The 72,089-nt window shown below is 48.2% G+C and overlaps 2 protein-coding genes across 2 annotated transcripts; both read left to right on the forward strand.

Moving 5' to 3' along the window:
• Positions 1-15,331: 15,331 nt before the first annotated feature.
• Positions 15,332-46,902, forward strand: LOC134433865 (olfactory receptor 14J1-like; the record flags this gene model as incomplete). Its single annotated transcript, XM_063182566.1, has 2 exons — positions 15,332-15,784; positions 46,891-46,902. Coding segments are annotated over 2 exons (465 nt in total), but the record flags the coding sequence as incomplete, so codon positions are not given.
• A 3,908-nt stretch (positions 46,903-50,810) lies between these two features.
• LOC134433941 (olfactory receptor 14J1-like) lies at positions 50,811-51,440 on the forward strand (the record flags this gene model as incomplete). Its single annotated transcript, XM_063182628.1, has 1 exon — positions 50,811-51,440. A coding segment is annotated over one exon (630 nt), but the record flags the coding sequence as incomplete, so codon positions are not given.
• Between the last annotated feature and the right edge of the window lie 20,649 nt (positions 51,441-72,089).

The raw sequence follows: 72,089 nt of genomic DNA on the forward strand, positions 1-72,089 counted from the left end.
TCTTCTTCTGTGACACCAAAATTCCCACCTTGGGCCAGTTTGCAATTACCTCCAAAATCCCAGGGAGATTCAGTTTACCTATACAGGCACGCTGAGTGATAAGAGCAGTCCACTTGCTCCATGTAGCACTGGTGGCATGGTGAGTGGAAGGAACCTTGCCTTTGAACATCCACCCCAGCACCGGTAGTCGGGGTGCCAGGAGGAGTTGCACTTCTGCAACAATCACCTCTGAGGCAGCTTGGACTCCTTCATAGGCAGCCAAGATCTCCTTCTCTGTGGGAGTGTAGTTGGCTTCAGAACCTCTGTAGTTAAGACTCCAAAATCCCAGTGGTCGACCTCGAGTCTCCCCCGGCACCTTCTGCCAAAGGCTCCAGGACAAGCCATTCTTCCCAGCTGCAGAGTAGAGCACGTTCTTCACATCTGATCCTGTCCTGACTGGGCCAAGGGCTACTGCATGAGCAATCTCCTGCTTAATCTGGACAAAGGCTTGTTGCTGCTCAGGACCCCACTGGAAATTGTTCTTCTTGTGGGTGACCAGGTAAAGAGGGCTCACGATCTCGCTACTCAGGAATGTGCATTCTCCAAAAGCCTATGGCACCTAGGAAAGCTGGTGTCTCCTTCTTATTGGTGGGTGGAGACATTGCTGTGATCTTGTTGATGACGTCTGTAGGAATGTGTCACCGTCCATCTTGCCACTTCACTCCCAGGAACTGAATCTCACCAGCTGGTCCCTTTACTTTAGTCTTTTTGACGGCAAAACCAGCTCCCAGGAGGATTTGGAGGATTTTTTTCTCCTTTCTCAAATATTTCTCATTTCTCAAACATCCACGGTTGTGTTCCCCCACACAATGATGTCATCCATGTACTGCAAGTGTTCTGGAGTCTCACCCTTTTCCAGTGCAGCCTGGATCAGTCCATGGCAAATGGTGGGGCTGTGCTTCCATCCCCGGGGCAGTCGGTTCCAGGTGTACTGCACGCCCCTCCAGGTGAAAGCAAACTGAGGCCTGCATTCTGCTGCCAGAGGAATGGAGAAAAATGTGTTAGCAATGTCAATGATGGTGAACCACTTTGCTGCCTTGGACTCCAGCTCGTACTGGAGTTCCAGCATGTCCGGCACAGCAGCACTCAGCAGTGGAGTCACTTCATTAAGCCACGATAGTCCACAGTCAATCTCCATTCTCTGTCAGACTTGTGCACAGTCCAGATGAGGGTGAGTGAGTCTTGCTGATCACCCCTTGGCTCTCCAGCTCACTGATCATTTTGTGGAAGGGAATCACAGCATCTCGAGTTGTCTGATACTGCTGACAGTGGACTGTAGAAGCGGCAACTGGCACTTGTTGCTCTTCCACCTTCAGGAGTCCTACTGCAGATGGGCTTTCTGATAGTCCAGGCAAAATGTTCAACTGCTTAATGTCTTCAGCCTCTACAGCAGCTATGCCAAAAGCCCATCTGAGTTCTTTCAGGTCTTTGAAATACCCACTTCGAAGTACTCCATGACTAAAATACATGGGGCCTCTGGCCCACTCACGATAGGATGTTTCTTCCACTCATTCCCAGTCAGGCTCACATCAGCTTCCACCAAAGGGAAATCCTGGGATCCCCCTGTCACACCAGCAATAGAAACAGACTCTGTCCCCACGTCTCAATGGCATTAATGTACACTGAGCACCAGTATCAACCAAAGCTTGATACTCTTGTGGTTCCGATGTGCCAGGCCACCAAATCCACACAGACCAATAAACACGATTTTCCCCAGCCTCTACCTGGCTAGAGGCAGGACCCCTCTAAGCCTGGTTATCCTTCTTTCCCTGGACGTATGTCTTGAATGTTGCTTCAAGGGGATCAGACATGTCATCATCATCATACCCGGCAGTTCGGCTACGGGCAACTGGAGCTGTTTTCCTTCTCGTGGCTTCCTTCTCGTGGCTTCCTTCAATTCATGCACCCGTCATGCCAGAACAGCAGTAGGTTTTCCATCCCACCTTCTCATGTTTTCCCCACAATCACACAGGTAGAACCACAGCTCAGCTCATGGGGTGTACCTTCTCTCTCTATCTGGGAAACATCTGCCTTGGATACCAGAACCTCTGATCTGTACTGCTGAGATTTGGAGAAGGTCTTCTTTAATCTCCTCTCTAAGCTTCTTATGATTATCCTCTATCTTATCCTCTAATTTCTGCAGACATGTTTCTACCGCTGCGATTCTGGCATGTGTCGGGCCATGCACAGCATCTGCATATGCTCGGAGCTTCCTTGCCATGTCAAGCACAGTCTCATCCCTCTCATCCCTCCTCATTATGGCTAAAGCAGAAGCATATTCATTGTGGCCCAAGTCGTACAAGTTTTCGCCACATCACAGATGTGCATGGTACCAAGTCTGGGTTCCTAGTTGTTACATCATCTGAGAAGATAATCTCTGCCACTGCCATTTCTCTCAGGCGTTGGATCCCTTGCTCTATGGTCTTCCACTGGATTTGCTGCATATAGAGATCATCTGCACACAGGTATCTTTGTGCAACACTTTCCAAGACCCCTGCCCAGAGGCTGTGAGCGTTAGCCCGCCTCATTATTCCTTGGTCGATAACAGGATCATGTGACAGGGATCCCAAATGCCTCACTTCAGTGCCATCCAGAATTGTAGCCTCACCTGCATCATCCCAGAGACGGACTTGGTCGATAACAGGATCATGTGACAGGGATCCGAAATGCCTCACTTCAGTGCCATCCAGAATTGTAGCCTCACCTGCATCATCCCAGAGACGGACTAACTAAGGTGTAAAGTCTTGGTGTTTCGCAGGTCCCAGTCTGGAGCAGGCCCAACTAATTATGGATTCATCAGGTCGTTGAGTGTAATCCTTCCTTAGGCCATGAAGGTCCTTCAGGGAAAAGGACTCAATATTGGCTTCTGATCTTGCATCTGCTGCTTTGACTACTGATTTTATGTCAGGAGGCATTGAGGGTCCTTCTCCTTCTCCTTCTCCTTCTCCTTCTCCTTCTCCTTCTCCTTCTCCTTCTCCTTCTCCTTCTCCTTCTCCTTCTCGATCATCATCATCTTCATCATCCACTGGTCGATTGGTCTTGTCCGTGCACTTTCCACTTCTAGTGCTGGTAGCCACAGCCATTGGTTGAGGCTTATTGTCTGGTTTAGCTGCTGGCTTAGTCTCACTGGCTTTGTCTCACTGTCTGGTTTGGCTGCTGGCTTCGAGCCTGGGCTGTTGGCTGCAGCCTGAGTCACTGGGATAGTTGCTGATTTATCTCCCTGTCCCCCTGCCTCTGTCTGCTGCCCGACAGTATCTAGCAGTGTGCGATAAGCAAACGCCAGGGCCCAGCTCACTGCAATGACCTTCCTCTCCTTAGGCTCATCCTGGTACTTCTCTTTCAGATATTTTCCCACCTCAGCTGGGTTCTGAATTTGTTCATGGGGAAAATCCCAGACTATAGGGTCAGAGAATTCCTTCAGGATTTGGCCCATATCCTCCCATTTTCCACACCACTTAGGATTTTCCACACCGGGGTCTACTTCTGAGTCAGAGGTCTTATCAGCCTGTCTAGAAATCTCAGCCCTCATTCTAGAGAAGCAGCATGCTGTATAAAGGAAGGTTACCAAATTGAATACCAGAAAGATGGTTTCTTTAACATTGAGGGGAAATTGAAGATCCTTCACTAGTGATGCAACTGATTCATAGGAGAAGGAAAGCAGAGGCTGAAAAACCTTGTTCCCTCCTGCTCCTCCTCCAACAAACTGGATGCATAACCACAGCCATGAACCATTCATACCTGGAGCAGACCCTAGCATGTTTATAAAGTTCTTGCACATCATTGCCACCAAGCCCAGCAGGATAGCTACTCGGGTCACTGCCCCTCTTATGTAAAAACTACATATTAGGGACAATACTAAAGCTATTTCTGGATAAGAAAATAAACCTAGAGACCATAGAGGTATTAAAAGCTCAAAAAACCCTAGGGACCAGAAATGCATGCAAACCTTCACCCCAATAGACATTATGAATTCAAAAAGCATGGCTATTAGCTGATTTAAACGAACACAGAGTAATAGCAACAAAAATACAGTAAAAACAGGGTTCTTCCACTCTCTCGAGCCCCCAGGATGGGCGCCAATATTTGTCCTGGTTTAGGGCAAATTTGTTAAAGAATCTGCAAAGGAGGGCCCCTCCAGAAAGCAAACCCACATGGCCCCTCCCCCCAACTGGTTTGGGAAGAATTCCTCGGAGAGAGGTAGAAAGAACCTGTTTATTGACAGGCACAGCACCCCCCAGCACACAAAATGAAAAATACCCGATGACATCACTCTGAGAAAGATGACAAAATCAGAAAGTCTCTTTTGGAGGTGGTTGCTCTGTTCTCAGTCGTCCCTCTGGCGCTGGGGCAGCTGCTGCAGCCAAACAGTGCCAACCCTCGGTGTTCCCAGGCCCCAGTCCAGAGCAGGTTTGAGATGGTCGAAGAAAAGGAGAAGAGAAAGAGTCCAGGAAGGAATTTGGACTGTTTAGCTAGAGCTAGCTAATAAGCAGAGGCCAAAGCAGAGCAGAAGCGAGAGCAGAAAGAGAGCAAGCAAAGCAGCAAGCCGAAAGCAAGAAGCAAAAAACAGCCCTATGTACTGCCTGTCTCTGTGTCCCTGATAATAGAAATCCAAACAAAACTTCCACACTTCAGAGCTGGTCTTAAAGGCACAGAACAGATGAATGGGAATACAAGCATCATAATGTAACCCCAGGACAAGCTGTCACAAGGTGACAGGACAAGGACGGACAAAGAGAAAAATGATTCTCACATTTGACAAAGGCCCCCATCCTGTGAAAGAGCAAAGGAGGAAGATCAAGGCAGTGAGAGGGACAGAGCACTCCCCTGACGTGGGTGCAAGTGTGACATTGTCCCCTGTGTGTGTGGCCTTCCCAGGGTGGGGGTTTACACCTGAGCCAGTTTGAGTAAGGGGGGTCGTGTTCACCCCCTGAGCAGGGATTACCCCACTGTTTCAGGTTGAAATGTAAGATGTAACCAAATGCATGTTTTCAATTACCATCTTCATCATCTGTTATAAACAGGTGGGGCAGTGTTCTTTATCTCTTCCATGACTCAGCCCTGATAATGCCCTCAGAGGGAGATATCGTCTGTGAATGGGCCATTGAATGTCACTGCAGGACTGATAAAATCCCATCGTCCCATTGTGGGAGGTTCCACCCAGGGGGAGGATCCAAGCATTCCTACCTGGATATAAGCTGAGGCTTGAAGCACCAGGAGCACCTTGCCTACTGGATTCCCAGAGGACAAGAGCTCCATAACCACCACTGGACCTTGAGAGAAAGACCAGACCCTTCTGCAGGATCACTGCTTTGACAGAATCACCTTGATCACTCCAACAGGACTGCAGCCACCATTTAATGGGACTGCTGCCACCACCCTGACCAACAGGGTGTCAGGTTATATCCTGACTGTGTCAGTTTAAGGCAGTGTTTCTGTATCATTGTCTTGATCTAAATTTTTTTATTAAATTGTAATTCTGGTTTAGACCCTCCCCAGGTTTGCCTTACAACTAGTACAAAAAACAGTGTGCTCATCCCTTGTTTTCCTCCCTAAACAGGATTTCCCATCCCCAAACCTTTGCCAGATGGAGGAGGAGGATGCGAGGAACAGGAAGGAGCCCTGGGATAACCAGGCAGGTGAGGAGGAATTCAATGCCCCTTTCCCTCTCTCTCCTGCTCCATCTCCCAGCCCAGCACAGCCCTGAGCTGCAGGACAACCCTGCTGCCAATGCCGTCCTCCAAGGCATGCACTGGGGGAATCTCCTTCCCCTTCCCTCTGGCACGGAGGCAAATCCCATTGTCTCCTTGTCCGTCCTCCCCCAGACAAGGAACTGGGGGTGGAGACTAGGCAGGACAAATACCCATGGCAGAATCTCAAGGAAGAGGCCATTTTGAGTGACTCCAGGGAACCGGAATCCAACAGGGAAGAAAAGCCAAAGAGATCCTGCATGAGGGTGGGCTCCAAACCCAGCACAGGATGCTCTTAGGAGGAAAGACCCACCCTGAGCCAGGAAGGTGGAGAGATCTTCAGCCAGAGCTCGAAGCTGGTGGTCCATGAGCAGCTTCGTGATGGGGAGAAGCCCCACAAGTGCTTGGAGTGTGGGAAGAGCTTCAGGCAGAGCAGCACCCTGATCAGCCACCAGATGATCCACACCAGAGGATGGCCCTGTGAGTGTGGGGAATGTGGGAAGGCCTTCAGCTACCAGTCCATCCTCGTCATCCATCAACACATCCACACCAGGAACAGGACCTATGAATGTCCCAAGTGTCAGAAGAGGTTTCGGACCAGCTCAAATCTCCTCCTGCACCAGGGGATTCACACCGAGCAGAGGCCCTTCCACTCCATGAGCTTCTGCAGTGTCACAATGGACTCCTTGGATGGGCAGTGTCACCATGGACCATTGGCTCCATGCAGCCCCGCTGGGTCACCATGGACTCCTTGGTTCCAGGAAGTTCTGGGGGTGTCTCCATGGTCTCCTTGGATCCACAGCGTCACAATGGACCACTGGATCCACGTGGCCCTGCTGTGTCACCATGGCCCCTTGGTTCCATGGGACTTGAGTGTCACAATTGACTCCTTGCTTCCACGTGATCCCCTCACTGCAAAAAAGGGCCTCTTCGTTCCTTGAGGAACACAAAAGTTTTGTAGAAGCAAGGAAAAATCCTGCTTAATACACCTGGAAATATTTGTTTGCATTCAAGAGATATGTTAACGGTGAGGATGGCACCAGCAGCTTCCATCTGCAACAGAGATCCAGGGAAAGGACAGGGACAGAGAATTCAGCTGGGAGACTCAGAGAATTCTGCTCCCAGAGATCATTTCTGCTCACACTGTCCCTTGGAGAAAGGTGACACTATGGGGCCTATTGGGAACAAGAGGCCATTGTGAGCCTACAAGGCTGGAACACCCCAGAGCACTGAAATGCTGGGGGTAACCAAAGGTTCCTTGACTTGTGTTTGGTGCACAGGAGAAACACCAACTAGATATTGTCAACATGGGCAGATGTAAAGAATATTCTTGGTAGGAAGAGACCCACAAGAATCATCAAGTCCACCTCTTTAGTGAATGGCCCACACAGGGATTGAACCCAAGGCCTCAGTGATACGAGTCCCATGCAAAAACCAGCTGAGCTAAGATGTCCAAATGACACAAAATTTTACTGGCAAAATATCGACAGTCAAGGAACTTGGGCAAAGGGTTTATTACAACATCCACTTCAACATAAAACTCTTATCAAAGCATTAACTTCATTAACTTAGCCCATTTAACCTCAAGACCTCCAACCCTTAAGATGTTTAGCTACCCAAAACGTTCCAGGAAAGTAGGATTAGAAGGAGAACAAATAGAGAACATCAGAAAGACAGAAGATCCATAGAAAGACACACACATAGGTACCAACTACTCAGATTCCAGCTACACCAATAGAGGAACCCCAGGAGAAACTGGGATGCAGGCCAGAGACTGGCCTCGTGCTCTGACTTTTAACCCCCTGGGCCTTCATGGGCCCGCCCCTGGGGTGGGACTGCCAGTTGCTTGTCCAATCAGATTTAGGGTAGGCACCGGCTGGTAGTGTGTGATTCATTGACAGCTCAGCCAATCAGAGTGGGGTTGGCACAGCATCTGCTATGTGATTGACAGCTCTGCCAGGTCAGGGCTGTGGGTGGGGTTCTGTCCCACCACAAACCAAGGCCTGACCCAGCCCTGGCCCCACATGGGTGTTCCGAGCATCCGAAGGTGTCTCGAGACATTGATCTCATCCAGCCTCTGACAGCGACCACGGTGGCACTACGGAACCTCATGGGTCAGTTGTGACAATGCAGGTCCAAGGACACCATGGTGACACTAGAGAACCTCAAAGAATCAAGGGTACTGTTGTGCAACTCAGGGGGCCCTGTGGAAGGAAGGGTCAATAATGAAACTGTGGGACCAATATATAAAAGGAACCATTGTGACACAGCGGGGCTACATGGAGACAATGGACCCTTGTGACTCTGTTGGGGCTCATGAAACAAAGACGCCATTGTGACATTGCGAGACCTCATGGAATATTGAGACCATTGTGACAGTATGGGGCTCCATGAAATCAAAGGAACATGGAACAAGTCTGCCTGGTTTGGCCTCCTGGAGGCTGTCTGACAGGTCCCACTGAATTTGACATGTCAAGGGCCACTTCTCATCTGACTGCGAAGCACTGGGGGCTCTGTGCTTTCCTTCCTGTGGGAAAGAACTGCCTTTCTTGTCTAGGCGCCTTCACCAAAATTGGGATTCCATGTCTAAAATTCTCTATATCCAAGGGTTACTTCCAGACCAAATCTGCCCATACAGTCAAACCTGGCTAGACTTGGCCTCTGGTGACTGCCTCTCATCTGCCACTGCACCACTGGGACTCACTTGTTTCCTTCCTATGGAGATTGTTGATTGTTGTGACACTGTGGAGGATTGTGGAACCAATGGGCCATGGTGACACTGCAGGCCCTTGTGGACCCTGTTCCACTGTAGGAACTTGTGGAACCAAGGGGAACATTTTGATCCTGCAGGGGACCATGGATCCAGGGGGCCACTGTGACACTGTGGGGCCTTGTGGAACCAAGGGCATAATTGTGGCTCTGTTGAGCTGCATGGTCCCAAGGGGCCAGTGTGAAGCCGTGAGGCTTTGTGGAACCAAAAGACAATTGTAGCATTTTAGGGCCTCATGGAGTCAAAGGGCCATTGTGATCCTGCAGGGCACCATGGATCCATGGAGACCATTGTGGCATTGCAAGGCCCCATGGAATCATGGAGACCATTGTGACCCTGCAGGGCGTCATGGAAGGAAGAGGCCATTGTGACACTTTGGGAACTTGTGGAACCAAGGGAATCATTGTGGCACTACTGGGCCCCAGTGGAACCAAGGAGCCATTGGACACAGCGAGCCTTCATGGAACCAATAGACCATTAAGATACTGGTCACTATATTGTTGCTTTGCCTTTATCTCAGGTCTTTGAATCCCAGCTCTTGTACTGTGCTTGACTTCTCCATGTTAATTGTTTTTCACCCTGTTACTAAAGTTCTTTTTGAGCAACTCCATTGATCCTGCTTGTAGGATCATTGGGGGCTAGGACGGTTGGGACGGACAGAGACAAGAGATATCTGAAGCCAGTTCTTGGAACTTGTGGTTTATTGCAAAGGGTGTGGGTGCAGGGGCCTTGTTTGAAGCTGCCAGCCACAGCTTGGAGCAGACCCGAAAGAGGAGCTCGAAAGAGACACCCAAAATGGATGCCCAAAAGAGGAGGGGACTTCCCATTACTATACAATAAATCTTCTTCTGTGCTGCATATTCTAATTTTCACTAACCAATCTAGTACAAGATACAAATCTTATAGCATTTATATACAGCCTATAAGAATGATTACATTACCATACTGTGCTACATTTTAAACCCTAAAAACTACTCTTTGGACTCCTTCTGACAAGCTAGTAGGGTCTGCTCTGACCCTTGGACCTGTCTGCAAGCAGAGGGTATTGTTTCATCAAAGGAAGATTACTTTCAGCTGGCCATACCATTGTTTTCCAGTTGTTCAGTAACCAAGGCTTGGTGTCTCAAAGCTTGATTTCATTTTAATCTCACTTATAGTTTCCATATTCTCAAAATCTTTTGCCAGGCAATCATATTTATAAGGCTTTCCTGTCTCATCTTCCCCAGCATCTGCTTCTTTTCATTTTCACCACCCTTGGCCTGAAGCTGGGGAACCAGAAAGGTTTGTCACAGCCACCCTCATTGCGACCTTTGCTGCCCAAACAGAGACCCTGACATTTAGTCTCGTCAGAGTGGTTAGCTGATGGATAGACCAGTGCTCCCCAGGATTTTGGATTGTGTCAGGCTGGCAGATTCATCATTGTTTTGAGGGATCTCGGCCAGGATCCCCAGGAACAACGACAGTTTCACCTGTGTAGGATTGCAGGTGGGTTTAGGGAAACGCAGGACAATTATTGCCCATTTTGCCACCCTGTTTATACAATATGCACCCAAGCCCCATTATTGATTTGGGGTGTTCTAGTGGCTGTTCCACCTAAGGTGGAGAAAGAGAAAAATGGGCAGCCAAATCTCCAAAGTAGAAAGGTGCATATATGAATGCTCTAAGTTAATGCTCACTGATCATGACCAAATATCTTCAAAGAACAAATAAAAATCAATTGTGAAGTGGATCATTAAAAATTTTCCAGATGCCCCTGAGCCTGACTGTCCTCCCTCCATCTTGGCTCCTCCACTTCCTGCTACCACAACCTTCTCTTCCACCCTGAATGAACCTCCAGACTCCACCCCCAGAACTGCAGGTCATGACCCCACTTTCAATCATTCCACCTTCAGCCTGGGCCATGCCTCCAGAATGTCAGCCCAGGGGTATGCCATCCTAAATCAAGACCCTTCCTCCCCAACACCTGACAAAATGGCAGTGCCCTTTGCCTTACCCTCCAGCAACAATATAACCCCATGATCACAGATACTAAGCCCAACTGTCACACTATTTCTAATCCAAATGTTTCTCCTCCAAGTTATTCTTCCTCCTTAAAAAGCAGTTTGGATTCCCCAGAGCCACCTTGCCCCTCAAACCCAGAAGATCCCCAGGAAAGGATCCAGAAAGAATCAGTTAAGGAAGGAGACTGGCCAATAGTCTCAAAACTCCTCCTTGCCCCGTATGTTATGAAAGAAGGGGGCAGAATCCCAGGTATCAGCCATTGGTTTACAGGGAATTAAAGGATCTGTGTAGGGCAGCTAAAGACCATAGGAAGGACTTCCCTTGTTTTAATGGACTAATGAGGCCCATAATTACAGCACATGTCTCAACTTCATATGATTTAAAATATATGATGACCATGTTGTTGTCACCTACAGAATGCACCCTTTGGGAAGGGGGATGGAAGTGTTTACTAAATCAATTAATAGCAGACTATGCTAATAATGAGGCAAGGGCAGAATTGACAAACAATCATCCAGGTGGAGAAGGACAACACAGCCTACCAGATGATCAAGCAGCAGGTGTCCTGAGAGAAGTATTGGATGATATCAAAGAGATGGCTTTGCAAGCTTTAATCCAGGTATCGAATGGTAGCACCCCCAATGTGGACTGCCTTGGGTGGCTGCAGCTAAAGCTTTAGGACAATCAGACCATCTTGGGTGCCTGTTAAGTAAGCAAACCAATGCTACCTCCTTCACATTGAGTGGCCTGCTTTCAGACATAGAGTCCATCAGACATGCTACATTGCAGAACAGCGATAGAGTTTTAACTCTGGGCACATGGGCATGGCTGTGTAGACTCTGAGGGCATGTGTTGCATGAACCTCTCCATTCACAGCGAGTCAATCCACAAGAGCATTCAGGTACTGAAGGAAGGATTGAAGAAGCTTCAAGTGGAAAACAAAGATTGGTTCAATAAACTCTTCCAATCCTGAGGACTAAAGGGTTGGATGATGTCTAGCTAAAACAGGACTATTCATTCTCTTAGTGGTTGTTGTTGTGTTGTTAATTGTCCCATGTTTGTTTGGATGCTTTTAGAAAGTCTTACAAAATTCTTTCAGTTCCATCTTGGTTGTACAAGAGAAAAGGGGGAAGATACCCAACACAGGATCCTCATGGACTCCTTGGAGGAGAGAATTGGAGGCCAGGATGGCACAAAAAGGTCTCAGAGACTCAGTGTCGGAAGAAAAATCCATAAAAGTACCTAAAAGTATCCTGAAATCCATAAAGTACCTTAAAAACCTTAAGTATCTCAAAGTGCTAATGAGCCCTACTGAGTGTCAGTGCAAAGCTCTCAAGGGACTCGTTAAACCAGAGAATTGGGGCCATGATTGCACAAACCTCTCACAGAGTCTCTATCAAAAGGGAAACACCAAGTACCTTAAAATAACTGAAGTATCTTGAAGTATTAATGCGTCCCACTGAGGGTTGTTACTGACAAAGCCTCTCCAGGGACTAAGTACAGCAGATAATTGAAGGCCAGGATGGCAGAGACATCTCAGAGACTCAAGGCAAAAGCCAAACCCAGGCCCCAGTGCCTCAGGACAAGATGTCTCCTCACAGCCCTTGGTGGCACAGAACCTGCTGTGCCCCAGCGCACCAAGACTTGGCTTCTCTTTGTTCCCACCTGTCATCACTGTCTCTAGTTCTCTGCTCTGCCAGGGGTCTGGGGACGCTTTCTCAGTTGTATCCCTCAATGGGACCTATTAAAAGTCCAAGAAACTTTGCAGTTGGATTCTGACTTAGAGCTCTGGAGATGTTTCTTCAGCTCCCTCTCAGGGACTGATGTTCAGGGCCTGAGCACAAAGCCCCAGAGGCTCATTAAAGTCCTGGTGCCGTGTCTGTGCTGCTGAGCTGGGCTGGGCTCCTGGCATAGAGGCAGCTCCTGGTAACCAAGAAGAGCTTCAAAAGCACATTTCTCTTGATGAACAGCTCTTCTGCCAGCCCAGCAGGGCTGGGACACTGCCTGCAGCCATCCTAGGCACAGCACAGAGGCACAGAGAGCTTCAATCATTCAGGGCTGGGAAGGTGCTGAGAAGTGCCTGGGGAAGAATGACTGCCAGCCCTTGGCACAGGAACCTCTGTCTGCAGGAAAATGCAGCTGCAGCACCTGCAGTGAACTCCTAAAGCTGGAACATCCCACTGCCTACAGACTCTGTGAGTACTACTCTGGGTATTTCTGGTGCAGGGGAGGTGAAATGCCCGTGAAAGTCTAAAATGCTGAGGGGTTCTGATCAGTCATACAATATTTCCAAGATAATGATTTTGGCAAAACAAGGACATTTCCTAATACTTTGTACTCAGTTTCCTACTAGTGGAGAATGGCAGGGAGGAGAGATAAATATTAAAGGTTGATTTTGAATTTTGAAAAATTCCTGAGACATCTGAACTGTTACTTTAAGTGATCAATAAGTTCACAGAGATTTGGGGTCTGTGAGTGCTGGCAAGGAGTGATCAGGCACAGGGAAACACCTGCAGAAGAGAAATCTCCAGGAAGCAGAAGGAAGATCAGGCAAGGAGAGAAAAAATACCCAGAGATGCTGTGGCAGGGAGAGTTTAGAGATGTGCACAGGATCCCCTCCAGTGAAGCCCCTCCCTCTGAACAAGCCCCCTCCCTCCTGTGCCCCCAGCCAAGCCTCTGCCCTCAGGGCTGGGGCTCCAAGGCGTGCAGCCCCTCCTGTGCAGGCAGAGCTGCAGCAGAGCTGTGGGGCAGCTCTGCAGCCCCGGGCCCAGTTCCCTCTGCAGAGCACAGGGCTGGGAGCAGCTGCCCGGCCCTGGGGGCTCTGGCAGGGGGCACAGCTGGCTCAGGGTGACGCTGTCCCCAGAGCCCGGCTCTGAGCAATGCTGTGAGTGCAGTCAGGGAAGGAGCTGCATCTTCCTCCATCCAATGCCATCATAAGGACACTTGGAAGTGTCCCTGAGATTTCAGTCCAAGCTGGGAGCTTCAATCCAGGGTGAAAACCTGTCCTAGAGCATCTCTGAGTTATGAGATTGATGGGGAAAGGCAGAGGGGTTGTGACACAGAAAATGCTGCTGGGTTGGTGAAATGAGCAAAGTGAGTCCTTGGCTACAAATGTGGAGCTGTGCTGTGGTGGATGCATCTGCTCTCAGCAGTAGGTGGTGGCATTTTAAGGGAAGCATAAGAAGGTGGTTGTAGGGGCCTGAGTTAACTTATGTATTGTAAATATATGTATGGCAGTGAAAGATCTTTGTATTGTATTAGTGACCCTGCCCTGATTCTAGTTATTGTAAATGGGCTGCAGCTGTGATGTCCTTGATTGGGCAGCAGCTGTAGCCCATGGAGGTAGCTGAGATAAAAGGGGGCGGGGTGGTCAGGGAGAGCCTGGGAGAGGAGCCCTGACTGAGAAGCAACAACACCACTGCTGTGAAGATCTGCCATGAGAAAACCACCAAGAAGGTATGAGGCTCAGGAAATATAATTATACAACAATATGAATATAACATCTGGTGACCCCGACGTGATAAAGATCTGCAGCCACAACGAACATCGAATGAAGGTATGGAATCCCCCGGACAGCCGAGAGCTGTGGCAGCCAGAGAGCTGGGACAGAAGATAGGACAGCCGAGAGCTGTGGCAGCCTGAGAGTTGGGACTCTAGAAGAAAAGACAGCTGAGAGCTGTGGCAGCCTGAGAGCTGGGACTCTAGAAGAAAAGACAGCTGAGAGCTGTGGCAGCCTGAGACCTGGGACAGATATGTATATTGTAATTGTAAAGTTGCTAAAAGAAAAGGGGGAAATGTAGGGGCCTGAGTTAACTTATGTATTGTAAATATATGTATGGCAGTGAAAGATCTTTGTATTGTATTAGTGACCCTGCCCTGATTCTAGTTATTGTAAATGGGCTGCAGCTGTGATGTCCTTGATTGGGCAGCAGCTGTAGCCCATGGAGGTAGCTGAGATAAAAGGGGGCGGGGTGGTCAGGGAGAGCCTGGGAGAGGAGCCCTGACCGAGAAGCAACAACACCACTGCTGTGAAGATCTGCCATGAGAAAATCACCAAGAAGGTATGAGACTCATGAAATATAATTATACAACAATATGAATACAACAGGTGGTCACCTTCCACCTGAGAAAGTTTAAATCCCAAAGAAACTCTGAACAGGTCAGAATTACAGACCATCTCTCCTCAGTCTGTATTCATCACCTTGACCCAGGGAACTCACTCTGTTCTCCCTGAGGGCCTCAGACATGCTTATGGTTTGATATCCAAAACTACCAGCAGAGACATGGGGGGAGCTTATGAAGAAAACCTCAGAACTCTTAAAAATTAAAGACAATGTCTGTGTGTTATAGAGGAGGATGTATGGGAAATGGCCTTGATTTTGTTTACAGGTACCTCCCCTAAGTCTTTACTGTCCTTTCTCCATGAACAGGTCCCCATGTGCAGCCCCAGCAAATGTCCAACAGCAGCTCCATCAGGCATTTCCTCCTGCTGGCATTGGCAGACACGCGGCAGCTGCAGCTCCTGCACTTCTGCCTCTTGCTGGGCATCTCCCTGGCTGCCCTTCTGGGCAACGGCCTCATCATCAGCGCTGTAGCCTGCAGCCACCACCTGCACACTCCCATGTTCTTCTTCCTGCTCAACCTGGCCCTCACTGACCTGGGCTCCATCTGCACCACTGTCCCCAAAGCCATGCACAATTCCCTCTGGGACACCAGGGACATCTCCTACACTGGATGTGCTGCTCAGCTCTTTTTCTTTCTGTTCTTCATTGGAGCAGAGTTTTATCTGCTGACCGTCATGTGCTATGACCGTTACATTTCCATCTGCAAACCCCTGCACTACGGGACCCTCCTGGGCAGCAGAGCTTGTGCCCACATAGCAGCAGTTGCCTGGGCCAGTGCCTTTCTCTATTCACTGCTGCACACAGCCAATACATTTTCCCTGCCCCTGTGCCATGGCAATGCCCTGGGCCAGTTCTTCTGTGAAATCCCACAGATCCTCACACTCTCCTGCTCCAAATCCCAACTAAGGGAAGTGGGACTTCTTGCTGTCAGTGCCTGTCTGGTATTCGGTTGTTTTGTGTTCATTGTTTTCTCCTATGTGCAGATCTTCAGAGCTGTGCTGAGGATCCCCTCTGAGCAGGGACGGCACAAAGCCTTTTCCACCTGCCTCCCTCACCTGGCAGTTCTATCCATGTTTATCAGCACAGCCACATTTGCCTATTTGAAGCCTCCCAACATTTCCTCCCCATCCCTGGATCTGGCCCTGTCAGTTCTGTACTCGGTGGTGCCTCCAGTCCTGAACCCTCTAATCTACAGCCTGAGGAACCAGGAGCTCAAGGCTGCAGTGTGGACACTGATGACTGCATGCTTTCAGAAACATTAAACTGCTGGGAAATATCTGCATATACTTTGTAATCAAAGTCATCTTTGCTACTTCTTTTTGGGTAAACTGTGGAGGTTCTTTTCCTTTGTTTTATGTTTAAATATAGTCCAGAAAAAATGTCATTGTTTCTGCCATTTCCCTTTTTTTTTTTTTTTCTCTCCAACTTGCCTGTGGTCACAGACTGTGTCAATGAGGGGCTGCACTCTGGGTGACTTTGAAGTAAATAAAGGAACTCCCAGCCAAGTTTTCTGTAGAGATGCCCTTGTGTTGCCTTCTCTGGAGCTGCAGCAGCAATGTCTGTGTGCAGAGATGGGGGCAGATCAGTGCTGGCCCAGCAGCTGTGCCCAGCAGCAGCAGCAGCAGCACTTGGTGTTGCCAGTGCTGCTGCCGTGGCCCTGCCCCACTGCCCTGGTGGCCCTGTTGTTGCTGCAGGGCCTGAGTGCTCTCAGGGCCAGGCACGGCCCTGGGGGTGGCAGTGCCAGGGCTGCAGCAGGGACAGGCGATGGGCACTGCTGGGGCAGTGCTGACGCCTCAGGCCAGGGCCTGGCGGCTCCAGGCTCCTTGCCCAGGCTCTCTCAAGAACATGGCCAGGCCAATGCTCAGCACAGAAAACCCCTGTGAGCAGCCCCAGGCTGGCCGTGGGCAGGCTGGGGGCAAACAGCATGGCTGGGGCTCTGCAAGGGCCCTGGGGCAGATGGGAAGGTGCAGCAGAGCAGGGGCTGATCCATCCCAAGTGCGCTGCACAGCTCAGGGCAGTGTCCCAGAGCGTCCTGATGGAGCTGCCAACAACATCCCCCCTCTGCAGCCCTGGCCTCTCGCCCAGCTCACACAGGTGCCCCATCCTTGCAGGCACAGACACGGCAGCACTGGCTCAGCAGCCCCTGTTTGCATTGCACACAGCAGGGGAGTGCCCCCATGCTGTTGCTGTGGGGACATGAACCTGAGGGAGCACAAATGCCATCAGCCCCTGGGGCCAGCAAGGGCTGGGGGACACCAGGGAAACCGCTCAGCTTTGTCCTGGCCTCTGCACTCAGCCAGAAAATTTGTTCCCATCAGCTGGGAGTTTCCTGGGCCACTGCAGATGCTGTTGCTCAGAGCCAGTGCTGCCTGACAGCCACCCCCAAACTACCCTGAGCATTTCCTTTGCTTCACCTTTGCTTTCTTTACTCTTCCTGATACAAATTTCTTCTAATTCCCCACCCCAGGGGACCCAGAACTCGACACAGCACTCGAGGTGCTGCCCAACCAGTGCCCAGCACGGAGGAAGAATCCCTGCCCTGCTCCTGCTGGCCACACCATTCCTGATCCAGCCAGGAGCCATTGGCCTTCTTGGCCACCTGGGCACACTGCTGGCTCATGCCCAGCCTGCTGTCCATCAGTCCCTGCAGGTCCCTTTCTGCCTGGCTGCTCTCCAGCCACTCTGTCCCCAGCCTGTAGCACTGCAGGTGTTGTTGTGGCCAAAGTGCAGGACCCTGCACTTGGACTTGTTAAACCTCACCTTGTTGGATTTCGGCCCTGGATCCAGCCTGTCCAGGGCCCTGTGCAGAACCTGCCTACCTCCATCCTCCATCAGATACACACTCACACCCAGTTTGGTGTCATCTGCAGATTTGCTGATGTTGGACACAATCCCCTCATCCAGACCATTCCATGCAGACATTGGAATCCATGCTGGCTGGCTCTGATCCCTCGGCCATCCTGTGGGCGCCCTGTGATGGCACTCAGGGTGATCTGTTCCAAAACCTTGCCAGGCACCCAGGTCAGGCTGAAAGGCCTGGAGTTCCCCAGATCCTCCTTCCCACCTTTCTTGGGGGCGGGCTCACCTTGGCACCTCCAGCCCTCTGGGACCTCCCTGCTGAGCCAGCACTGATGGTAAATGATGGAGAGCAGCCTGGGGAGCTCATCCACCAGCTCCCACATCCCCCTGGGATGGATCTCATCTCCTCCCAGAGACACCTGTGAGTATCTGAGTGGCTCAGCAGGTCACCAGCTGCTTCCTTCTGGATTACAGGGGCTGTTCTGCTCCCTGTGCCCATCCACCAGCTCAGGAGAACACTTTTCTTGAGGAGAACTTGACTTATTCTTGAAAACTGAGGCAAAAAAGGGGTTAAGTACCTCAGCCTTTCCCTCATATTTGGTAACCACATCTCCCCTAATAATGAATGGAGATTGTCCTTGTACCTTGTTTTGCCATTAATGTACTTATAGAAACATTTTTATTATTCTTCACAGATGTGACCTGGTTAAGTCTTAAGCTTTCACCTGTATAATTTTCATTTTGCATGAGCTAACAACATCCTTAAACATATCCTGAGATACCTACCTCTCTGTCCGAAGGTGATGCATGTTCTGTTTTGTCCCAAGTTCCTGCAAAAGGCCCATCACATACAGAATGTCACCTGTTGGCTAAAGCACGCCTCAGAGGAGGAAAATACAAGAGTCTATAAGTTAAAAGAGGGAAAGCAAGCTAGGAAAGTAAAAGAAGAAGAGGCTGGGAAGGCTAACAAAAATTGGGACCTCCTTGACCACTTACTTCACCCTACCCTTGCAGTACCTCAAATCCTTCCTCCAATTCTTCTTGCTGTGGACCCAATTCCTCCTCCTCTCCCAGCTGTCATTCCTTTACCACCTCCTAACCCAGTTATACCTCCAACACCTTCCCCTCTACCCTCTCCTTACTCTCTTTACCCTTCACTACTGTTCCCTTACCTCTGCCATCTCATGCACCCCTAATTCACCAGCAGGTTCCTGCTCTGCCTCCCTCAGCACAAATGAGAAGCCAAAAAACATCTCAGAATCTCATGCCCAAGAGTGAAGTTAACCAGTCAGCCTCCACAGCTGATGTTGTAACACCCGGTCCAAAGTGGGTAAAGTGGAAAAATTGTTCCCCCTCAGAGAAGTTCCCATGGGCAGGGTGGCCAGTGAGATAGGATTTGTAAATGCTCCCTTGACTGCATCCAAATTTAGGAATTTTAAGAAAGAATTGCAAAATTTAGTGGAAGACCCAGTAGGAATAGCAAATCAAATTAATCCATTTTTAGCCCCCAATATTTATACATGGGGAGAATTGAACTCCACCTTTAACATCCTATTTTCCCCAGAAAAGACTCGATTAATAAGAACTGCAGGAATGAAAATTTGGGAGCAAGAAAACCAACCCAGGCCCCCAGGTGACAAAAAAAAATGCCTTTAGTGGAGCTAGCTGGGACTCTAATCAAGAAGAGGGGAGAAGGAACATGAGAGATTACAGGTCCCTAATGACCAGAGGGATAAAAGAATCAGTCCCTAGAGGGAGTAATACCAGGCTAGTGTTTGACGGCACCCAGGAAAAAGATGAGACCCCAGCACCATGGCTTAATAGGCTAAAGCAAAACTTCCAGATTTACTCTAATGTTGACCCAGACAGCCCAGAAGGCCAATCTTGGGTTCCCTGCAGTCGGGGATGACCCCAAGAATCCTTTTTTCTCAGCCTGATGTTTCCAAGAAGGAGTCTGAATTCTTCAGCTCTGGTTTCCAAGGTTGTTTATTGTTTCTTATCTATAACATTTTTTCTCTGGCCTGCCAAGATGTTTTTAGCAGGTCAGACAGAGGCACACTCCCCATCCCAGGGCTGGTGTCTACATTTTATACTATGAACTACGTGTACTTTATTTATCATTATTTCCCAATACCTATCACCTATGTTAGACAGTCTACTTCTACTCTAAACCAATCCTAAAATGCCACCATCACCAAGAACATGGAGACTAAGAAGAAGAAGGAAGAAGAATAGGACAACACCCAAGTCCCTCCATCTTGCCTCCTAGACCTCTATATAAAAATCCCCAAAATACCATTTTATACCCTCTGACAGATTCATTATCATTCTACTTAAATTTTGTGACTTGTAATTCTTCATACAAGGGTGGTAATTTGCTCCATGGGTTAAGATCAAAATCCCAGGCGTCTTTGGCTTCCTGCCAGGACTCCCCAGGCCCGCTGCCAGGGATCCCCAGCCCCCTGCCAGGGGCACATGTCCTCCAGGGCACCCAGAGGTGTGTCCTGGGTTCCGACAGGCCAAGTCCTTCTCAAGGTACAATTTGTCACTACATCCTGGCAAGATATCAGATGAAAGTTAGAAAGAATAGAGGACTGGCAGGAAAAAAGTATTAATGAACTGCTGTGAGAAGCCATAAGAGTATATATAGGAAGAGAAGAAGAAAAGACAAAAAATTAAAATTATGGCAGCCATAGCCAGAGAAAGTGTGGGAGCCAGTAGAAATACACGCCAGTAGAACCACTTAGAAGAGACAAAGGTTTTATTGGACCAAAAGGGGCGAGGGCTCTACTCAGTGACAAATATTGTTATTGCTGTGGAGAGAAAGGACACCTAAAGAGAAACTGTAAGAAACTCCAATTAGATGAAGCCATAGCCTGGGAGCAAGAAACTCTAGAGAACATCTTAAGAAGTGACAAGAAATATGCGGAATAGGGGTGTCAAGGGTTGTATGCCCTGGGGAATTTAATGAATCATCTAGAAGAGCCCTTTGTAAATTTTGAGATTGGTCCCCAGAATGATGAATTTGAAGTTTTAGTTGATACCGGAGCAGACAAGTCATATGTGACTAAAATACCAACAGGAATCACAGTCGGTATAAAGGTCTGCAAAGAATGAGGGGCCAAAGGAGAACCATTGGAGGCCCAGATTATAGAAGATGTAGAAATTAGAGGAAATTCAAGAGAGCTAAGTTCATTTACATCCCCAAGTTATGTTGTGATTTATTAGGATATGACTTACAAATCAAATTGGAAATTGGAGTAATGCCAAAAGAAGGAAAAATGGTAGTACAAATAATGGTCTTAACTAAGGGAGACATAGATGAAATGTATCCAAATGTGTGGGTGGGGGAGGGAAAAATTGGTTGTTTGAATATTCCACCAATAGAAGTAGAGCTGCAGAAAGACATCTCCCCCATTCGGGTAAGGCAGTATCCAATTTCCCCAGAGGGAAAGAAAGGACCAGCCCCAGTAACTGACCAGCTATTAAAAGAAGGATTTTAGCACCATGCATGTCTCCACATAATACTCCCATACTAGCGTTGAGAAAAGCTGATAGAAGTTAACGATTAGCACAAGATTCAAGAGAAGTTAATAAAAGAATGGTTGTGAGGCACCCGGCAGTACAAAACCTGTAAACCCTTTTAAGCCAAGTACCTGAGGAGCATGCATGGTTGTCAGTCATGGATTTAAAGGATGACTTCTGGGCATGTCCTCTGGCTGAAGAGTGCCGGAACTGGTTTGCCTTTGAATGGGAGGACATTAAAAAGAAAAGAAAACAGCAACTAAGGTGGACAGGTCTTCCCCAGGGGTTTAGAGAATCCCCGAATCTTGTTGGCAAGCTCTAGAACTCCTAGAACAGTTTAAACCTGAGAATGGGGTAAATATTTTACAATATGTTGATGATTTACTTGCATCAGAGGGAGAACAAGACAAAGTTAGAAGTTCTAGCATAGAGTTCCTAAATTTCTTAGGGGAAAAAGGCCTAAAAGTATCACAAAAGAAACTGCAATTTGTGGAACAAGAAGTAACAGATCTAGGACATATAATCACCCAAGGGTATAAAAGGTGAAGCCCCAAGAGAATGTTGGGAATTCTGTCCATCCCTACCCCAAAGACCAAAAGAGACATTAGAAAATTACTAGGTTTGTTTGGGCATTGCAGATTATGGCTTGATCAGTATATTAAGAGTGTTAAATTTCCATATGGCAAATTGAACGAATCAGAGCCTGTAACCTGGAACTCAAATGACAAGAACAGCTTCAGAATTTGAAAATTAAATTGTCCCCTGCCCCTGTACTGAGCCTATCAGACCTTAAAAAGATCTTTGACCTATTGGTAAACGTGGAAGAAGGGATAGCTTGCGGAGTCCTTACACGGGATTGGGGAGGATGCAGGAAGCGGTCGCATCTCTCTCCAAGTTACCAGATCCAGTAGCCAGAGGGTGGCCAGCCTGTGTGCAAGTGATAGAGGCAACAGCCACCCCAATAGAAGATACACAGAAACTTACCTGAAAGGGGAAGATCCGGGTTCATACCCCACACAATGTAAAAGCTGTTTTAAGTCACAAGGCCCCTCAGTGGCTAACCGACTCCCAAATACTAAAGTATGAAGTCATCCTAATAAGTACCAAGGGCCTCGAATGTGTCACTTCAAAATGTTTAAATCCAGCCCAGTTCCTCACAGGAGAGCTGTTAACAGACCTGGAGCATGATTGTTTTGAAATTATTGAAATGCAGACTAAAGTGAGAGAAGATTTAGAAAAAGGGCCCGTCCCATATGGGAGAATTTTATTTACAGATGGATCATCACAAATGGTTGCCAGTAAACAGGTCTCAGGGTATGCAATCATAGATGGGCAGAACATGCAAGTTGAGGAAATGGGAAAGCTACCCTCAAATTGGTGTGCCCGGTGCTGTGAAATCTGTGCCCTTTACTAGAAAAAGACAAAAGAACAATCTATACTGACTCCCAGTACGCATCTTGGATTGCCCATACATTTGGAAAAACATGGGAAGAACAGGGTACCTTAATTCTAAAGGCAAAAATTTAATACACGAAGAGCTAAGAAAATTAGTAATAGAGTCCCTGAGGACACCAACAGAGATAGCCAAAGTTCACATAAAAGGACATCAAAAAGGGGACACCCTTAAAATGAAAGGAAATTGATTAGCTGATCAAGTAGTGAAAGAAGTAGCCTTGGAACAAGGTAGTCGAATTAAAATTCTTAAGATAGAAGGAACACCTAGTGGGGAAAGAACAGAGGAAAGACCCACCTTTGATGAGAAAAAATTAAGAGAGTTAGAAAATATGAGAGGACAGCAAAAAGAAAATGGAGAATGGTGGACCTCTGATGGATGGCAAATTTTAAATAAAGCTGTAGCCCGAAAGGTGATGATGGAGTTACACGAGTTGACCCATTGGGGAATACAAGGCTTATGTGACCACTTTCCAAGGGATCAAATGTGCATGGGAGTACGTACCATAGCAAAGGCAGTTACCAAGGGACGTTTAACTTGCCAACAAATTAATCAGAAATTATTGAGAAGAGTACTGTCTGATCTGGGGGAAGAGAGTTGTCCTTGCGGCCGTTCCAAAGCGTGCAGGTAGACATCACAGAAATGTCCCCTGTTCAGGGACACAGACACTTATTAGTGACCGTGGATCACCTCACCCATTGGGTAGAGGCGTTCCCGACCAAAACAGAGACAGCCCAAGCAGCCACAAAAGCAATCCTAGAAAACATCATTCCCCGATATGGGTTGATAAATAATGTCGATTCTGACCGAGGTCCACATTTTGCTGCCCAAGACTTAAAACAAGTTGTTGAAGCCCTGGGAATGAAATGGAGGTTGCACAACCCATTGGCATCCCCAGAGCTCCAGAAGAGTAGAAAGAATGAATAAAACCATCAAAAACACGATAACTACATTAGTTACAGAAAGCCAGATGAATTGGCTTAAATGTCTACCCTTAGCACTGTTACAAATAAGAACAAGGCCTCAAACAGGTATAAGAGTCTCACCTTATGAAATGATGTTAGGACTCCCCTTCTTGACAACCCTGTATAGCACGGGAATTTATCCAGAAGGAGAGACAGCCACACAAAAATAGGTAAAGGCCATAGGAAGGAGATTCAAAGATCTTAGGAAAAAGGGCTATGTCCTTCAAACCTCTCCCTTAGACACTAAGGGACATAACATCAATCCAGGGGACTGGGTGTTACTTAAATCATGGAACTCTGCACCTTTAACCTCTGAGTTTGAAGGTCATTTTCAGGTCCTACTCACCACCAATACAGCCATATGACCCAAGAGAAGGGGTGGACACATATAACCCAGACTAAAGGACCTGTACCACCTCCCACTGAAGAGTCAAAACCAACCACATCCCCTACTAAGTCTTCTAATGAATGGATTGTGACTAATCACTCAGGCAATCTAAAGCTAACCCTCCAGAGGAGACCTAAAGACTATTGGAGATTGTCTATAGTCAAAAACTTGTTAAGAACTGTTTAAATAATCAAAACTTGTTAAGAACTGTTAAAAATTGCAGTTAATGTTATTTATATTTTACTTCTGAGTTTGAAAAGTAGATACTTTCCTGTTGCATGTATTATTAGTTAGTGTTTATTAAAGAATGAAGAATTTTTTGTTTGCGTTGGAGCCTTTGTTTGTTTCGGCGTATGTTATGATTTTGTAGGATTAGGCATAAGGTGTATTATGATTTTGTAGGATTAGCATAAAATCATACTATTATTTTGTAGGGTTAGGCATAAGAGTAAATACCTTGTTATTTGTTTGGTGTGAGTATTTTATCTATAATTTTGGATACCGAAAATTCTTAAAGTCATCTGACCATTGAGTTCAAGGTTTTTAGATGAATGTTTTTGTGTTAAAAAGTTAAAATACCCCAGTTTACTCCAATCTTAGTGTATAAAGTAATCTCCTACAGAACATCCGTCAGGGCAAAAATAAATTAGTAAAGAAAAGTCAAATGTGTTGACACTGAGAGAATAAAAACTCTGTACTGAAACCAATGAGCTCTTCCATAGGAGAAAAGCATAACCAGGAGGCAAGGCTGGGTGAGTCTACATTCCGCCTAAAACCAGCCACTCCAATCACTGGGTGCAGCTCAGTAATTGTAGAGTTTAGGGGAATGCCTCATACCAGACTCCTGGGAATGCTCTTACTAATCTTACTTGTTTAACATCACACTGGGAAGTCAGAAGAGCCCATGTGCTAAATGTTACCACCCCCTTTACAGAGGGGAAGAAACCGGATCTTTAATACGAGTACATACAAATTTAAACCTAAACTGTGTCAACCTCTCTCTGTTAGCAACCTGTCAAGGGCACGGGAAGACTTATTGGATTTCACAAAATATAGAATGACTGCAATGACTGCTTGGGAAGCATCCTATAGCAGATGCTTGCCTTGGCTTTGAACATAAGTCCAATCAAAAACGCACAGCAAACTTAATAAAAGAGAAAGAAGTAACAACATCAGTAAATGAGAAAGAAGACCTAGAAACATCTCATGGGAAAAACTTATTCATAGATTTAGTGGAAAAGATCAGGAAAGAGTTACATTTAACTAATTGCTGGATCTGTGGAAATACACAAATGGCCGAAGTCTGGCCTTGGGAAGGGATCAGCTTAAGACCAATAGAAATCTTAAAATGGACACAAACAAGACAAAAGGTACCAGCTATTGGACAAAGAGGAAAAGAATGGTGGGAATTGAAGTCTAAAATAATTGGAGAAGAGTAGTGTATATCTACGAAAGGGAAAATGTATAAAATGTATAAATTTATAAAACCCCAGTAGGAGAAATATCCTGTAAGAGATATTTAGAAATAAAACATCCAGTAGCTGGGTAGGTCCCTAGAGAACCCAATAAATACTGGAAGTATTATTTATTTTTTCTGTATTGGAAAAACAAATATTATTTATTAAATAATAAACAATACCATTTTAACTTATTAATTTTAATTTTTATTAAATAATGAATATCATTATTAATTTATTAAAATATTATTTATTAAATAATAATAAGTAATATTAATTTATTAAAATACTATTTTAATATTATTATAATAATAATAAAATAATATTATTATGTATTAATGTTACATATAATATTAATATAATATATACTATAACATATATTATATTATATTATATTATATTATATTATATTATATTATATTATATTATATTATATTATATTATATTATATTATATTATATTATATTATATTATATTATATTATATTATATTATATTATATTATATCATATTATTATATATGATAATATTGATTAATATATATTATATATATCATATATATTATAATATATATAATATATACTATATTATATTATATTATATTATATTATATTATATTATATTATAATTGTATAATATATATTATGTATTATATAACATATATATTATATATAAAATAATATTAAATGTATATAATATATATAATTATATATATTATATAATATATATAATATACATTAATTAATATTATTAATATTAATTACATATTAGTTATATATAAGTTATATATAATAATACTATTAATTAATCAATATAGAATCTATTATATGTAATACAATATAATATAATATAATATAATATAATATAATATAATATAATATAATATAATATAATATAATATAATATAATATAATATAATATAATATATGTTATGTTATGTTATGTTATGTTATGTTATATATTAATATAATAATAATAATAATAATAATAATAATAATAATAATAATAATAATAATAATAATAATAATAATAATAATAATTTAAAATAATAAATTTAACACTGAAAATCCATTGGGAAGAAAGAAACAGGCTGTATCTACCGAGAAGGATCTAAACTCCATGAGTGTACTGGAAAAGGAATAAATAAAGGAATAAATAAAGGAAGAAATAAAGTAATAAATAAAGAAAGAAAGAAAGGAATAAGAGGAATAGACCCATTCTGGGGAGTGAGAGAAATATCCAAGTACTGGGAATTTCCAATGACTCTCAGTGATGCTTCCTGGAAAGCTCCAGAAAACCTGGTTTGGATATGTGGGAATGTGGCTTACACTGAATTACCCGGGGAGTGGAGCAGCACTTGCACTATCGGAATTATTAAAGCGTCATTTTTCTTACTCCCAAAAGAGTCTGGATTTAACCTAGGGGTCCCAGTATGTGATTATTTCAAGAAATCTAGCTGACCAAAAAGAAACTTAATTGAAATTGGAGGAACACAGACACGGAAAAACACAGTATGGAACCCCCAGGAAATAATTTGCACTCATGGATCGGCAACCCGGGCTCAAGATGGGTCCTGGGGACACCGGACCCCAATTTATATGGGGTTAAATCGGATTCTGAGATTACAGGCAGTACTCGAGATGGTATCGAACCGAGCCTGTCTAGCTTTAGACCACATAAATGACCAACTATCCCAGACTAGAACTGTAGTGTATCAAATCACACTAGCAGTAGATTATTTATTAGCTGATGATGGAAGCATACGTGGAAAATTTAACTCCTCTGAGTGCTGCTTAGAAATGGATGACTGCAGTGAAGTCATTAGAAATATCTCAAAGGAAATCTGGAAGTTAGCTTATGTTGGAACACCAGAGTGGACCCCTACATTCGATACCAGCTGGTGGGACAATTTCTGGTCATTAAAAGGAAACTGGTGGGGAAAAAAAACCTTTTTCATCTTATGTGAAATTGCTGGTTTGATCCTCCTACCTTGCATGCTCCCCTGTATAATCCGAGTTGTAGCATCTGCTGTACAAGCAAGTGTAATGATACCAAAAGAGCTTAATAAAAAAGAAGTAAAAGTAATCATGATAATGAATGATCAAGAACATGAAGATGCCAAGCAAATTTACAACCAATATTAAAAATTGTACTTTCAAGAAGAAACAATTGCTAATTGATGCAAGCTTGAGCCCAATCGAACAATTAGAGGGGGAAATTGTAGAGAATACATTGTTAAGGGAGTTGATATAAAGTTCATTGTTAAAGGAGTTAATATAAAGTTCCAACGTTAGTCATAGATTGTTTGTTGAATGTTTAACAGTTATGTCAAGTTCCAATGCTAGTTAAAGGATTTATAATTATGTAAATCCCCTCACTGTAAGGTGTTCCCCCCACTGCTCCTGTCAGCGTTCAGAAGCACATAATCACGAGAGTGATTCTATGCAGGTGCTTTTATTGAGGAGCTCTGAATGTCAGGGTTACAACCCCAAATCTGTCTCCGACATGCATTCGGGACAAACATGTTTTTATAGTCAATCCTTATATAACTTTAATGTTAATTATTAAACTTATATTGTTCTATTGTATACATAGATTTCAGCCAAGCATGGGCTCATCGTGACCCCCCCCCAAACATCTAACATAGTTTCTCAGAATTCTTCTAATGATTATACAATAATTGTATTTAATTACTAAACAATCATCACATCTACCAATTATATCTTTTATCATATACTGCTTACACAGGTGCAAATTCACATGATCTGGCAAACACAAAGCCTAACATTTCCAGAGTCTATTTTAACATTTTTCTATGGCCCCACTATGTCTAGCTTCTTTCTAATTCCCCGAATTTTATGATTTTAGAATCTTTTACTATCATTCCCACTCCCATCTAAATTGTTGAACTGCCCAACACCATAAAGAAGAGGACTGTGTCAGATAATAACCAAATATGAAAATCCCAGAAGACATAACAGAAAAGAATGACCTAACAAAAACCCCTAGAACAACAAGCCGCCATGCAAATGAAGAATTAAATTAACGCCTCTAACCAGAGAAAACATAACACAACATCAGGACTATGGTCAGAGCTTTTGCCTTCGTCACCCTAACCAGAACAGGCCAAGAGCAGCACAGGGACCATGGACCTGAAACCAACAGTGGCTACCCAGAGACTCTTGAAAGGAGAGAAAACCCAGCCAAGCCAGGCCTTGCTCAGCATTGCAGTTCCCTGCTCAGAGCCTTGGGCTCCCTGCAATCCTGCCCTCAAGGATTTGCTCTCACCAGGCCCTGGGCAGCCTTGGGCACTCCCTGCCCTCGCTGGGGCCCAGCCATGCTCCAAGGCACTTGGAGTTTTGCTGCTGACTCCTTGAGCAGCTTCTCCATCCTTCTCTGCGTGCCTGAGGCTCTTGGAGCCAGCCCCAAATCCACCGTGGGGCTGGTTAAAATATAGAAAGGCCTCAGGAGTTCTTGGTCTCCCTTCCATTGTCTTTGAGTCTACAGGGCTTGTGCAGGGATTGGAGTCAGTTTGGAGTTCTTTTCAGGAGGAAGATTCCAATGTGCACCTCATGATTTTTCTTTTCAGTCAACGGAATATTTTTTTTTTGTTTTCATTTCAGAGAAGAAGGGACAGAAGCATTTCCCAGGTGATCTTGATGCTGAATGTCTCCTTAGGAGGTCTGGGCAGGGAGAAGAATGAGTCCCTTGCAGGCTGACCCTGTCTGGACAAGCTGCTCCTCACCCCCAACCTCACTCTGTCTGACATGGCCCACCGGGGACTGACATCTCAAAACACATAAAAAAATGAAAGTATTTTTCCTTATAAAAAATTTTAATTAATAAATAAAGTTATAAACATAATATTCTAATTTATAATTATATTTTTATTATTTTTATCACATTAGTTTTATATTTTCCTTTAAAAATCTATACATTTTTTAGCAATAAAAAAAAATTGTCTCTCATGCTAAGAATTCCTTTCATTCATTAATTAATTTAATTAATTAAAAACACAATTCCTTCCATAAATTAATTATTATTTCTTGGCGACTTATTTCTTCCTCTTTATGGTAATTAGTTATATTTGTCGTCTTTTTATCATCTTTTTTATCATCTTTTTCATCTCATCTTTTTCTCACACAGGGTCAAGGGGCAGCACTTTGGGGTCCCTGGTGACATTTCTGGGGCACATTTGGGGCAGTTTTGGGTCTGGAGAGGGAATTCAGAGAGAACTTGAGGGTCTGGAGGACACTTGGGGGAGCCGGGTGGGCACTTGGAGGGGCACTCAGGGATCCCGACGGAGAGTTCGGGGTCCGGGGCAGCACTTGGGGATCCAGGGGGGCCCTTGGAGGTCAGGGAGGGGAATTTGGGGCCCTTCGGGGTCCGGGCGGGCCCTTGGGGGAGCTCTGACGGGATTCTCTTCAGCGCGGGGGGTGATGGGAGTTGTATGCGCAGGTATCATACGATTTAATAGGGCCGCGGAGCATCACGGGAGTTTGAGGCGCCACTACAATGACTCTCGGTGGGGCGCGGGCAGGACGGGAGATGAAGTCCCGGCTGGAATAGCGCCGGACGTGCGCCGCGAAGCATGATGGGAGCTGAAGTCCCGGAAGTGGCTCGATCACGATGTTTGGGGGTCCGCCACGACTGTTAGGGGACACTTTTGCGTCCGAGCCGCGACTTGAAACCCTCTCGAGAACTTACGGGGAGCTCTAACCGGACTCTTTAGGGCGCTGGGCACGGCAGGAGTTTTAGGCGCGAGACTGTGTTCCGAGGGGCTCTGGGGCCGCAGGGGATGAGAGGAGATGAATTTTTACAAGTGGCTGTACCGAGCATCTGTGGGGTCAGGAGGACTCAGGGGGTCCGGGACGCTTTCGGGGGCTCCCTAATGGGCGGTGAGGGGGCATTGAGGGATCGTGGAGGGTCTGGGGAACACTGATGGGACAGACGGGGGCGATCCTGGGGTACTGTGGAGCGCGGGGCATGACGGGCGTTGTAGTCCCGGCTCCAATGGGGCTTAATGGGGCCGCGGGGTGTGATGGGAGTTGTATGCAAGGAGAAAATATGGTGCCTTTCTGGGCACGGCCCCTAGGCCCAGATTCCTAGTGATGATTGGCTGGGAACGGCGATGGGTGGGAGCCTCGGCAAATAGGATGTGGCGGAGGCGGGAACAGCCAAATCACCCTCCTACAGTCCTTCCAGGGACAGTCCAGCCCATTCCAGTACAGACCAATATAACCCCACTACAGCCCATTTCATTCCAAGTAGAACCCAGTTCAACCCAGTGGCCCTCCAGTCCCTCCCAGTGCAGCCCTGTCTGTCCCAATACACCTGAGTTCATTCCCAGTCGTTCCCAGTTCCTCCCAACCTGATCCATATGATGCCCCAGTGTCCCCAGTTTTCTCCGCAATGCCACCAGTGTCCTCAGGTTGTCCCAGTCCTCCCCAGTGACACTCCCAGTATGTCCCAGTGTCTCCCACAGCGTTCCCAGTATGTCCCAGTCCTCCCCAGTGTCACTCCCAGTATGTCCCAGTGTCTCCCACAGCATTCCCAGTGTTCCCAGTATGTCCCAGTCCTCCCCAGTGTTTCCAAGGACAGTTTCATTTCTCTCGGTGGCCGTGGCAGCCAAACCCAGCAGTGGGGTCAGTGCAGTGCCCATGGCCACAGCCCCTTGCAGGGGCCCAGTGCAGCTTGGGCTGATGATCCACCCTCACAGCTGGCCCAGGGCAGCTCTGCAGTGCCTTTGGTGGCACCTGGGGCTGGCACACACCTGAGCAGTGTGTCTGTTTGCAGTGAGAAACTCAGGAGATTCAGATTGCTTCAAAAAAACCCCAAAAAAGTGAAAACTCCTCTCAGGCTGGGTGCAGCCAGCTCTGCAAGCACAGCAGGGCCCAGGGCAGTGAGGACAGACAGGATGGGGCTGGGCAATGTGGAGCAAGGTTGTGCACACTGGGTCAGAGCTCCAGGCACAGCTTCTGTGAGCAGGCCAAAGCTGCTGAGGAGAGACCCTGGGTCAATATCAATCACAGAATGCTGCAATCACCTCTGGTCTAAAGAGAAATTTAATCAAAGACACCGTTTAAAATGGGAATGTATATTTTCTTACTGCTCTTTGAAATCTTTCTCCATGATTGGACTTGGAAAACTTTAATGACCCTCTCAGGGCTTTGCTGTTGTTTACATCAGACTCAGTCTTTGAGAGTCAATAACACAAAGCTAAATTTAAACTCCAAATTTTCTTGAAGTTTTAATGTGTCCCACTGAGGGACACCACTGGGAAAGTGTCCCCAGGTTCCAGTTAGAGCAGAACACTGGAGGCAGTGATGACAGCTGGGGACAAACAAGGCAAAGGTGTCTCTGGTGCTGAGCAAACCTGGATGTGTTTGAGGAATGCAAAGAGCCCAGGCCTGAGCCCCAGCCCCTGGCCAGGCAGATCCTGTCCCTCCCTCCTTGCTCAGGGCTCTTCCTGGGATGGGCACTGGCATGTGGGCATGTTCAATACCAAGGGCAGGAGCATGGGGCGGCCCCTGCCAGGCTGCTGAGCAGGGACAAGGAGGCAATGAGGCCCCAGGCCTGCAAGGGTCACTTGTCCCCTGCTCCTGCCTCAGGCCCAGGCCCAGCAGCCATGGCCAAAGTGCTGCCCAAGTTGGCTCTGGCAGGGCTGTCTTGCAGCTGCTGCCCATCCCTGTGCCCTGTGCAGCCCAGGCTGTCCCACGGTGTCCCTGCCCTGCGCCTCTGTCCCTGCAGGCTGTCGGCATCCCCCGGCTGCCCCACCTGGCTGGGCCCTTCCTTTGCTGACAGCTCTGCCTCCTGCCTGCCTCTGCCTGCCCATACAGAGCCTGGGGCTGATACCAAAAGGGTTCATTCAATTTTTACTGTGCCTGGGAACTTTCAGCACAGGAACAAGGCATGCAGGGGCTGCTTTCCAAGCAAGGATGGTTGGAAGAGAAGAAGAAAACATCTGGCTCAAGGGTGCAGGGATAGAGAAAACAAGGACTGAATCTGGGAACTTGGGGTGGGTTTTATGGAAATGGGCACATTGTAATTCACATTTAGTGACTGTATAGAAGCAACACGCTGGTAAAATTAAATGTCCATGTGAGATTGGGAGTTATCCCTCACTAGAGCTCAGGCCTGAGTAAATGACACCCTCTGAAACAGCAAATTCATGTACAGGTACAAAGCAGCTCTGTGCTCAGTGGAGTGGAGACTGAGGACAGCAGAGGAGCCCTGGGAGGGCTGAAGGGAGGTTTCAGAGATGGTGGATCCTTTTGGCACAATAGAGAACAGCCAGAGGAAGAAAGAATTAATGCAAGGGGCAGATAGGGAGAGCCAGACAGAACCCAAACATAAAGGAATTTCCCTGCCAGGGCAGGGCTGTAGTGCAGCATGTGCCCCAGGAGCCTTTGTGTGGGCAGAAAGAGGCAGGCAGTCATGTCCCTCAGCGGGAGCCATTAAAACTTCAAGAAAATTTGGAGTCAAATATAACTTTGTGTTCTTGAGAAGTTTTTTCAAGACACTCTCAAGGACTGAGTCTGATGTAAACAACAGCAAAGCCCTGAGAGACTCATTAAAGTTTTCCTAGTCCAGTTATGGAGAAAGATTTCAAAGAGCAGTAATAAAATATACATTCCTATTTTAAAGGGTGTCTTTTATTAAATTTCTCCTTAGAGCAGCATTCTGTGATTGATATTGACCCAGGGTCTCTCCTCAGCAGCTCTGGCTTGCTCACAGAAGCTGTGCCTGGAGCTCTGACCCAGTGTGCACAACCTTGCTCCACATTGCCCAGCCCCATCCTGTCTGTCCTCACTGCCCTGGGCCCTGCTGTGCTTGCAGAGCTGGCTGCACCCAGCCTGAGAGGAGTTTTCCCTTTTTGTACTTGTTGCAGCAATCTCAAACTGCTGAGTTTCCCACTGCAAACAGACACACTGCCCAGGTGTGTGCCAGCCCCAGGTGCCACCAAAGCCACTGCAGAGCTGCCCTGGGCCAGCTGTGAGGGTGGATCATCAGCCCAAGCTGCACTGGGCCCCTGCAAGGGGCTGTGGCCATGGCCACTGCACTGACCCCACTGCTGGGTTTGGCTGCCACGGCCACCGTGAGAAATTAAATTGTCCTTGGAAACACTGGGGAGGACTGGGACATACTGGGGAACACTGGGAACGCTGTGGGAGACACTGGGACATACTGGGAGTGACACTGGGGCCGTTGTGGGGAGGACTGGGGACACTGGGGCAGCCTGTGGACTGCATTGGAGGGAACTTGCAGGGACTGGGTATAAACTCGGGTGTATTGGGAGGGACTGGGCTTTACTGGGAGGGATTGGAGGGGCACTGGGGTTGAACTGGGTTCTACTTGGGATGACGTGGGCTGTACTGGTGATGAACCGGGCTGTACTGGGAGGGATTGGAGATGTTGAATGGGCTGTTCCCGCCTCTGCCGCATCCCATTTGCCGAGACTCCCGCCCATCGCCGCCCGAAGCCAATCAGCGCCAGAGATCGGAGACTCGGGGACGGTGCCTACGGTAGCCACAACTCCTATCATGCCCCGCGGCCTCATTGAGCCCCATTGGAGCCGGGACTACAACCCCAGTCATGCCCCGCGCTCCACAGAACCCCGGGATCCGCCACCCCTTTGTCCCTTAAGTGTCCCCCAGACCCTCCAGGATCCCTCAGTGTCCCCTCAGCGCCCATTCAGGTCCCCCCAAAAGCGTCCCCGGACCCCCTGAGTGCTCCCAACCCCACAGATGCCCGGTACAGCCACTTGTGGAAATTCATCTCCTGTCATCCCCCACGGCCCCAGAGCTCCTCAGAACACAGTCCCACGCCCAAAACTCCTGCGGTGCCCCGCGCCCTAAAGAGCCCTCTTAGAGCTCCCCGAGCTCCCGGCAAGTTCTTTCGAACCGTTTACGTTCCTCCGAGGATCTCAAGTCGTGGCTCGGATGCAGAAGTGTCCGCCAAGTGCCTTCCCGAACCGCCAAACAAAGCGTTGGAGCCACTTCCGGGACTACGGCTCCCATCATGCTCCGCGGCACATGCCCAGTGCTCTTTCAGCCGGGACTTCATCTCCCGTCATGCCCCGTACCTCCACCGACCTCTATTGCAGCTGCGCCTCTAACTCCCCTTATGCTCCGCGGCCCCGTTAAACTGCATTAGACCCGCGCCTACAACTCCCATCACCGCTCGCGCCCCAGTGAGCCCCGTCAGAGCCCCCCAAGGGCCCGCCCGGACCCCGAAGGGCCCCAAATCCCCTCCCCTCCCTCCAAAGGCCACCCTGGACTCCCAAGTGCTGCCCCGAACCCCGAACTGGAATCCCTGAGTGCCCCACCAAGTGCCCACCCGGCTCCCCCAAGTGTCCTCCAGACCCTCAAATTCTCTCTGAATTCCCTCTCCAGACCCAAAACTGCCCTAAATGTGCCCCAGAAATGTCTCCACGGACCGCAAAGTGGCCTCTTTTATCCTGTCTTTGAAAAGGATAAAAAAGATAACAAAAGGATTTAAAATAGGACAGATTAGACTAAAGAAGTAGAAATCAATAGCCACACTGGTCAATGAATTAATGTTAGGAATTGTGTTACTTAGAACTAATGACCAATAAATTTTTTGCTTGCTAAAAAGGTATTGATTTTTAAATACAAATATTAAAATTTTGTGATACCAATATAGAATAATACTATTATAAATAATAAAAATAATTTTCCTAATTCCGTAAATTTTATTTTTAATAGGAAATGCACATTTATTTTTATGTTTAGGGATGTCAGTCTGTAAGAGACAGTCCAGAGATCCCTCATCTGCCTCACAGCCGTCATCAAGGATGGAGATTGAAGCCCTCCCCAAGGACTGAGACTGAGACCCCTAAAATTCTAACCCAGGGGTGCTGGCCTGACTGGAGCGGGATGTCTGCCATGGGAAGCGGGATGTTTCCCATAGGAACCAGTCCAGAAACAACAGGCCCCGCTCACTGCTGGCACCGGTTTGTGCCGTTCAGAAATGGACTGTCTGTACCTGTTCCCAATGGATTTATTCTCCACTGTTCCCTCCATGTGCCGTCCTGCTCCCCTCCCGGTGGTAGATTATAAAAGAGCCCTGAGTTAACCAAAGACTTTGAGACTCTCCCCGACGTGACCAGACGGATCTATTGGCCAGACGACGAGGATTTCATCTCTCTGTTGGCAGCCATTCCCCCCCTCCTTTTCTCTGTCTCTCTGTCCTTTATCTCCTTTCTAATCCTTGTGTTGCATCTGCTGTGGGCACTCACTAAAAGGTGCATTTGTTTTGGTTAATACTGAAAGTCCCCTGCTGTGTGTCTTTGCACCCTGAGATCAGTGAAATGAACCATTGTGACCCCCCTTGTACCAGGGGATGGTGGCACGGCCTGATGGGGTTGCTGCCCACAGCGTGTGAACGTGATCTTCTTGGTGGCGACTGCGCTGGTTCATCTGCTCTTGCTTTCTGGTCTCCCTATCCCAGAATCACCTGTGCCACCTGCTTTTCTTATATTGTGGTTCTCTGCAGTTCCTTCAATAGTCAGCCCTTCTTAAGTTCACTCTTGGAATAGGGGATTATCACCTCCCCATCATAGTGAGCGCATTTGAATGCAGTTGAAGGCGTTTGGCTGCATTCAAAATATGGTCCCTGTTTTTGATTTACTGTGGAATCTCTGTTTGTATTTTCTACCTCTGTCGAGGCTGGGATTGAAGGTACTTGAGATGATATTTCACATTCAGATTCAGGTGGGTTTTGTTTCTAATCAGTGACACAGCCTCACAACCATGAGTTCTGAAGCCTTTCATCTAAGGCCCAAAATGGCTCCCTATCTCTTGTTACAAGGTCTGGATGGTACCAAGGAGACCATGGTGATACTGGGGATCCAAGGAGGCCGTGGTGACACCATGGACGCTCATAGAAACATGGGCATTGTGACACAGCAGGGCTTCATGGAACCAGGGAGTCAATTGTGACTCTACCAAACCTCGTGGAGCCAAGGGCCCATTGTGACACTGGAGAACTTCAGGGAACCAAGAGTCTCTTGTGACACAGGGGGTGCTCATGAAATTGTGAAGACCATTTTGAAACTTCAAGGCCTGATAGAACCAAAGGGTCATTCTGGCACTTCTAAACCTTGGAAGCAAAGGGACCACAGTGACACAGTGGGGCTCTGTGGAACCAAGGGGCCGTGGTGACTTTGTGGAGTGTCATTGAACCAACTGTCCATGGTGACACTGCAGGGCCTGATGGAATCATGGGCACCATTGTGACACTGCAGGGCATCATGGAAGCGAGGGGCCATTGTCACACTCTGGGGCCTCTTGGGATCCAAGGGCAGATGTGATACCATGGAAATTATGGCAACTTTTGCACCATGAAACCAAGGAGACCATTGTGACCCTACAGGACCCTGTGGAAGTAAGGATTCATGGAACTGTGCAGGACACATGGAACCCAGGGGCCATTGTGAAGCTGTAGGACCAAAAGAGCCCATTGTGACACTGTGGGCCCCCATGGATCCAAAGGTCCATTTTAACATTGCAGGGCCTCATGGAATCCTGGAGACCACTGTTGGGGCCTTGTTGAATGAAGTGGCCCTGCAGGGCCTGATGGAGCCAATGAGACCCCATAGAACCAAGGGTCCATTGTGACCCTGTGGTACCAAGGTGTCGTGGGTTGACCCAGGCCAAATGCCAGGCATCCATGTGGGCTGCTCACTCACTCCCCTCTGCAGCTGGACAAAGAAAATTTAATAAAGGGTTTGTGGGTTGAGATAAGGACTGGGTGAGATCACTCATCAAATACTGTCCTGGGAAAAACAGGCTTACTTAGAGATATGAAATTCATTTATTACTGACAAGGTCAGAGCAGGAAAAGGGGAAATAAAATAAGCCCCCCAGCTCCCTCCTTCCAGCTCTGCCTCCCACCCCAGCAGTGCAGGGAGACAGGGAATGGGGGTTATGGTCAGTTCATCACCCATGGCTTTGCCCCTGCTCAGGGAGAGGAGTGGTTCCCCTGCTGCACCGTGGGTCCCTCCCAAGGGAGACAGTTCTGCAGGACCTTCTCCCATGTGAGTCCATTTCAGGGGCAGCAGCCCTCTGCAAACTGCTGCAGTGTGAGTCCATGCCAGGGACAACAGTCCTTCCCAAACTGCTGCAGCATGGGTCACTCTTCCAGGGGGTGCATTCCTCCAGGGACAGGCTGCTGCAGCCTGGGAGCAGGGCCCCTCTCTCCATGGCTCTCCTGCAGGGTGCCTGGGTCTCCAGGGCCTGGAGCACCTCCTGCCCCTCCTTCTGCACTGACCTTGATGTCTGCAGAGTTGTTCTTCTCACATGTTCTCCCTCTGCTCTCCTCTGGCTGGAGTTAAAACTGCGCCACAATCTCTATTTTGATTTCTTTTTAAATCTGGTATCACAGAGGCATTGCCACCATTTGTAACTGGCCCAGCCTTTGCCAGCAGCAGGTCCATCTTTGAAGCCACCAGGAATTGGCTGTGCCAGACACGGTGGAAGCTTCCAGCAGCTTCTCACAGGAGCCGTCCCTGTGCCCCCCTGTGAAATACAAAGCTGTGTTTCGTGTCAGGTTCATACAGGCAACGTGGTATTTGTGATTGTAATATGGGTGGGAAGCGAACATGGGACAGTTATAAAGACGATTTCTAATAATTACTAAGGAAAGTAAAGCATAGCTTTGAACCTATCTTTTGTTCGTAATTAACCTTTATAAGTCTTAAGTTGATTTAGGAGCATTGGAATTAAATCTTTAGGGATGTTGCTTTTTGACAAGAACTTTATGCTTGTAGCTAAGCCTTAAAGAGTTTTGCAATAATAACCTGTTGAATTATAATTTTAGAATATTGCTTGTAGTAAGGATCTTTGAAACTATAGCTTTCGAATATATATAAAGGAAACATGCTTATCTCACACCTTACAAAACAGTGAAAAGCAGCTTGAGAAAGGAAGATGAACATCAACTCATGGATTAATAGTTTTAACCAAGGGAAGCTGGACATCACTGTTTTGAGATTTATAGTCTCTGCAATTAAAAGGTGGACCCACAACTGGAATCTGGACCATGCCATCTGGGAGATTCCTTCCTTCTTTCAGAAACTGAACCACCACCATCTGGGCATACTCCTTTCTGGGATACATCCTGAGGAAAACTAATCACAAAAGGTATGGAATTGTGACATAAAAATTGGGAATAGAAACTGCTGAGAAAGCTGATGAGTACCCCTATAAATACCTGTAAGCCTCAACTATCAGTGTGCAGTTGGAGGGAAAACTTCCCCCACTGTACCCAGCGCTGTATTGCTCATACTTTACCATATTAATTAATTGTTGAAGTGAAGGTGAGACGACCATCCTTTAATGCATTGAACTCCGATTTATTGATCAATCAGTCACTTTAAATAACAGTGTTAACGAACTTCATGCATATTCCAAAATCCAAGTTTATGATAGGCAAACAGAGAAAACTCTAACCACTCCTTTTGTTTTACAATACCGTTAATTGTTTACACAAAACAAAACCAGTGTTCCCACTGTGATATGAAAGGTTCCCAAAACTTCCATATCTGTTCCCAGGGTGCCATCTTTTCCCAGAGAGGGTGTTTCGCTTGTTATGGGAAGACTGTCTGAGAACCTTATTGTTTATAAAGTGATGCCTGAGAAAGTCTAATTGTTTATAGAAATCAGGCTGGGAACTGCTTTTGGAACTGCTTTGCAACTACCTTTTTCTTTTCTCTCACTGTATGCCTTCATGGCCTTTTTCTTTAAGCCATGCTTGAACTAAACTCCCGACATTTCCCCTGTCTTTTTCTTTTTGAGAAAGGAGGTTTTTTTGCCAGGTTTTCTCTATCATCCTACTAACCATTTTTTGGATACAGCTACAGAAACAAGGTAATATAAGTAAGAGCAATAAGAGTACACCTAATATCCCTATAACATATATTACAAGGTTTCTTAACCATGGTCCCAATCCTAAGCTTTTAAGCCATTCATCAATTCCCAATCCTTCTTCTTCCTTAAGGCTGTTAAGCCCTAGCCATAGCTTTTTTATCTTAGCATGAATAGATACAGAATGATCAGATAAATTCATGCAACACATCCCTTCAGAGTCTTCAAACCCATGGCCTTGTGCTAGCAGCAAAAAATCTATGGCAGCTCTAACAACTTTGCATATCTGCAGCCAACATATCTAATATCTGTGAGGTCTTATTCAATTCACCCTTAGCCCAACACCCTATTTGTTTTGCTAAAGTCATTGCTTTGCTTGCAGCACCCCATGGTAGGAGAGCTGAAACCATCACTTGTTTAAATTTACTCCAGAACCAGGGATCTCCTATTTGACTACAGTCTAAGTTATGTAAGCTGCGCCTTTGCCTGCTTGTCTTATGACTTAGTTGCATTAACACAGATATATTAGGGTGGAATAATGATAACTTGCCTAAATAACAAGGTCCACCCTGAGGTTGGGCAGTTATACCATTCCAGGCTCTATCTCCACAAATTAGAAATATTCCTGTAGGTAATTTCTTAGGTGTCATGATCCTAGAGCCTTTACATTGGTTATAAAGCTGTTTGGACACTATGTCTGGGCTTAGAGATGAATCCAGAGTAGCCCATGTCTGTTTATGCTGATTCATCTTTTGAGAATTAGAGTAATCAAAGCTGAACCACCCACCGTTGGAAGTGCTGGTCATGCTAGCATTTGCACTTCCAAAAAGAACTAACTTCTCATGTGGGGAATGCAAAGGAGTATTAAGTGATTGAATTAGCAGACATTGACGGTAGCCGTCACTCTGACTGGCAGTATACCCTCTTTGTGCAGGCAATTTATTATTTACCATATTGCGCATACATAAGGCACGGTTATTAATAAGACTACAAAATTCTTGAGGAGACCATACTGGAAGCCCTACCAAACATGTTCGAAATGGATTAGTAACTCCTCCAAGGCTGAGACAAAGCGATGACTGATTAATCTGTCTAGCAAGTGTTATCCATACATTATCTCTAGGTTGACTAAAATGTGTTACCCTTAATTCTTCAGCTACCACTACACCAAGCAATATAACAAAAGTAAACCTCATTTTTCTGTTTTTACTTTGACCTTCTTTTTCTAATCAGTTTTTAACCTTGCTGTTCCCGAGACCTGAAGACCACACCTTTGTAACCTTCTAATGCAGTTATCTAATGCCTGATTGGGATCTCCTTTTATAGGCCCTACAACAGAATGTTGTGTTAAAGGCACCAGTTTTCTACACCTTACAGAGGCTATATATGATGCTCTTTGAGCTTTAACCCTTTTCAAAATACACTGTACCTCCCACCGATAATAGGCCAAGATTCTCTGCTCATGAGATTCATAAAGGTCTAAAGCTAAGGCAGTGTTTAGCCCTGTTTCATTCTGTAGTGCCCGCTCCCAATTATGTTCCCACGTATGTCTATAATTACAGGTGTTATACCATAAATGAGATAGCGACAACTGATCCACCCAAAAGGTCTTATCACAACCCCCACAACACAGTGCAACCCAAGCAGCACAATGTGGGCTGTGACATTCAAGGCAGTTCTCTTTTGCCGGTCCTTTTATATGGAAAGATGATAATGATTCAATAATGCCAATCAGTTCTCTGGTCGTCCGGCAATGGCGCGTTATCCCAAAGGGTTAAAACCACCCCCCAGCTGAGCCACAATGTCCGGCCTTATCAGGCATTGCATGGTAGGTGGTAATTGGACTAAGAAAAGAAAGCTGTTAGCTGATTTCATTCATGCGAACCTGGAGAGGAGGCGAACAGGCAAGTCTGAAAATGATCCCTTCTGTCCTTGGGTTTCTCAGAAAAGTTCAAAATCAGTTTTACAGTCTGTAATCCTTTAGTCATTTGGCTGAAATGGCATCAGCTGGGCGATTCTCAGTCCTTTGTTGATTTGGAGTGGTGAGAAAGCACTTAAAATATTTAACTTAGCAGACTTATTTTCAAATCAACAGAACTTAACTGGCTTCAAAATTCTATGGGCTAACTGTGTTACACTCTTTGCAACATAAGAATAGGCAATTCTAATAACTAAACTGTATTTTCAGCTAGCAAGGTTTCTCTGATGTTCACAACAACACTTTGAACACAAGTCATAAAATAAACGCCTATTGTAAAAGCATAAATCTATCTAGCATCACTTAAACTCAATAGCACTTATACTTAAAATACTTAAAATATTTAAACTTAATAGAACTTAACATTACTTAAACTTATCTTTACTTAAACTTAACAGATTTTTAGATCAACAGAACTTACATGTAAAATCTCTTAATTCTAATAAAACTTAACAAAACTTAACCTTAATAGTATTTAGCATTTAACGACACTTACTAGATAATTTAACTTAAACTACTTAATAACAGATAACTTACTATAGACATAAAATATAGCATTCATTATCACTCACCCACAGGCCTGACTCCAAAACACCAAACCAAAACAACATTTCTCACATTTTTGCTGCAGCATTTATACCAAAAAGCACACTCATACAATCTCACTCATACAATCAATCCAACACATCTTAATATTTTTAAACTTTTCAAAATATAATTTTAGAGTCTGATGTTCCACTGACTGAACCATCCGGGCTTCTGATGTTAAAGTCTATGTTAATGCAGGTGATTCTGACAGCATAACCAATGCTGAGCCAAACTGGCCGAAATTTGACCCATGCATACAGTACGCTGATTCCTGTTTCATAGTCTCTGCCAGGAAGAACAAAAGTGCCTTTAACTTTCCTTGTTTACCATCACTGGTTTCTCAGTTTCAGCAGGGATCTTTTCCTTTTGTTGACAAAAGTTACATCCATTAGGCTGTTAGGTCCAAGACCGAGGCTCTTTACCAGCTGCGGGGCGGAGAGACAAGCTCTGGCGCTGGAAAAGCACTCCGGTCGCCGCTTGTGCCGGAGCGGACGGGCCCCCCCCGCTCCGCGCTGCGGGTCACTCCCTCTGCGGCGGCCCCGCTCCCCCCGCGGCGGCTCCCTGTGGTGTCGGGTTGGAGACAGGAGAGGGTGCCGATGCTACAGCGATGACTTCTGTTGGTGCCCGGTCATCCGAGCGGCATTTTTGGCCCCAATTATTTGATTTGCAAATGCAGCTGACGCTTGGAGAGGTGCAAGAGCGGCTAATTCCTGACTCTGAGAGGACTTTGCCTGTTCTTGCAAGCCTATTCCTGATGCTGATTTCTGTTTGATCGCATCTACCACAAAAGCCTGCTGTCCCGTAGATATGAGGGCCATCTTCGCTAATGCCTCTTCTATAGTCCAATTAGTACCTAGGGTGTTAAGTACTCTCCTAGTAGTAGAATTACAATTTCGGAGAGCACACTCCCTGAGCAATACTCCCCTAAGATATTTTGGCACCTCAGCTCTTTCAATTGCTGCGGCAACCTTATCAATAAAAGAGCTAAATGATTCCTCTCTGCCTTGCTTGATTCCTATATATACAGGTCTCTCTTCTGGTTCCTTTTCCCTTTCCATCGCGAGTCTGACTAACCTCATTGCCTCCCGGCACTTCTCCTGGCCTATTAAGGCTTGTGCCTCAGTACGAAGGAAAGGTCCCAGACCCATAAGCTCACTAACAGTGACGCCATGGAGGGGGTCACCCTGCTGCCTTTGTACTGCCACGCACTCGCTAACGAGCACTTGCCAATGAGCATTAAACAGCAATTGTTGATGTTGGGTAAAGATTAATTTAACTATGCCACGACAATCATTAACGAGAAGGATACTGGTGTCAAAAATATAATCGAGCATTTGCTTGGCTGGTTCGCTTTTAAATCCAAACTGGCTAACAGTGGCTCGCAACTGAGATAACATCTTCCAGTCTAAAGCACTGATTGTAGCTTGTATGCCTCCTCCGGCCTGAGGGGTGAAAATAACCAGACAAGCCAGCTCACTAGCCGTGCTTATCAACTCTTGATCTCCCTTTTCCATGGTATCTTTGGCCAGAGCAGCCCACGCATCTCGTCTATCCCTCGCAATCGTCGCTGCTAGATCATCTTCCGACCCAGGGATCTGATTGCTTTTTGGGAACAGAACATACGTTTTTGGCCCCTAGAGAGAACCTTGATTCTGGGAGAAAGCAACAGCTTCAGTGGACTGGGTTACTCCAAGGGTTTTCTCAATCGCCAAACTGTTGTTATCTTGTTGTATTTCATATTTCTAAAGTCCCATATTGTCACAAACATATTTCTAAAGTCTTGTACCTTCTCGGTGATATTTCTTGGGGGCAGTTCTTCACATCACAGACTTCACCTCCTTCTTATTGCTGCTTCTTAGTCAGGGCTCCTTCCAGGCTCTCCCTGACTGACCAAGCCCAGCCCCTTTTATCCCAGTTTTCTTCACTAGCTACAGCTGCAGCCCAATTAAGGACATCGCAGCTGCAGCCCATCAAGAACAACCGGGGCTTATCGGGGCAAGGCCTATATACAGATATTCAAATACAATACAGATATTTTACTAGGCCTCCTACTATACCAAACCTCATTGGTCAAGCCCTAGGAGAAGTAACACAACTCTTCTCCATTAAACCTGAGATAAAGCTCATCCAATATGTAAATTATTTGCTTCTCTCAGGATGGGAAGAAAAAGAAGTTTGGGAATCCACCATAGTGTTGTTAAATTTTCTGGAGCACCAAGGACTTCAGGTATCAAAAGGGAAACTCGAATTTGTAGAAAGGGAAGTGAAATATCCAGGACATATGATTTGTCAAGGGAGCTGGGGGCTGAACCCTGAGAGAATTACAGGAATAGTCTCACTCCCACAGCCAAAAACTAAGAAAGAAGTCAAAAGGTTTTTAGGCCTGTTGGGATATTGTAGGCTATGGATTGGAGGATACACACAGGCCATACGGTTCTTGTGTGAAAAGTTAATTGGAGAGATTAGGTGGGAAAAAGACAATGAACAAACGTTTGAAGCTGTGAAGCAAAAATTAGTCAGTGCACCAGCCCTGAGTCTTCCTGCCTTAGACAAACCCTTCTATCTGTCTGTGGATATAGAAAAAGAGGTAACACATGAAGTGTTAGCCTAGGACTGAGGAGGATCCAGGAAACCAGTGGCCTATTTACCAAAATTACTAGAGCCTGTCAGCCAGGGGTGGCCAACCTGCATTCAGGTGCGGCAGTGACTTCCCTACTCATAGCAGAAAGCAAAAAATTAACCATGTAATTGAAAATTGAAGATATATGTCCCAGACTTAGTAACGAGTATCCTGAGAAATGGCTCACTGATTCCCAAATGCTGAAGTATGAAGCCATCTTAATAGATAATGTTTTAGAGCTAATCGTCAGTAACCAACTCAACCCTGCCCCGTTTTTGTATGGAGAACCAGATGAGGCACTAATACATAATTGCCAAGAGGTTATAAACTGTCAAACTAGAGTAAGAGAGGATGTAACAGATCAACCACTCCAAAGTGAAAAACAATTGTACATCGATGGATCTTCACAGGTAATAAAGGGGCACAGGGTATTGGGGTACGCTATAGTGCATGAAGGGTTGGTAGCCATAGAAAAGATAAAGTTACTTTCCTACTGGTCAGCCCAGGCACTGAGTTGTATGCCCTAAAACAAGCTCTGGATATATTAGCGCAGAAAAGAAGAACAATATATACAGACTGAAAATACACTTTTGGAATAGTGCATATATTTGGAAAAAATTGGGAAGAGAGGGGGCTATTAAACTCAAAGGGAAAGGGATTGATTCACAAAAAAATTATTTTAGAAGAGTTAGAAACCTTACAATTACCAGAGTAAGTAGCAGTGGTGTATGTTAAAGGACATAAAAAAGGGGCAACTCAGGAGGAGCGAGGGAACAATTAGGCTGATCTAGAGGCTAAAAATGCAATTGAATCAGAGACAAAACACTAATAATAGTATTAACACCCATGAGAGAAATGCAAAAGTCCCTGTATTCAGTGGGACAGAAGAGGAAGAACTCCTTAAAAGAGGAGCCAAGAAAGATAAAAAAGAGAAGTGGAGATTAGCAGATGGAAGGCAAATGTTGAATAAACTCCTGGCCAGGAAAATGCTAGAAGGCATACATGGAACAACACATTCGGGTACACAAGCGCTAAGTGATCAATTTCTAAGGGATTTGGGATGCAAAGGAATTTTCAGAATAGCTAAGCAAGTAACTGGAGGGTGTGTGATATGCCAACAAGTGAATAAGAAAATCATGAGGAAAACACCCAGAAGAGGGTGACAACTAGCCTTAGAGCCCTTCCAAAACATCCAAGTAGACTTTACAGAGCTTCCCCAGGTACAATGGTGGAAATTTTTACCACTGATAGTAGATCACGTGACTCATTGGGTAGAGGTGGTACCCACTGTGAAAGCCAATGCCAATGTTGTGAGTAAAACACTTCTAGAATCAATCATTCCCTGATATGGGATGGCAAACAGGATTGATTCAGACTGGGGAACTCATTTCACATTACAAATATTGCAGAAAGTTGTTCAGGCCCTGGGAGTAAAATGGGAATTACACACTCCATGGCATCCACAGAGTTCTGGTCAGGTTGAGAGAATGAATCAAACTCTTAAAAGAGCTCTATTTAAGCTAATGATTGAAACCCAAGTGTCATGGATAAAATGTCTCCCTTTGGCCTTATTAAGAATTATTAAGAATTATTAAGAATTATTAAGAATTATTAAGAATTATTAAGAATTAGAACCCAACCCCAGTAAGATCTGGGGGTGTCACCCTATGAAATGATGTTTGGGTTTCCCTTTTGGACCTCACCCCAGAAGGTTGCCACCTATGAGGAAGGGGAAACCAATGCCAAGAAATTTGTTATGTCCATAGCACAAACCTTAGAAGGGCTAAGACATAAAGGGGCAATTACTTAATCTACCAGCCTGGATTGCAGAATCCTGGATTGCAGAATCCGTAATATTAGTCCTGGGGATTGGGTGATGATCAAGCCACAGGGAGATCAGCCTCTAACTCCCCAGTGGGAAGGTCCCTTTCAGGAACTGCTCACCACTGAATCGGCCGTGTGAACTGCAGAGCAGGGATGGATTCATGGCAACAGAGTCAAAGGCCCAGTAGAAGAGCCAAAAGAGTGGACTGTAACATCCAGGCCATGTGAAACAAGATTGACTCTCAAGCAGAGACTGAAAGACAACCAGAAAAACACCAAGACACCCAAAAAGTGGAGTCAAGCTTCCACCAACCAGCTTGAGAACTCTTCCTGTTTTAATGGATGAGAAATACCAGCATTTGTTGAGGAGAAGTACACAAGGGACTGTAAAAGGTAACGGGACAGCTTCCTTAAGAAAATAAGACAAAAGAAGGGAAGAAAGACCGGGTTGGCCCCTTTGTTTGCTACCAAGAAGGCTCCATACCCCTGCTGTGGGTAACAACCCCGTAGGCATGGTAAGGTAGGGACAAAAGGCCATACCAGACCTCTATAATTCCTCAGTTGTCTTTTAATTCAACAGGGACTGGAGGGCAGGACTGAGTTGGCCTCTGTACTGACCCCTAAAATACACTGACTATGGATAGCAGCCACATAGGCACGGTAGATGGGAGTCAAAGCCATACTGGACCTCTGGGATGCCATTTTGTGCATTCCAAATAAATGTGTCTAAGGAAAACCGGAGATTTTTTTCTCCTGTTCCCACTGTCCTTTGCCACATTAACAGATGCTGGTGTGACTCATTCAAGAGAGACAGAAATTTTTTTACTTAAATTGTTCGTGCAAAATGACTTCTACAAAAAGAAAAGGAGGTTTGTTATATATGAGTAATTCTATGGTTGACTCTCACAGTTAAGGGGTGAATATTAAATATATGTTAAGAGAAGTTTTGTAGATGTATAGTTATCTGTCCCCTCCCCCTTGCATTGTTATCACAGGATGGCCTTAGTAGTTGGGGCATTTGGGAGGGTCGGCTTGTTACTATGGCAGCATCTGACCTCCAATCAAGGTGTAAGACAGTGATCTCCACCACTAGACAGAGAAAAAGTGTCGGTTTCTCGGCTGTTTAGGTGGCCTGGAAAGGCCCAGGGTGGCCTTGGACAGCCCGGCGCTTCAAAGGACGAGGAGAGACTTCTGATCTTTGCTCGGTCTCGGTGTTTATTAATTGTTTATCTAAAAGATTTTCTTTCAGCCCGACAGAGGTCTGCACAGCAAGCCAGCCATGAGCACACAGAGAGCCCCCAGGGCGGTCACTTATCTTTATACCCGAAGTTACGTATACAATATTTATAATTTTTCCCCAATACCTTCTACCCTTATTAACCGGTGCACTTCTAGTAATGACCAATCCCAAAGTGCCACCGTCACCACAGAAGATGGAGGCCAAGAAGAAGAAGAAGAAGGACAGGACACGCCCCAATTCCTCCATCTTACTTCTTTAGACCTCCCTGTACAGAAATCCTAAACCCTGTGTTTTACACTCTAATTAACTTATCCCTTCACCAGTCACCCCAGTGAAATCCTCCCAGTCCTCATACAGGTGTCATTTCCTGTGTAGGATCAAAGTCCAGCCACCAGACACTTCTGGCAACATTCCAGGACTCCCGAGCCCCCCAAGGGTGTTCTTGGCTACTCTGCACCTCTGTCCTGAGGTGCTGAGATCCCACAAAAAAGGAGTCGATTGACAAGACTTTGGGAGGGGCTAGAGGTGTAAAAGACAGAGCATCCATTTTGTAGATGAGCACATGGTGACTGAATTCTTTGCTTCCAGCACTGTATTCTTTTCTTTATTCAGTCTTCTGTTGTATTTGAAAAGATATGAAATCAAGAACCTTCTGTTGTATTTTGATAAGGACTTAATAAACCATTGAAAATATTGAAAGTGAAAATCATGTCTCACATGGGGTTGCGGAATCTGAGGCATGGCTGTCCACAATGGACTCCAGTTCCAATGTATAACTCTTCTGACATGGCCAGACCTCCTTAGGAGCAGCACTACATCAATATCAGGAACAGAATGCTGCAATCACCTCTTCTCAAAAGAGAAAAGTAATAAAATACAGTCTTTAAAATAGGATTACATATTTCTTAGAAGCTCATTGAAATATTTCTCCGTAACTGTAAAAGGAAATCTTCCTGATGAACTGCTCCAGACCAGAGGGAAATCAAGGCAGAGCCATGGTTTGTCAGGACTTGCCTGATCCTAATGAGTTCTGAGGTGCATTTGAAGCTGAGCCCTTGAACCTCAGGGCCTGAGAGGAGATTGCACAAACCTTTCTAGGAGTCAAAGTCAGAGGACAGACCCAATGTGTCTCAAAGCATGAATGGGTCCCACTGAGGTCCCTCTCCAACACAGGCTCCTCATGGACTCCTTGCAGGAGAGAATTGGAGGCCAGGATGGCACAAAAACCTCTCAGAGATGGAGAGTGGAGAAAGAAAAATCCAAAGTACCTTAAAACCTTGAGTGCCTCAAAGCATTAATGAGCCCCACTGAATGTCAGTACAAAGCTCTCAAGGGACTCATTAAAATAGATAATTGGGGCCATGATTGCACAAACCTCTCACAGAGTCTGTATCCAAAGGGCAACACCAAGTACCTTAAAATAACTGAAGTACCTTGAAGCATTAATGAGCCCCACTGAGTGTTGCTACTGACAAAGCCTCTCCAGGGACTTTAGTAGATAATTGGAGGCCATGAGTGCACAAACCTCTCAGAGACTCCAAGGCAAAAGCCAAACCCAAAGTCCTTTGAACAACCTGCAGTACCTGCAGGGAGCATTAAGGCACCCCCAGGGCCATTCCTGGCCAAGGCTCCCCCGGGACTCCTTCCAGCAGATCCTTGAGGCCACTAGGATGTGGGCTAGGGGGGATGCTGAGGGCAGGACAAGGGGGTGACAGCGCCCAGCCTGGCTGGTGCTGTGCAAGGAGGCCCCAGTGCCTCAGGACAAGGTGTCTTCTCCCAGCCCTTGGTAGCACGGACCCATCTGTGCCCCAGGGCACCAAGACTTGGCTTCTCTCTTTGTCCTCACCTGTCATCACTGCCTCCAGTTCTCTGCTCTGCCTGGGGCCTGGGGAAACTTTCTCCATCATGTCCCTCACTGGGACCCATTAAAAGTCTAAGAAACTTTGGAGCTGGATTCTGACTTGGAGTTCTGGAGAGGTTTCTTCAGCTCCCTCTCAGGGACTGATGGTCAGGGCCTCAGCACAAAGCCCCAGAGGCTCATTAATGTCCTGGTGCTGTGTCTGTGCTGCTGAGCTGGGCTGGGCTCCTGGCACAGAGGCAGGTCCTGGTAACCAAGAAGAGCTTCAAAAGCACATTTCTCTTGATGAGCAGCTCTTCTGCCAGCCCAGCAGGGCTGGGGCACTGCCTGCAGCCACCCCAAGCACAGCACAGAGGCACAGAGAGCTTCAATCAGTCAGGGCTGGGAAGGTGCTGAGAAGTGCCTGGGGCAGAATCACTGCCAGCCCTTGGCACAGGAACCTCTGGCTGCAAGACAATGCAGCTGCAGCTCCTGGAGCCATCTCCTAAAGCTGGAACATCCCATTGCCTACAGACTCTGTGAGTACATTCTCTGATTGTCTCTTGTGCAGAGCAGCCAGGGGTGCCCAGGGCTGTCCTGCAGAGCAGGGTCCTGCAGCCCAGGGCGCTGTGCTGGGGCAGGGACTCTGCTGCTGCCAGGGAACGCTCTCAGCCAGCCCTGGCAGCTGCTGCCAGCACTGGGGGACAAGATCTGTGTGGGAGGAGACAGCTGGAAAAGCTTGGAAGTGTTCTCCTTGTGTGCTGAGGATGCTGCATTGTTCAGGGCTGCTCTTAGCATGGCATTTAACTGCAGCACATTTCCAAGTATATTATACAGGGAGCATAGCAAGGCAGGGGCTGCATAAAAGCGAAAATCCTGCTTCTTTAATATACTGCTCTGGGTTGCCTGGATGGAGCCTATAGATTTTCATCTCTTAGTTCAGAATGGAATAATAAAAACATTTTGTCTCAGATCTGAATAAAGCAGGCAGTGACAAATATCTGCACAGGGCCCCTTTGAGGCAGCATCAGTGTTGCTTTTCCAGCCTCCTCAGGGTTGCTCTGACATTCCTATCAGAGCCTGCAGAGCCAGAGCTGCCCCTGGGCAGTGCCAGAGCTGGGAGTGGTCTGCAGGGCAGAGCTAAGCCCCCAGGGCTGGGCTGGGCTCTGGCAGCACTGGCAGGGCCCAGCCCTGGGCACAGGGAAGCAGCTGCTGGCAGGGACAGCTCCAGGCAGCAGAGCCCTGGCCAGGCAGTGGGGGGAAAGTGCCCCCAAGCTGTGCTGGGATATTTAAAGTCCTCTCCAAACCCAACTATTCCTTGATTACTTTTCTTGCAGATCCCCATGCCAAGACAGTTCAAATGTCCAACAGCAGCTCCATCAGGCACTTCCTCCTGCTGGCATTGGCAGACACGCGGCAGCTGCAGCTCCTGCACTTCTGCCTCTTGCTGGGCATCTCCCTGGCTGCCCTCCTGGGCAACAGCCTCATCATCAGCGCCGTAGCCTGCAGCCACCATCTGCACACGCCCATGTTCTTCTTCCTGCTCAACCTGGCCCTCAGCGACCTGGGCTCCATCTGCACCACTGTCCCCAAAGCCATGCACAATTCCCTCTGGGACACCAGGAACATCTCCTACAAAGGATGTGCTACACAGCTCTTTTTCTTTCTCTTCTTTATTGTGGCAGAGTTTTATCTCCTGACCATCATGTGCTACGACCGCTACGTGTCCATCTGCAAACCCCTGCACTACAGGACCCTCCTGGGCAGCAGAGCTTGTGCCCACATGGCAGCAGCTGCCTGGGCCAGTGCCTTTCTCTATTCACTGCTGCACACAGCCAATACATTTTCCCTGCCCCTGTGCCATGGCAATGCCCTGGGCCAGTTCTTCTGTGAAATCCCACAGATCCTCAAGCTCTCCTGCTCAAATTCCTCACTCAGGGAACTGGGGCTGCTTGCAGTTAGTGCCTGCTTGCTATTTGGTTGTTTTGTTTTCATTGTTTTCTCCTATGTGCAGATCTTCAGGGTCGTGCTGAGGATCCCCTCTGAGCAGGGACGACACAAAGCCTTTTCCACCTGCCTCCCTCACCTGGCTGTGGTCTCCCTGTTCCTCAGCACTGGTACATTTGCCTACCTGAAGCCCCCCTCCCTCTCCTCCCCATCCCTGGATCTGGCTGTGTCAGTTCTGTACTCAGTGGTGCCTCCAGCCCTGAACCCCCTCATCTACAGCCTGAGGAACCAGGAGCTCAAGGCTGCTGTGAGGAGACTGATGACTGGGTGCTTTCAGAAACATTAAACTGCTGGTCAATTTCTGCAAATCACTTGTAATAAAACTAGTTTTTGATACTTCTTGTTGGTTTAATTTTGGAGATTTCTTTCCTTTGTTTTAGTTTTTCCATTCTGTCCACAAAGAAACATCATTGCTTGTGCCATTTCTCATTTTGTTTCTCTCCACCTTCCCTGTGGCCACAGACTGTGTCAATGGGGGACTGCACTCTTGGTGTATTTAAAGGAAGTAAAGGATGTCCCAGCAAAGTTTTCTGCAGAGATGCCCTTTTGTTGCCTTCTCTGGAGCTGCAGCAGCAATGTCTGTGTGCAGAGCTGGGGGCAGATCAGTGCTGGCACATCAGCCCTGCTCCTGCTGGCCACACCATTCCTGAACCAGGCCAGGAGCCATTGGCCTTCTTGGCCACCTGATCACACTGATGTAACATGTCCAGCCTGCTGTCCATCAGTCCCTGCAGGTCCCTTTCTGCCTGGCTGCTGTTCAGCCACTCCATCCCCAGCCTATAGCACTGGGGCCAAATTGCAGGGCCTGGTACTTGGATTTTTTAAACCTGAAATTGCTGAATTCAGCCCCTCAATCCAGCCTGTCCAGGTCTCTCTGCAAAGCCCTCCTATGCTCCCACAGATCAACACTCACATCCAGCTTGGTGTCATCTGCAAAGATGTCCTAGGTTCCAGGGGGCCCCTCAGTGTCACAATGGCCTCTTGGTTACACATGGCCCTGCACTGTCACACTGTTCTCCTTGGGTCCATGAGACCATGCAGAGCAACAATGGTCTCCTTGGTTCCGTGGGGCCCCAAAATGTGACAATGCACTCCTTGGTTCCATGGGGCTTCACATCTTCTTGTTTGTGCTGCAGTTTCACAGTGGCCCCTTGGTTCCATGAGGCCCCAGAGTGTCACAATGGCCCCATGGGTACATGAGGTCCCACACTGTCACCATAGTCTCTGTAGTTCCACAAGTCCCCTCAGTGTCGCAATGGACTCCTTGTTTCTACGAGGCCACACAGTGTCACAACGTTCTTCCAGATCCCCTGAGGCCCCCTTGTGTCACAGTGGCCCCTTGGTGACACAGGATCCTGCACTGTCACAATGTCCCCTTAGTTCCATGTGGCCCCGCAGTGTCAGAATGGCCCCTTGGTTCCACTGGGCCCTGGAGTCTCCCAATGGTCTCCTTGGTGTTCTAGTGTCAAAATGGTGAAACCCCTTGGTTACACAAGGCCCTGCAGTATCACAATGGCCTCTGTGGTTCCACAAGGACCCAGAGTGTCATGGTGCACTGCCTGGTTCCATTTGGCCCCAAGCACAACAGTGGACCCCTGGTTCTGTGGGGCTGCATGGTGTCACCATGGTCCTCTTAGCTCCATGAGGCCTTGCAGTGTCACAATGGCCCCAGAGTGTCCCAATTATCACAGAATGACAGAATAAAATAGACTGGAAAAGACCTTTGGGATCATCAAGTCCAACCAATGCCAGTCTGGCATAAATATTTCTGATTAAGGCAATTTTGTCCAATTATTACCATAATAGATAATACGTATTTATATAAATATATCTGCCCATGACAGGAACCCTGTTAATGTCTGTAACATCCTGGGTCTTTGGCAGCCTGGGGACTTCTGGGATGTCACAGTGGAACCCCCGTGAGTGCCTGTGACAGATCGGTGCCTTTGCAGCCCAAGGTGCCCTGGGATGTCACCATGGAATGGCTGAGACTGCCTCTGACCACAGGGCTCTTTACCATCCCCAGAAAGCCCTGGGAGGTCTCCATGGAGCCCCTGTCTGTGCCTGTGACATTCCAGCTCTGGAACAGCCTGGAGACTCTTGGAAGGTCCCCATGGAATCCCTCTGAGGGCCTGTGACTTATATGATCCTAAGCAGGCCACCATCACCAGACCCCTGTTGCTATGGTCAGCTTCCATGGCAACCATCACCAGCCCCCTGTTGCTATGGTCAGTCCCTTGGCAGCTCCATGGAGACCCCATGCCAGGGATGGTTGCCATGGACACCAGCTCAGGCCTGCAGCCACAGCCCATTGCCATGGCAACCATTGGCAGCCCCATCCCCAGGCTCATGGGATCCCAGAACCACAGAATTGGCTGAGCTGGGAGGGACCCATCAGGATCCTCCAGTCCAACTGCTGGCCCTGCACAGGACACCCCAACAATGCCAGCCTGGGCCTGGCAGCGCTGTCCAAATGCTGCTGCAGCTCAAAGAGCCCTGGAGCTGGGACCCTTCCCTGGGGAGCCTGGGCAGGGCCCCAGCAGCCTCTGAGCAAAAACCTTTTCCTGACATCCAACCGGAGCCTGCCCCGACTCAGCTGCAGCCGTTCCCTCCACTCCTGTCCCTGGGCACCAGAGGGAAGAGGTTCCCACAGCCCCAGCCACGGACCCGCTCCCAAGGCTGTTGCCATGGCCACCAGGGCTGGCACCAGCTGGGATGCTCGGTTTCCAGGGCCTGGGGTCCAGAATGGGATTCCCCAGTTTCCTGCCCCTGCTAAAACTGCGCCGCCCTCGCTGCCTTCCTGCCTCCCATGGAAAGCGCAAAAGGCAAAGGTTCTGGTCTGGGATAAGAACAATTTATTAGGAACAGGAACAAGATAAGGGACTAACAGATCAGAAACAATATTGATAACAGAAGGGATAAATGAAACATCTTCCTGGGAAAACTAAGAAACAACTCACTGGGTCTTCCTGGCCACAATTTCCCCTGTCTGGAAAGGACACCCTTCTTCTCAGGGAGAGAGAGAGAGTGTCCCTGTTCTGCACCTGGAAATTCTCTGAGGTGGGAGTGAATGTAATGACACAGCCATGGCAAGACCCTCATGTTTTTCAATGCCACATCATGACACTGGCAGGGACAGGAAAAGGGTCAGGTGTCTTCCCAGCATGGATCATGGGGAACATGGATCACCAGGGTTCTTCCCAATGTGGATTCTCCCATGGGGGATGAAGCTGGAGTGGTGGATGAAGCTGTTCCTGCATTTGTGGCATTTGCAGCGATCCCTTACTGGTGGCTCCGTTGGTGTCTGGTCAAGTGAGAGCTTGTGGTGAAGCTCTTCCCACACTGGGGACACTCGTAGGGCCTCTCCCCTGTGTGGATGCGCTGGTGGATGATGAGTGTGAAGTTGTGCTTGAAGCCCTTCCAGCACTCAGGGCAGCACAAGGGCCTGTCCTCAGTGTGCATCCGCTGGTGCTGGAGGAGATTGGAGCTGCTCTGAAACCACTTCTGACACTGGGGACACTCGTAGGGCCTCTCCCCAGTGTGAATGCATTGGTGCCTGATGAGTTCAGACCTGTAGCTGAAGCCTTTCCCACATTCCCCACACTCAAAGGGCCATTCCCCGATGTGGATGTGTTAGTGGCTGATCAGGGTTCTGCTCTGTCTGAAGCTCTTCCCACACTCCAAGCACTTGTAGGGCTTCTCCCCATCATGAAGCTGCTCATGGACCACCAGCTCTGAGTTCTGTCTGAAGCTCTGTCCACCTTCTTGGCTAAAGGGACGGTCTTTCCTCCTCAGAGCACACTGGGCTGGGTTCAGAGTTCCTCTTCCTGTGGAATCTCTGGGGATTTTCCTCCCTGTTGGATTCCTGTGCCCTGGAGTCAATCATAATGGCCTCTTCCACGAGGTTCTGCTGTGGGGATTTGTCCTCCCTGGTTCCAATCCTCAGCTTCTGGTCTGGGGGAGGAAAGACAAGGAGAGGATGGGATTTGGCTCTGTGACACAGGGAAGGGGAAGGAGATTCCCCCAGTGCATCCCCAGCAGGATGGCGTTGGCAGCAGGGTTGTCCTGAAGCTGGGAGCCATCCTTATCTGGGAGATGGAGCAGGAGAGAGGGGGAAATAGGAACTGACTTCCTCCTCACTTGCCCAGGTGTCCCGGGGATCCTTCCTGTTCCTCACAGCCTCCTTTTCCATCTGGCAAAGGTTTGGGAATGGGAAATCGTGTTTTGGGAGGAAAACAAGGAATGAGTACATTGAGTTTTGCACTGGCTTTAAGGCAAACCTGGGGAGGGTCCAAACCAGAATTACAATTTAAAAGAAAATGAAGATCAAGGCAATGATACAGAAACACTGCCTTAAACTGACAGAGTCAGGATGTAACCTGACACCCTGTTGTTCAGGGTGGTGGCAGCAGTCCCAGTAGATGGTGGTGCAGTCCTGTTGGAGTGATGAAGGTGGTTCTGTTGAAGCAGTGATCCTGTAGATGGGTCTGGTCTTCCTCTGGATGTCCAGTGGTGGTTATGGAGCTCTTGTCCTCTGGCAATCCAGTAGGCAAGCTGCTCTAGTGTAGCAAAGTGTCAGCTTATATCCAGGTACGAATGCTTGGTTCCTCCCCCTGGGCGGAGCATCCCACAATGGGAGGATGGAATTTTATCAGTCCTGCAGTGACACTCAATGACCCATTAGCAGAAGATATCTCCCCTGGAGGGCGTTATCAGGGCTGAGTCATGGAAGAGATAAAGAACACTGCCCCACCTGTTTATAAGAGTTGATGAAGGTGGAGATTGAAAACATGCATTTGGTTACATCTTGCATGGCAACCTGAAACAGTGGGGTAATCCCTGCTCAAGGGGTGAACACCACCCCCCTTACCCAAATTGGCTCAGCTGTAAAACCCCTACCCTGAAAAGGCACACACACACAGGGGACAATGTCACAGTTGCCCTGCTCCAGGGGAGGTCTCTGTCCCTTGTCACTCCCTTGCTCTCTCATCTTTTCTCTTTCTTTCCGTCTCTTTCTCTACCTCACATTTACTGTTCAGTAAAATCCATTTTTGATTTGGTCGCATTAGCACCTTTATTGGGGCAGAGACATCTCTCCAACAATTTTCTTAACCATATTGCCATACTCTTTTGGAACAATGAGTTCAGGGCACTGTTCTCTGACCCCAAGTGCCTTTGACAACAGCATGGTTCCCTCCACTCAGGAGGTTGTGGTTCTTTCTGGAAGAACTCTTGCAAACTTGGACACAGTCCCTCCTTCCTCCTGGGGAGCTTATGGAGGTTATAAAAGCTTTATTTGTTTATGGGAGGAATAATGAGGAAAATGGCTTTTTTGGGTGGCCAGTGTAAAGAAAATTATTTGCTGTCTTTCCTTTTAAAGTTGTTAAAATCACTGGAGGAAACGGAGCAAATCTTACCAGTGAGACTGACAAGGTTCATTCACCCCATGATGAGGAACACAAGGCGGCTGAAAGTCCCACAACAAGCCCAGCTCAAGTAGCTAAATTTCTGACTAAGTCCTGAATTCCCAGGCTTGGAGGCTTTACCAAATGTGACAATCATTTTTCTCCGTATCCCTGTCACCTTTGTGACAGCTACACAGAGCTTTCCCTTCCTTTTAATAAACTGTATTGGGCCAAATTTCCACTTTCCTTTTATCGGAACCTGCCAGCAGCTGAGCTGGAGCTGTGCAGGAAGCAATGAATATTGGAATTGCCACATCACTGCTTGGATTGCCAGTTTATTCACGTTTGGGATTTGTTTGCGCTTTCATCACAAGTGACTTGTGGAAATCAAGTATTCTTCAAAGTGATTTATGCAGAGTCAAGTTTGATTTCTGCCAAGTTTATTTTGTCCAGTGCCCAGGGGATGCTCAAGGGGTCTCTGTGCCTCTTGCCCTGGGGGATGCTTGGGAGGCGCTTGGGGGGGGGTTTTCCTGTCCCTGTCACCCCAGGCCATTCCCCAGGGGGTCTCCATCATTCTCACCCCAGAGAATGCCTGGAGGGGTCTCCCTCTCTGTCCCTCTCAGCCCAGGGGATGCTCGGGGGTCTCTGTCCCCTCACCCTGGGGGATGCTCAGAGGGGTCTCCATCCCTCTGGCCTCAGGCAATGCCTGTGCAGGGCTGGGGACCAGGGGCTCTGTGTCCCTCTCACCGCTGAGGGTGCTCGGGCCTGGGGGGGCTCTCCGACCTTCTCACACCTGGGGAGGCCGGGGGGGTCTCTGTCCCTCTCAGCCCTGGTGTGACTGCACCCAAACATCATCGGGCTCAGAGGGACAGAGACACCCCCAAACCCCCAGAAGGGCTGAACCTGGGATTTGGTTTGGGGCTGAGGATTTAGGAAGGGGCTGGAATTGGGGCTGGGATTGGAGTTGGGGCTGAGATTTGGATTAGAGCTGGGATTGGGGTTAAGGCTAGACATGGTATTGGCTTTAGGGCTGGGGTTGGGATTGGGTCTGGGGCTAGAGAATCTGGCACTGGGATGTGATTAAATACAGAACTGTGAGTGTGTCTGTCAGTTTAAGGCAGTGTTTCTGTATCATTGCCTTGATCTTCATTTTCTTTTAAATTGTAATTCTGGTTTACACCCTCCCCAGGTTTGCCTTCAAACCAGTACAAAAGACAATGTGCGCACCCTTTGTTTTCTTCCCAGAACAGGATTTCCCATTCCCAAACCTTGATTGGATGGAGAAGGAGGCTGTGAGGAAGAGGAAGGATCCCCGGGACACCCAGATAGATGAGGAGGAAGTCAGTTCCTATTTCCCCTTCTCTCCTGCTCTATCTCCCAACCCAGCACAGCCCCTAGTTGCAGGACAACCCTGCTGCCAACGCCATCCTGCCGGGGATGCACTGGGGGAATCTCCTTCCCCTTCCCTCTGGCATGGAGGCAAATCCCATCCTGTCCTTGTCCTTCCTTCCCCAGGGAAGGAACTGAGGATGGAGACCAGGGAGGAAAAATCTGCATGGCAGAACCTCGTGAAAGAGACCGTTTTGAGTGATTCTAATCGCCCAGGAATCCAACAGGGAAGAAAAACCTCAGACATCCCCCATGAGGAGGAGGGGCTCCAAACCCAGCCCAGGGTGCTCTGAAGAAGAAAGAGCAACCCTGAGCCAGGAAGGTGGGCAGAGCTTCAGCCAGAGTTCAGAGCTGGTGGTCCATGAGCAGCTTCATGATGGGGAGAAGCCCCACAAGTGCTTGGAGTGTGGGAAGAGCTTCAGGCAGAGCAACCACCTGATCAGCCACCAGATGATCCACACCGGGGAATGGCCCTACGAGTGTGGGGAGTGTGGGAAGGGCTTCAGCTGCAGATCCAACCTTGTGACCCACCAATGCATCCACATTGGGGAGAAGCCCTACGAGTGTCCCCAGTGTCAGAAGAGGTTTCAGAGCAGCTCCAGTCTCCTCCAGCACCAGCGGATTCACACTGAGGAGAGGCCCTTCCACTGCCCTGAGTGCTGGAAGGGCTTCAAGCACAACTCGGACCTCATCAAGCACCGGCACATCCACACTGGGGAGAGGCCATACCAGTGCGCCACATGTGGGAAGAGGTTTCAGACCAGCTCCAGTCTCCTCCAGCACCAGCGGATTCACACAGATGAGAGGCCCTTACACTGCCCTGAGTGTGGGAAGGGCTTCAAGCACAACTTCACCCTCATCATCCACCGGCGCATCCACACAGGGCAGAGGCCCTACGAGTGTCCCCAGTGTGGGAAGAGCTTCACCACCAGCTCTCACTTGACCAGACACCAACGGAGCCACCAGTAAGGGATTCCTGCAAATGCCACAAATGCAGGAACAGCTTCATCCACCACTCCAGCTTCATCGCCCATGGGAGAACCCACATTGGGGAGAACCCTGGTGATCCATGTTCCCAGTAAACTGTTTCATTTATCCCTTCTGTTATCAATATTGTTTCAGTTCTGTTTGTCCCTTATCTTGTTCCTGTTTCTAATAAATTGTTCTTGTCCCATGCTGGGATCTTTGCCATTTGTGCTTTCCATGGGAGGCGGGAGGGCAGCGAGGGCAGCATGGTTTTAGCAGGAGCAGAAAACTGGGGAATCCCATTCCTGAACCCCGACCCGTGGAAACTGAGCATCCCAGTTGGTCCCAGTCCTGGTGGCCATGGGAACAGCCTTGGGAGCAGGTCCCTGGCTGTCATCACAGTAGAGATTGTGAAATCATAGAGCGACTTTCTGACATCACAGAGACTTCTGTGACATCACAGAGCAGCTGTATCACATCATAGCGTGGCGTCTCAGAGTTGGCTCTGGGACATCACAGGGGCAGTGTGATGTCACAGGGGCCTGTGTGACATCATAGGGGCACTGTGACATCACAGGGGCAGTGTGACATCATAGGGGCACTGTGACATCACAGGGGCAGTGTGAGGTCACTGGGGAGGTCACTCTGCCCCGGCCCCCCTCACAGTTCCCCCCAGAGCAGTCCAACCCTGCTCGTGCACAGTGGGATCCCCTGTCCCCCTGGGTCCCCCCACCCCCGGCCACGCAGCCTCCCCCAGAGGATGTTCCACGAGATCGACTCCAGAGCCTGACACGGGGACGGGGCCCTGGGGGTGGCACAGGGGGACAGGGACCCCCCAGTAGGGTCCCTATGTCCCCCAGGGCCAGAGCCTGGGCCAGGGCTCCTTCACCCTGCTGCCAACGAGGCCTTGAGAGCACTGAAGAAATCCCCAGCAAGGGATCAGCAAAAACCAGATTGAATATTAAGGGACAGCAGCACAAAGTTCCTTGCCAAGAGTCACTCTGCTCCTGAGTAGACACTTCAGGCACACCAAGGAAACAAAGCAACAACAAAACCAAACACAATCCAGGCAATCGTACCAGAAATGAACCAAGAACTGTTCCTTGTGTGTGTGTAACACAAGGATAGAGAGAGTAAGGATAAAAGGAATATGGCCCAACAGCTTACAGAGCTCAAACTTAACAGGAGTTAACTTACACCTTAACTGGTACCTAAAAACTTCACAATTTAGCAAAATAACAGCACTTAAGACTATTTAACCTAACTTAAAAATTATGACAATTGAACAAAGGAATAACACTTAACAATATTTAACTTAGCTAATAACTCAAATTAAACTTAACAACATAGCAAAAGAGCAACTCTTAGCAGCATTTAACTTTGTTTAGATCTTGTGACTTAACTTACTTACTGATACCTGGATATCTGACTGACTCAGCTATGCAAGGCACTCAAGCCCCTCAGAGAGCAGCATTTCTGCCACATTTCCCCAGGACAGGCAGTCCTGTGTGCACACAGACACAAAGAGTCAGTGCAAAGCACCTGTGAGAAATTCCCGAGGGCAGGAAATGCTCCCTGTGGATCCTTTGGCATCTCCCCAGCGGGCCAAGGGTTGAGCCTGGAGGAGTGGGGGGATTGGCCCAGGCCCCGTCACTGTTCGGGATCCCCGAGTGCAGCAAACGGGAGAGTTCCTGGCTGGGAGAGTCCCCACTCAGAGGGAGTCGCTGGCCCAGGAGTGCTCCAAGGGCTCCTTTTGGAATGCTGTTTGTAGGGCCCCAAGAGAGGGGCTTCAGTCCCAGCAACGGTTCATCCTGGCCACACTTGGCATCAACTGCTTTCTTTGGTAGGGTGAGAACAGGGATGTTGTGCTACTGGGGGAACAAAAACACTTTGCAGGTGTTGCAGTGTGTTGCAATTTCCTGTTTTAGACTTCCTAGTCACCTCCCAGGTGTGGCAATATCCCTCTCCCTTCCCCCTTGCTCCCTTGCTGAGTGAGTTCTGTCAATCAGGCTTAACATTCCAGCAAGGCCTCATGTTGTCGGTCAAGTTCAAAGGATGCCCTTCAGGCCTGGGGGTCATTGGCCTGTCTGGGTGTCATCGTCCCCTGAGACCCTGCCCCTCCCACCTGGTTGGTGGCTCACCTGTCCCTTCCCCTCCCCCTGTCCCTGGGCTTAAATTGACCAAGGACCATGTGCTTGCCATTCTGTTGGAGCTGTTACCTGAGATTCAGACCTCTGTGACCATGCAATAAACTCTGGATATTAACCCTCTGGCAGAATCCATCTCCTTTCTATTCACCATCGCCTGAAGCCTTCCCACCTGAGGTAAACTGAGTTTCTACAAGCCTGGACTTGTTTTAGCCCCCAGCTGCAACCTCCAGCCAGCCAAAAGTGTCTCTGGGGTGAAACACCACAGTTGCCGCCTTTGGCCTAGCAGCAGGGGTCAGACGGGCCCAGGCACAATCTACCTGGTAATACTGGGATTCATATTCCAATACCCAGGGCTCCTCCTAAAGGAATCAGGAACTGGTTGGGCAGCAGCAGTGCCTGGAGCAGACAGTGTTTGTGATGAGCTGCAGAGGAGCTGAGCCCAGGGGCTGTTGGCCAAGGCCGAGGCCCAAGGAGCATTTCTCAGCTGGCAGGGCAGCCTGAGAAGGGGAGGGGGGAATGCAGCAGCACAGGACCCATGGAACCAAGGGACCATTGTGACACTGTGGGGCCCTGTGACACCAAGGGACCATTATGACACTGTGAGGCCCTGTGAGACCAAGGGACCATGGTGACACTGTGGGGCCTCATGGAATCATGGAGAGCACTGTGGCATTGCTGGGCCTCATGGAACCAAGGGGGGCGTACTGATGCTGTGTGGCTCCATGGAATGTAGGGATCATTGGAACACTGAGAGGCCCCATCAAACCAAGGGTCCATTGTGACACTGCAGGGCCTCATTTAACCATGGAGGCCATTGTGACACTTTGGGGTGTCATGGAACTAAGGGGCCATTTTGACACCATGAGACCCAATGGAGCCAAAGGTCTATTGTGACATTGCAAGGCCTGATGGAATCATGGAGACACCATTAAGACACTTGACAGCCTCATGGAACCAAGGAGCCATTGTGACACTGAGGGGCCTTGGGGAAGCATGGGGACCATTGTGACACTATGAGGCCCCATGGAATAAGCAAAGCATTGTGATACTCTGAGGCCTCATTGAACCAGTAAGACCATTGTGACCCTGGGGGTCCCCACAGAACCAAGAGGACCATTGTGATACTGTGGGGCTTCATGAAACCAAGACACCTTTGTGACACTGCAGGGCTGCGCAGGACTAAAGCTCCAGGGTGGCACAGAGGGGCCTTCTGTCATCAATGATCCATTGTGACACTGCGGAGCCAAAAAAGACCATTGGGACACTGAAAACCCTGAGGTCCAAAGGTCCATTGTGACATTGCAGGGCTTATAGTACAGAAGCATCACATGACATTGTGGGGCCTGGGGAACCACAGAGACCATTGTGACACTGCAAGGTCTCATGGAGTCATTGGTACCATTGTGACACTCAGGGGCATTTACAAGACTGTAGAAACCAACCGGAACAAGGGTCTGTTGTGGCATTGCTGGACCCCATGTAATCATGGCACCAATATGACACTGCAGAGCCCCATGGGTCCAAGGCACTATTGTGACATTATGGGGCATTGTAAAAACAAAAGAACATGGAACAGGTGTGGCTGGCTTGGCCTCCCAGGGACCACCAAACTGGTCCAGCTAACGTTTGCAGGTTGAGGGTCTCTTCTCATCTGCTGCTGAAACAATGGGGCTCTGTGCTTTCCTTGCCATGGAAAAGAACTGTCCCTCTCCTCCAGGCACCCATGGCTGGCAGTGGGAGTTCCACCTCCAACATTGCCTGTTGTGACAGACTGGAGGAGATTGTTGGTGGAAACATTTAGTGTGTGGGGGAGGAAGGGGCAGGTCCAGCTTTGCCCTGCCCTGGAACCCCAGCACTGCCCTGCCCTGGAACCCCAATCCCCCCAGAGCCTCTATCCCAGCCCAGCAGTGTCTGCCAGTCCCTGGCACAGCACAGGCAATGCTCCACAGCCACCTCTGCAGCCCCAGCCCAGCTCCTGAGGGACCAAATGACCCACAGTCCCACCTGGGGGAAGGGCCCAGGGAGACCAACGGGTATTTAAGGATGACAACAAGGCAAGCACACATCTTGACCCTACATCCTCTTGGAATTTAAATCTGAACACTGCTGGAATCCAGGAGTTTGTACCTCTCTTTGTGCTCCTCTGTATTTTTTTGCCTTTCTCTCTTTCTGTTCTTTCCTTCTCTCTTTCTGTACTTTTCACAATCTGAGTAATGTAAAATTCAAATAGCTTAGAGTTTGTGAAGTTGGCCAAGTCAGTGCTTTAAGAAGTGTTCTGTGTTGATTGAATGTTCTATTAAACCTGTTGCTAAAATTTCTCCGATTATCTAAAGTTCCCAGAAAAGGCTGTTTGGTTGTTTGGAGCTCCTGAGAAGCTCTTGTTGGTATTTCTCCAGTGCATCCAACTCAGAGGACACAAACAATTGTAATTCCTTTTAAATGTCTCATTAAGAGAATTGTTTGGGAGATGGGGTTTCAGGGCTTTTGTGTCCTGCTTGGCCCAGCACAGGCAGGGCTTTCCCAGCCACATTCCACACTCCATTTCCCAGCTGGAGCCGCTGCTGCCTCTGAGTTGTGCTGCCCCAGCCCCAGGGACGCTCTCCTTGTCTGCCCATTCCCCCATAGTCTCTGGGCAGGGATGGCCTCAGTGGGGGCTGCTGACATCCTCAGCAACTTGGAGGCTGCTGCTGAATTTTCTTGCTCCAGAGGCTTGTTCAGCCTTCAGCTCTTCAGTGCAGGAATTCAGTGCCCCAGGGCTCATTACCATTCAGAACACCTTGAAAAGCCAAGCTTGTGGGAGTAATTTGATTTTCATTTTCAAATCTTTTGTGATTAATTAGATGAATTCCAGTAGTGTATTCAAACTAAATAGATTCTATTTAAAAACACAGTGAGAAAAGATTTCTTACCTCAAATTTAAGGTTTTTTTCCCTGTCAATTTATTGATGTATGCAGTCTCCAGCTGACACTGAATCCAAGTACCTCCTCATGCAGTTTGAATGGATATGAAAATCAAGACCCTTCATGGCTGACAATCAATCAGACTCTGTCCCTACCCCCACCCCACCAATTTCCCTATCCAAGCCCTGGCACTCAGAGCAGCCTTGTGCAAATCTGAGCTCCCTCCAGCCCAGGCTGCACCTGCAGCTTTCAGCTCCTTGGCTCCAACTCCCGCCTGCTTTCCTTGGGGAAGGAGCTGCCCGAGACACAGAGGGATGTTCATTTATTGTCAGCCAACAAACCCCTGGGAACCGAGGTGTGTGCTGGAATTCAATGCCCTCCCCATCCCACAGCAGCCCTGCATTTCCCTCCTGCAGCCTTGGTCTCCAGCACAGCCATGGAGGCTCTTTGGGCTCTGGACTGTTCCTGCAGCCCCCAAGGGCAGCTGAGCTCTGCCTTTGGCACAGTCAGGCCTGGCCAGCACAGTCCATGCTCAGCAATTGCTTGTGTGTGCCTGGCCTTGCTGTCAGCCCCGGCAGCGGCTGCGTGGCCCCTTTGTGGCCCTGTGTTGGCCCAGCCATGGTGGCCCAGCCCCTGTGCAGGCCCAGCCCAGGCCAGGAGCATTGCGGCTGGGAACGGCCCCTGTGCCGTGGTGCCCACAGCAGCCTTGGGGCTCTGTGCCCCATGGCCTCCCTGCTTGGCAGCCTCTGCCACCTCCTGCAGAGCCTGGGGCACCTGTGGGGCTGCACAGACAGCCCTGCGCTGGGCTCTGCTGGCCTCTGGGCCAGAAGAGAGACCGGCCAGGGCTGGCCATGGCCAGGAACAGGCCCTGAACCCCGCAGGAGGATGGAGCTGGGCCACAGCCAAACTCAGCCCAGGCCAAAGCTGGGCTCAGCAGCCAGGGCTGCCAACACATGGGCACAGAGGCTGGTGCTGGCAAATGTCCTGGGCCCCCTCCCTACTCTGTCCATGGCACCAAGGGCACAGAGCAGCCTCCTCTCTTGGCCACTTGCCTGTTTGCAATGCCTTGCACAGGCGCTGGCCCTGCCCCACAAGGCCTGGCCTGAGTCCTGCCCCTGCACGCTCAGCCAGGCTGAGATGGACACAGATGGTTTCTGGGCCAGGCTCTCTGAGCCCAGCCCAGCTCCCTGCAAGCTCTGCCAGCTGCCCTGAGCTCTGGGCAGCACCAAGGGCCTCTCCCCAGCCCAGCCCTGCCGGCTCTGGTCCCACAGCTCTGCTCAGGCCAGGCTGCTCTGGGCACTGGCCCCACGGCCTCAGCCCCTGGCAAGGGCACAGCAGCAGCTGCAGCTGCCACAGGACTCAGCCCCAGCCATGGGGGAAGGTGCTTGGCCAAGGCCAAAGGAGGCTCCCTGGCTGCCCTGCTCCCCTCGGGCTGAGGTGCTGAGAGCTCTGCAGTCCCTGCTGCCATCCCATCTGCCCAGGGCAGCACAAGAGGCCCGGCCTTGGGGCCCTCAAGAGCTGCTCCTGCTCCAGGCCCAGGGCCCATCCCAGGGCTGGGGCAGCCACAAAGCTGTGCCCATTTCTGTTCATTGCTGCTCTGAAGGGGATGGATCCTCAGCCACCTGGAGGTTGCTGATGAATTTTACTCCTGTAGAGGCCTCTTCTTTCTTGAGCTCTTCATTTCAGGAATTTAGTGACAAATGCTCATAAATATTTTTGCAAAACACTTGAAAAAGAAAAGCCCCTTGGAATAATTGAAGTTTTCAATTCTTCTGTGGTTAATTAGATAGATTACAGAAGTGTATTCAAAGTGAATATACTATTTTGAAAAAAATGCAGAGAGAACTGTTTTTTTTCCTGTTTAGTGTTCATTTCCTGACTATAAATTTTTATCCAATTGGTATTGATCTCTAGCACCTTCTAATGCAATCTGAATAGATATGAAAATCAAGATTCTTCATGGCTGACAATCAATAACACTTTGCCCTCACCCTCTCCCCACCATTTTCCTTATCCAACCCCTGGCACTCCTATGGATCAGGAACGGTGTGGCTGGGAGGACCAGGACAGTGATCTTCCCTCTGTTCTTGGCACTGGTTGGGCAGCACAATGTTAGGTCACAGGCTGCCCAGGGAGATGGGTGAGTCACCGTCCCTGGAAGTGTTTAAGGAAAGACTGGATGTGGCACTCACCGCCATGGCCTGGGTGACAAGGTGGCGTTGGATCCCAGGTTGGACTTGTTGCTCTCCAAGGTCTTTTCCAGTCTGGTTGATTCTCTTATGATTGTAACACTGAAGGGCCCTGGGGAAGCAAGGGGCCATTGTGACACTGGGGGCCTGGTGGCACTGAGAGGATCATGGTGACACTGTGTATGACATGGCAGTACAGAGCCAAGGGGCCATTGTGACACTGTGGAATCAAGAAGAGTATTGCTGTGTGGTGTTTGTGAGGTGCTCAGGATGAGGTGAGAGATGAGAATCTTACTCCATGTTCTCAGAAAGCTGATTTATATTATATTATATTATATTATATTATATTATATTATATTATATTATATTATATTATATTATATTATATTATATTATATTATATTATATTATATTATATTATATTATATTATATTATATTATATTATATTATATTATATTATATTATATTATATTATATTATATTATATTATATTATATTATATTATATTATATTATATTATATTATATTATATTATATTATATTATATTATATTATATTATATTATATTATATTATATTATATCATATTATATTACATTATATTACATTATATTATATTATGCTTTTCAAAAACTATACTTTAGAACTTTAGAAAAAGAAGAATACAGACAGAAGTCTTAACAAGAATGATAATGAAAACTCGCTACTGACTCCTCAGGGTCCAATACAGTTGGTGGTGATTGGTCATTAGTTAAAAGAATTCACATGTTTGGATAAACAATCTCCAGACCACATTCCAGAGAAGCAAAACACGGAGAAGCTGAGGCTTCTCATCTTCCCAGGAGAAGAAATCCTGGCGAAGGGAATTTTCAGAAAATATCACATTGACATTGCTGCACTGCCAGATCTCATGGAACAAACGGTCCATTGTGACAATGCAGGGCCTTGGGGGACCAAGGGACATTGTGACACTGCAGCGGCCCAAGGATCCAAGGGACTTTGTGACAGCAAGGGGTCCCATGGAACCAAAGGAACATTGTGACACTGGGAGGCCTCATAGAACCCTGGTAACACCAAGTTGGCTGGGAGTGTGGATCTGCTGGAGGATAGGAGGGCTCTGCACCGGGCCCTGAACAGGCAGGATCCAGGGCTCAAATCCAACAATGTGAGGGTTAAGAACTCCAAGTGCCAGGTCCTGCACTTTGGTCACAACAATCCCTGCAGCCCTACAGGCTGGGGAAAGGGGGGCTGGAGAGTAGCCAGGCAGAAAGGGACCTGCAGAAACTGATGGACAGCAGGCTGGACATGAGGCAGCAGTGTGCCCAGGTGGGCAAGAAGGCCAATGGCTCCTGGGCTGGATCAGGAATGGTGTGGCCAGCAGGAGCAGGGCAGGGATTCTTCCCCTGTCCTCAGCACTGCTTGAGCAGCGCCTTGAGCATCGTGTCCAGTTCTGGGCCCCACAATTTAGGAAGTACATGGAGGGGCTGGAGCACGTCCAGAGAAGGGCAACAAGGCTGATGAGGGGTCTGGAACACAAGTCCTGTGAGGACTGGCTGAGAGAACTGGGGTTGTTTATCCTGGAGAAGAGGAGGCACAGGGGAGACAAGAAAGTGTCAGGGCACAGGTTGGACTTGATGATCTCCAAGGACTTTTCCAACCTTGCTGATTCTGGGATTCTCTGAAACCACCCTTGGAGCAGTTGCAGGAGGAGCCCTGGGCCTCCTCTTCAGAAGCTCCAGCAGCCCAGGTCCCTCAGCTTCTCCTGCCAGCCCCAAAGCCCATCCTGTCAGTCCTGCAGAGCCTCTGCAGCTCCTCCTCACTTCCCAGGACAAGGAGCTCCAGAGCCAGACACAGCAGCCCAGATGTGCCCCCCTGGCCTGGGGTGCCGCTGGCAAGGGAGCAGCACCAGGCACTGCAGGAGCCTGCAGACAATTCCTGCAGCACTTGTAGGATGATCCTGCTCCCCAATGGACGTTCCCATGGTGCCAAGTCAGGAACTGCAATGGGGAGTAGGGCCAGAGAAGAAAGGTCAACCAGGGTTGGGCTGTTTGCAGGGGAGGGAACAGGGGTGGGCAAGAGGAAGAAGTTTGTATAAGGAAAGAGTAAAGAAAGCAAAGGGGAAGCATAGGAAATGCTCAGGGCAGTTTGGGGGTGGCTGCCAGGCCGCCCTGGCTCTGAGCAACAGCGTCTGCAGTGGGACAGGGAAATCCCAGCTGATGGGAACAAACTTTCTGGCTGAGTGCAGAGGCCAGGACAAAGCTGAGTGGTTTCCCTGGTGTCCCCCAGCCCTTGCTGGCCCCAGGGGCTGATGGCATTTGTGCTCCCTCAGGTTCATGTCCCCACACCAACAGCATGGGGGTGCTCCCGCCTGCTGTCTGCAATGCAAACAGGGGCTGCTGAGCCAGTGCCGCCGTGTCTGTGCCTGCAAGGATGGGGCACCTGTGAGAGCTGGGCGAGAGGCCAGGGCTGCAGAGGAGGGATGTTGTTGGCAGCTCCATGAGGACGCTCTGCGACGTTGCCCTGGGCTGTGCAGCGCACTGGGGATGGATCAGCCCCTGCTCTGCTGCTCCTTCCCGTCTGCCCCAGGGCCCTTGCAGAGCCCCAGCCATGCTGTTTGCCCCCAGCCTGCCCACAGCCAGCCTGGGGCTGCTCACGGGGCTTTTCTGTGCTGAGCATTGGCCTGGGCGTGTTCTTGAGAGAGCCTGGGCAAGGAGCCTGGAGCCCCCAGGCCCTGGGCTGAGGCGTCAGCGCTGCCCCAGCAGTGCCCATGGCCTGTCCCAGCTGCAGCCCCGGCACTGCCACCCCCAGGGCTGTGCCTTGCCCCGAGAGCACTCAGGCCCTGCAGCAACACCAGGGCCACCAGGGCAGCGGGGCAGGGCCACGGCAGCAGCACTGGCAACACCAAGAGCTGCTGCTGCTGGGCACAGCTGCTGGGCCAGCACTGATCTGCCCCCAGCTCTGCACACAGACATTGCTGCTGCAGCTCCAGAGAAGAGAACAGAAGGGGCATCTCTGGTGAAAACAATGCTGGGAGATCGTTTAGTTCCCTCAAATCCACCAAGAGACCAGCTCCTCATTGACGCAGTCTGGGGCCACAGTTAAAGTGGAGGGAAACAAAAGGAGAAATGGCACAAGGAATGACAGTCCTTTGTGGACAATAGAAAAAAAAAAAAAAAAAAAAAAAACAAAGGAAAAAACACCCACAACCAAACCAACAACAAGTACCAAAGATGATTTTTATTATAAGTCTTTTTATTTAAGAAATTGGAAATTGGCCAGCAGTTTAATGTTTCTGAAAAGCATCCAGTCATCAGTCTCCACACTGCAGCCTTGAGCTCCTGGTTCTTCAGGCTGTAGATGATGGGATTAAGGGCTGGAGACACCACCGAGTATAGAACTGACACTGACAGATCCAGGGATGGGGAAGAGATGGAGGGGGGCTTCAGGTGGGCAAATGCTGCAGTGCTGAGAAACAGGGAGACCACGGCCAGGTGAGGGAGGCAGGTGGAAAAGGCTTTGTGCCGTCCCTGCTCAGAGGGGATCCTCAGCACAGCCCTGAAGATCTGCACAGAGGAGAAAACAATGAACACAAAGCAGCCAAATGCTAAACAGACACTGACAGCAAGAAACCAAGTTCCCTGTGGCAGGATTTGGAGCAGGAGAGTTTGAGGATCTGGGGAACATCACAGAAGAACTGGCCCAGGACATTCCCATGGCACAGGGGCAGGGAAAATGTATTGGCTGAGTGCAGCAGTGAAAAGAGAAAGCCACTGGCTCAGGCAGCTGCTGCCATGTGGGCACAAGCTCTGCTGCCCAGGAGGGTCCCATAGTGCAGGGGTTTGCAGATGGACACATAGCGGTCGTAGCACATGATGGTCAGGAGGAAATACTCTGCTGAGAAGAAAAACAAAAAGAAAAAAACCTGTGCAGCACATCCTGCATAGGAGGTGTCCCTGGTGTCCCAGAGGGAATTGTGCATGGCTTTGGGGACAGTGGTGTAGATGGAGCCCAGGTCAGTGAGGGCCAGGTTGAGCAGGAAGAAGAACATGGGCGTGTGCAGGTGGTGGCTGCAGGCTACGGCGCTGATGATGAGGCCGTTGCCCAGGAGGGCAGCCAGGGAGATGCCCAGCAAGAGGCAGAAGGGCAGGAGCTGCAGCTGCCGCGTGTCTGCCAATGCCAGCAGGAGGAAGTGCCTGATGGAGCTGCTGTTGGACATTCCTTCACTCTGGGCATGGTGCGCTGTTGAAAAAGACATTGACAAGCTTGGACAGATTTCCTTTTTGATTTCAGGCTTGTGCTCCTTCTGATATACTGCTTTACTTTCAGCATTGCACTCAGCCTGAATACTGGGGAGACCTGAGGGAAAACAGGGCTCCCTGTGCCGCAGGGCAGTCAGACCTGCTGGAACCACACAGGTGCCCTTTGTTCATTTAACCTCTCTCTATTTCCCCGTGATCACGCTTTAATATTTTTTGAAAAATGAAGTAGACTTTTTGAATTCTCCAGCTGAATTTTTTTTTTTTTCCAAACCCTTCTCTCTTTCCCTATGCACATGAACAGGAAAGGATACCAAGGGCTGGTCTGGCTCTCTGCTGCCTGGAGTTGTGCCTACTGGGAACTGTTTCTCTCTATCCAAGCCTTGTCCCTGCCTGTGCTGCCAGAGCCCAGCCCAGCCCTGGGGGCTCAGCTCTGCCCTGCAGACACCTCCCAGCACAGGGCACTGCCCAGGGGCATCTCCCTGGCAGCAGGGCCTTAAGGGCAGGCCAGACAGACAGAGATGCTGCAAGCCAAGGTGCTGCTGCTGCTGTCTGTAGGGAGAGGAGGCTGAGGAGGCACTTTGTGAGGGAGATCTGAGGCCCATCTGCTGATGCCCAGGCTGACAGTGCAGGAGTCTCAGTGACACAGCCAAAGCTGACAGCCCCTTTCCCTTCCCTTGAGAAGAAAGCTGAGAGCAGCCCTGGCCATGCAGCACCATCTCCACAGCAGGAGGAATCTGCCCTGATGGGGGTGGCTCCTTCCCCCTCCAACTTCTCCCTTGCAGCATCCATGGGGAGCTGCCAGGCAGGCTGAGAGCTGCCCCTGGCAGGTGGCACATGCCCTGGGCTGGCCAAGAGCCCTGAGGGCTGCAGGAGCTGCTCTGCAGGACAGCCCTGGGCAGCCCTGGCTGCAGCCCCAGCTTCAGCCCCTGCAGCTGTCCCTGGCAGCAGGAGCCATCCTGCCTGTTGGAATCCATAAGGTTAGAGGGTTTTTAGGAAATGGTTAAAAAAGTATAGGCCTCAGACTGAAGTTTTGTTAGCATTGCAAATACAGCAGAAAAGTTTCCCATGCAAGCAGAAAAGTTTCCCAAGCAGTAGACGTGACAAAATAACGATAGGTCTCTGTGGAATTTGCTTTAGGATGGCAACAAGTTTATTTAATGTATATCTTTAGAAGGTTAGCATGAATAGAACTCTGTTCTTTGTCTCTTATGAACTAGTCTTTGTTTTAGCTACGATTACGTATGTTTTATAAGATTGGATAGAATGCTTGTCAATATGTGTTTTCTGTGTCTGATTGGCTGAATTCTAGTCTGAGATGATTTTATGTATTGCTGTATGAGCCCTGTTGGAGGAGACATTTTTTGGTGTGGATCAGTGAGCTGTCATGTCTCCATTTTGTATTTTGAGACTGATGTGCTGGAAATAAAAGCAAAAATCTCTTCACTGGTCTGGTTACAATGTTATCCATATTTGGATATTTTGCCGTGGCCTAGTGGGTTCCTTTTTTAAGGCGTGGGTTCCTGACACCATTGGACTTATACCTGTCCGTCCCCCGCATTTTGGTGCCCCGTGTGAGGATCGAACTCATGACCTTCAGATTATGAGACTTGGTTTAATCAAAAGACTAATGTTTGGGAATC

This window comes from Melospiza melodia, unplaced genomic scaffold (assembly GCF_035770615.1).
Source record: "Melospiza melodia melodia isolate bMelMel2 unplaced genomic scaffold, bMelMel2.pri scaffold_28, whole genome shotgun sequence".
In the NCBI taxonomy this organism is placed as follows: Eukaryota; Metazoa; Chordata; class Aves; order Passeriformes; family Passerellidae; genus Melospiza; species Melospiza melodia.